Source organism: Chroicocephalus ridibundus, chromosome 2, assembly GCF_963924245.1.
Source record: "Chroicocephalus ridibundus chromosome 2, bChrRid1.1, whole genome shotgun sequence".
Taxonomy (NCBI): Eukaryota; Metazoa; Chordata; class Aves; order Charadriiformes; family Laridae; genus Chroicocephalus; species Chroicocephalus ridibundus.
The window spans coordinates 92,942,355-93,014,443 of NC_086285.1; the positions used below are offsets into that span (position 1 = coordinate 92,942,355).

At 43.5% G+C, this 72,089-nt stretch overlaps 2 protein-coding genes across 2 annotated transcripts; one reads left to right on the plus strand and one right to left on the minus strand.

Annotated features, from left to right (window-relative positions):
* Positions 1 to 6,336: 6,336 nt before the first annotated feature.
* UBE2QL1 (ubiquitin conjugating enzyme E2 Q family like 1) lies at positions 6,337 to 24,730 on the minus strand. Its single transcript, XM_063326210.1, has 2 exons — positions 23,511 to 24,730; positions 6,337 to 7,679 (listed from the first exon to the last, which is right to left on the minus strand). The coding sequence occupies exons 1-2, from the start codon at positions 24,348 to 24,350 to the stop codon at positions 7,548 to 7,550; spliced, it is 972 nt and encodes a 323-aa protein (XP_063182280.1). The 5' UTR covers positions 24,351 to 24,730; the 3' UTR covers positions 6,337 to 7,547.
* Positions 24,731 to 44,498: 19,768 nt separating this feature from the next.
* Positions 44,499 to 48,361, plus strand: MED10 (mediator complex subunit 10). Its single transcript, XM_063326211.1, has 4 exons — positions 44,499 to 44,653; positions 44,962 to 45,045; positions 46,259 to 46,361; positions 47,528 to 48,361. Exons 1-4 carry the CDS (start codon positions 44,526 to 44,528, stop codon positions 47,621 to 47,623), a joined length of 411 nt encoding a protein of 136 aa, XP_063182281.1. The 5' UTR covers positions 44,499 to 44,525; the 3' UTR covers positions 47,624 to 48,361.
* The last annotated feature ends 23,728 nt before the right edge of the window (positions 48,362 to 72,089 follow it).

The following is a 72,089-nucleotide window of genomic DNA, read 5'->3' on the forward strand; positions in this document are numbered from 1 at the left end:
GAATCGGGTAGAACTTCACAGGCGTATTTTTGGATATTAAGTTTTTTTCCCCAATGCCTCTGAATATCAAAATTCATAATGTAAATAAAATAAGACAATCACAGAAACATTTAGTTTGGAAGACACCTATGGAGATCCAAATTCCTCTTTCAAGCTTTGACCAAACTTCAAAACTGGATCAGGTTACTCAGGGAATTATCAAGTTGAGTCCCCAGAATCTCCCATGATGGAGATTCCATTATTTCTGGGCAACTTACTCTAGTGCTTGCCTGCTCACGTGGTGAAGAGGTCCTTCCCTCCATCCAGCTGGGACCTTGATTGCTGCAACTTGTGCCTCTTGCTCTTTGGCTCTTCATCTCAGTGATGACTATGGCTCCATCTTTTCTGTAATTCCTTTCTAGGTAGTGGATGACTGCGATCAGCCCCCTCTCAGCCTTCTTTTTGCAGGCTGAGCAGAAGTTGCTTTCTCAGCCTCTTCCTGCACATAACAGGCTCCAGACCCTTAACCATCTTGGTGCCCCTCCACTGGATTCCCTCCAATTTGTCAAAAAGTGTCATGTTCCAGGAGGCCAAAACTGGGCACAGTACTCCAGATGTCAACTCACAAGTGATGAATAGAGGAAAAGAATCACTTTCCTTGACTGGTTGGCTCTGCTTTTGCCATTGCAGCCCAGGATGTGGCTAGTCTTCATTAAGACAAGGGCACACTGTTGATCCCTTGTAAATCTGCAGTCCACTTGGGCCTCCAAGTCCTTTCCCAGAGGTGCAAGCTGGCCAGACAGCCCCAGCCTGCACGGGTGAATTGGGTGGCTCCGTTCAAAGCACAGGGCTTAGCACCCGTCACTGCCGCACTGCACCAAGTTCCTGTTGGCCCATTCCTTCAGCTCGTCCAAGTCCCTCTGAATGCAAGTCCCGCCTTCCAGGATACCAATCACTCCTCCCAGTTTGGTGGGATTGTTATAAATTCTATTCATACATTACAAAATTGTATTTACATAATAATAAAATAATATGAACAATCTCATCCAGTATAAGGCATTACCTGTGTTTGTATTGTTATCATACATTCTCAGAACTAAATGATGTTGGCATAAATGAAGAAATGGTTTGGATTTCTCTTAAGGATGGTCTGCTTTCATTCCCAAGATGGATGCTAATCCATGTCAGCATGGATTTCGCGCTGAATTTGAAATCTTGGTTTTACTGGGGAACTTCAGAAGGGGAATCTTTAGTAAAAGTCTACAGATCTTGTTAATGCAAATGGCAAGGGAAGAACTCCTCTAAACCACACAGACAGTTAGATTTGGTTCAGTTACATTTCACTAATTTTGCCAAGAGGACCTGCAACATACTTCAAATATTTATGTTAGTAAACCACAAATAACTTAAAATGCATGAGGTCACTGAATAAGAAAACACAAGAACATTTCACAGCAAAAGATAATGTACGTTAAGTGTGGTGGCAAACACCAAGTACAAAATGCAAAGTTTTCAGAGTGTGAGGAGTTATCTCTGAATTCCCATTTGGTGAAACACAACTGCAATGAATATTTATTGCCACCTTATTTAGCAGCATGAACAAAAGGAACTGTTATAAATAAACAACACTATGACAGTTTCACTGCTGGTAGCTTGACGTTCTCGTCTGAAGTCAATCAAACTGAAAGACAAAGCAATCTGGAAAAAGACTAAGTCAAACATCCAAATTACACAGTTTCTATTTTTTGTGTTAACTACCGTCATCGCTGATTTGTCTAAGACTTACTAGTGTGAGGAAGCTGTTGGTGAAATTTGACAGGTGTCAGCATGGCATTTGCGTGCTTCTAGATTGAAATGCATGTAAATTTACATCGCTTGTTTTAAGGTTTCCTTAGCATATCAGAAAAACTTTGAAGTGATGTAAGAGGGGGTGTTAAAATTCACAAAGCAGAGCAATGTCCATTTAAAAGGATGCAATTAAGTGGTTAATAATACAGGGTTAGGGGAAACAGAGAGACAAGCTCTGTCTTTATGGCTTCTTGCAATGTCCCTACTGGTGGCTGTGGCCGCAGTGCCTCACCTCTACCCTTTGATGTACAAATAAAACCACCTCTCCAGTGCAGCTGTGCCGGTAACAGCAGGTGACTCATTTTCAACCTGTTTGTCCTCAGACCTAGTTTGGCAGCCAATTTTATTCGTCAGAGCGAGCAAAGCAAAACTTTAAATGTGTCACTAACTTAACACAAAAATCTCCAGTGCGTATTTAGTAACCCATGTGAAGCCTTTGGCTCAATCCAAGCAATCCGTACATTTGTAAAACATTTGCAAGATCGGTGTGTGAATACAAGACAGGATGCATGCTGTCTAGGTAAGCTCAGAGGCTCGTTGCCCTCAGCGTCCCACAGCTGGCACTTCGCAGGGCTGTGTGTGCTCGTAGTGCACGTGCAGTGCCCTCTCGGTCTCTCTCAGGGCTGCATCTCCTCCCCAGGAGTTCCCCAGGAAGGCCGGAGGAGACACCTACCCAGGAGTTTTTCTTCAGCATCTCTACTGACTGTCATCTTCTGAAATGTGGCACGTGTAATGGACTATTTAATATCGGTTGGTGCTTGTCAGGGAGGGGATATGTAACTGGAAAATTATATTATACCAGCAGGTTGGCCTACTTAATTCTGTTTGTCTAGGTCCTAATACAATTTGAGAGCAACCTTCTTCATCAGGAGTTACCTGCTGCACGGAAGACACAAATCTTTCACACTGACTCCATGCAAACACTTCCCCATGTAATTTCAGTTAAGCTTTCAGATGCCTAAGCATGCATCGGATCTCCCCGTGTAACGCTAAAAAGTAAATCCTCAGTACATGAGCCAAGCTACACACCCAGGCATTCAGCTGGAAGACAGTTCTAAAAACTGCCTAAAAACTTCATCAACAAGAAGTGAGTTCATAACGGACCACCTTGTTGGAGTATGTAAATCGCCACACTAGCCATAATGCTGGTGTAAAATGAAGACACTGTGGTTCCACATCTGTGCCTGAAATTCTTGGGGAAAAAAAAAGAAAAAAGAGTAAAATGTGGCACAGAAAACTCTGAGACTTAAATCCTAAATGCCAGTTAGTTCTACAGTATTTTCTCTGCACAGTCAGCCTACCAATCAAGAATAGATTTCTCTCTATTGCAAGTTCCTGCGGAACGGCAACATCAATAGACATCAGAGCACTGGCCATCACAGCAATCACTGCTTGGCAGCTGTAACTCTGAATGTTTTTCTAAGGGAGTTTTCTAAAAGTATATATATGACACAGTCGTATCACATGCATTTGTTATAATAGACAGGCTTTGTCCCAGCCCTGCTATTTATGCAAGAAGCTCCGTTTTAGGATCTTATGTACCGCTTTGGACAAGGAGAAAGAACTGAGTCTTTTTTTATATAGTACAGTATCATAGCACCAAATAAACAGGCCATACCTATTATCTTTCTTTGGACTCGGGACTGAAGTTTAGGCTAGAATAAAGTCGACATGCTGCCTTTGGGAGAGAAAAAAAAGGCAAGTTCATGAGGTCTTTGACTGCTCAGTTTTTGATTGTTGGACTTTTAGGACTAATTTCTAATGACACAGAAATACGTTCTCATATAAATCATCAGCTCTGTTTTTTGTTGAGTTCTTTCAGTATTTATGTATTCAGAGACAGCTTTCTTTGTTCAATGCCTGCATTCGGTCAAGCAGCTTTTTCAGACTCAAAGAAGGTGCTCCAAAAGGACATAGTCTAAAAAAGCCAGGAAGTAACTTCCGAATACAACTTCACACCTCCCCGGATCCTAGTTTCAAATTAATCATCTGTTCCAGGGACAGCAGATGGAAAATAATATTCCTGATAAAATGTGTCTAATGAGAGCTGGAGGACCTCTGCTGACAGCTGATTTTACAAGAAGTCATAAGGAGATTTTTGACTGGATAAAGGGGCAATATTGAGCAATACTGATGTTTACTGTCTGCAAAAAAAATCCTCCCACTTCTTTGATACTGAGGAACCTTAACAAAGCAGATGACTGGCCAATCCATTTTGATTTTGTCCTCCCAGAGTTTAGAATCTGGAAACGAGTTGGCTTTATTTCTCACTCTCAGAAGTGAGGCAACAGCCTGATTTGAGTTCCACACCACAGCTCCAAATCCTAACGTCCTTCTCAGTTGTCAGGAGGAGGACAGAACACGGAGGAAGCACACACCGCTTTCTAGGATACAAACAAAAAGGACATTATAGGATCTTCTTCAGTGAATCTCCCACAACAGAAAAGCCCCTGGAGCAGCTCGGCAGTCAGCTCCTGCAGTAAGTCCTGTCTACACTGCTGTCCTCCGGCCTTCCTTGTCGCATTTTCTGGTACTGTGCTGTCCTGTGCTCTTCTCCTTTGATCCCTCACCTTTTTTTATCCTGTGTTTTAGCTGCCCAATTGTATCCTCCCCAGCCCATGCTTCTCTCTCTCAGGTCTTGCTCTCTTCCTTCCTCTCACTCACCTTTCCTTTCCCACTTTTCTCATATCCCTTTTTTCAGAATTGTCTGCTGCAAAGAAAGTAGAACCTGGCTAGCGTACCAGCTAGGCAAAACCCATGAACTAATTTTCCCTAAAATAGATCAACCCTCTTTCTAAATCTCTTAATTAACTACATTCCTAGCTATCTCCCTTCCTCCATGGTCAGAAGCACGACGCTTCTGTGGTCCCTGCTGTCCCCTTTTTCCTGCATCTCCCCCAGCACAGGCTGCTCCTGCTATAACCCCTCCTTTCAATAGCAGCAGTCTTATTTTTGGCGCGGCAGGGACTTCATCCTGCCCTAGTTCATGGGCTGTACTTTTCCTTCTTTCTTCCCTGCACGATTTATGGCTGCAGCTTATCACACGCGCTCTGCTCCCCTTCTGCTACAGCTTCAAAGCACTCCAGACTTTTTTTTTTATTTTATTTGCCTCTCCAAGACTCTGAGTGATACAGAGAACCTCCTACAGCCAGAAAGTAACTGTGATTTTTAGCGATGATGTTTGCTATAACTATTTAAAGCACACTTAAGAAGACACATAATAAGTAGGTTTGAGGGAAGTGGTAGCAATCCACCCACCACGCTCCTTTTAGCTAACCCTTTAATTAAATATTAAAGATACGGTTCTCAGGAAGATTTAAAATAACCCACTGACAAAAAAAAAAAAAAAGAGGCAGGTTAAAAAACAGCAAAGAAAGAAATCTCTCCCCCCAAAGGCTTACCACACCTTCATACTGCTTTTAACATAATTTTACTGCGCTGATGAGGGAAGAGCTTTTCTGAAGGGAAATAACAAACCCTAGATCCCTCTATATGTTCTCAAGGACTTCTCACCAGGGATTACAAACTATTTGATGCCTAAACTAAACATACTAGTTTCCTCTTTTTCATAAAGGATAGCAAGAAAATGTTTATAAAACTGAGTAAATAAGTTACCCGAAATGTTATTCCTTACTCAAAAGAGGCACAGAATTGATACGCAGTTTGAGGGGAAAAGCATATACACACATTGATTATGGCACCACCTCCAAATATAAAGCAGGGTGAGATAAATCACAGCAAGATCCGTGCAGATTTGTAGCGTGAAGCATTTTCATTTATAACTGAGATAAGGCACACCAGGTGGGTACCACAAATGGTCAGAGGAGAAAAGAGGAGAGGCAGCTGGTGGAGATGAGAAGTGTAAGAAACCAGCCACGTCTGCAAAACTGAGTGGCTCTGACCTGCCTAACCATTTTGGTGAAGGCTTTGGTTACTTTTTTCCCCTATCTAGCTGACAAACAGCTACACTGACAAAGCATCTACAGATAAACTGAGCAGCGTTTTTGCACAAGTATCTGCTGTGCTGCTTCTCTGCTTGCATTCAAAATCCTTTTTCCTTCCTTACTCTTTTGTTCTTCTCCACTGTGTGTAGTTTTAAATCAAACTCCAAAACTCCAAATTCTCTGTACACTGTTGCTGTAATACAAAGAGAAACTGGTCAACCATTTCGATTTGCTCTTGTGGTAGCCATGAAATGGAAAGCGTTTTCAAAAACATACCCCCTCCAAGTTCCAGAGTCTCCGTCTCTGGAGACATTCAAAACCCGCCTGGACGCATTCCTGTGCAACCTGCTCTGGGTGAACCTGCCTTGGCAGGGGCGTTGGACTAGATGATCTCCAGAGGTTCCTTCCAACCCTACCATTCTGTGATTCTGTGATACTGTCCTGCTTTCAATTAAAACATTGCCACAACAGCTATATCTATAAGGTGCCTGGAATTTCACAGTAGAAAACCTATTACTTTGAATACAAAAGTTGGCCAAAATGATTGAATTCCTGAGGCAACAGAAACGATACTGGTGATTTTATTCAGCATGTGTTCAATACCATTTTCCATTCGGAATCCACATTTTTTTAATGCTTTTCTTATACCATTCTAAACATTACCTTCAGCTTTTATGGAGTCCCTTAGAAAGTTTTTTTTTTTTCAATTTGTTTACCAGAAAACTTAAATCTTAATGATTAAATAATAGGACATTTATATACACCAGTGGGTTTTCTCAGATACTGGGCTCTAAGTACATACAATGTCTATTGAGTGAAAATAAAAAAGAAAATTCCAGTCATGCACATCATCTTACAAACCATGTTCCATTTGCCTTGAAAATTTTCACTCTGTTACTGGCATATCATTTTAAAATTAAGCAGGTATTTTATTTTTTTTTTTTAAGGTTGCTTTGTCCATATCCATTCGTTTGTTTCGCCATTTTGAAGAACCGACAGGCCACATGCTCCTGCAGAAGGTACCGGCAGGGTAATAATGGTTCTGCTACCACCGACCACTCCAAGCCCAGGCGTGGATGTGTGTAAAAAAACCACCTAACCTTCAGCTAACTGCACTGGTTTATTTCTGAACAGCACATCACAATATCAGCATAGATAGCACATTGTAACCGGTTGGGTGATTCCACTTAATAATTTTTCAACACTAGGACCTTTCAGCGTTTTAATTCTGGTTTCATTCATGAATTAAAGGTCATATATAGAGCACAAATGAGGTCTAAATTTAGTCACAGCAGACCACAGTTCCACATAAAGACAAATCTTCAAGTTATGTTGACCTGCTAGGAGACAAAGATAAACAGCACAGCAAACATGTACCTGCAATGCACTGCTTCCCTATTAAATATTAACTGTTTCATTTACATTTAAATGAACTGAGCAGCAATGGATAGACTTTCCAGTACTGCTGTTTGGTGCTGCTGTCATGGAAAGAAGCTGAAGACAATGTGGGCTGTATGGGGGCAAATGACGCAATCTCAGCATCCGCTCAAGTGACTTCAATGATGACCATTCTCCAGTCTTGAAATATAATCCTACACAGCATTTTTTTTTTCCTCTCCCTCTGTAAACACATCTGTTCATAAATAACTTAGATGTCTCCTTGACATTCATGGTGTGTAACTGAAGCTGAAGTAGAAAAGGATGGGTGGTGTACAGCACTGAGGAGATGTCACAGTACTTTTGTTCGGCATTTTTGTCAAGTGCAGGTTGCAAACATCAGCCATCAGAGACAGGCGGGGTCACCCACCCATATTTTTCATGGGTCTTCACCAAACTCTTAAATGTTGCTTCAGCCTCCTTTCGACTGAATGACTTTTTTGATTTGCCAGCTTTTCTGCAGATACGGCCCTGCACCAAACAAAAAAAAGAAAACCTTCATTAAACACATGAACACGCAGCTGGAAACCACAGCTTAACTTTTCAACACATCAAGCCAAGAGGCATTCACTTACGGCTACCAGAAAGCGGAGCTCCCAAATTTGGGCAGACAAATACATTATTAGCGATGATTAAAAATGATATGCAGCAAAGGGGGAGAAAAAAAAAAAAAAAAAAAAAAAGACATCTGCCAGGCTATTTCTTCCCAGCGAGCCCCTGCGCTGGCACGCTGCCCTGCATGCAGCAACCAGTGGCTGCCGCTGCTGCTGCCGTGCCGCAGGGCTCGCCTCCCTCTCTGCTGCACGGGGACGCCTGCAAACTAACGGAGGGACCTCCACCGTAAAGCATTTGTCGGGCAGACCCTCATGCCCGCCCTGTGGAGTTGGGGGTGCAGCCCTGGCCCGGCAGGGATGGCGAGGATGCCGCAGAAACAGTGCCTTGGCATGGCAGGGTGCCACTTTCCACCAGCTCCCAGGGACGGTGGGGGGTTGTGGGCATCCCCCTTTCAGCCGTAGGAGAGGAAGGGTCTCCCCAGCTCCCTACAGCCCCCCATGGGTCCCCCGGTGCCAGCAGCTGTGGGTGGAGGAGGAGGCAGGCTGCTGGTACCGGTGCCAAGGGACCAGCTCGGGGCTGGGGAGATGGTTTCAAACCAATTTTGATGCCATGCTTATAATACAGTCCAAGGTGTGAATATCACAGAGTTGGCGACCCTGAAGAACCATCATAAAAGCGGAGTGTTTCTGTGTGATACGTCTCAGAGCTACCCGTATCTCACCCCCCACACCCTGCTGCCAACCCAGAACGTCACTAAAAATTACATCCATCCCACGAAACACACTCCGTTCTTCTTCTTCTCATCTGACCCGTGAGAAACAAATAGCCCTGGCATTTCTCAAAGGCAGGAGCATGTTAAAACCAACTTCTTCCAGCCTACCTAAAAATAATTCTAATTTGTTTATTACCCCTTCATGACAAGTTTGATGTTAAATGACAATATACATGTTTAAATGTACTGCATCTTTATTACTTTGCAATTAGATATTACCTCTAAATGCACAGCAGTATATAATTTCAAATCCTTGTTTGGCAACATAAGGCATTTACTGAGTTATTAATAGCTTACCTTATTTTGCACATAGGTCCACGTCAATTACCAACTAACAGAGACACAAGAAAGAAATGCAGCTGCAGATTTATTCCGCTCTACAGCAATAATACCCTTTAAAGTATTTAGGCCTATTGGATTTGTCACAAAACAGAAGTTTAATAATTTTTATAACTGTTTGATAGACCGCACTGAAAGCCTTTTTTAGAATAACTGGTATTTGACGAGCAGATACCATATTACAGTGTTACAATTATTAAGAATCAAGTTGGTATGTTCTCATTTTTTCCATTCCTTTGCTCAAAATGACGCATCAGGTTTCATCTTTTGCCTCCTGTACTTCACTGTCAACTTGGAATTTTAACCAAAAATTGTCATTCGTAAACATTTGCAACAAATAATGCTGAGAAAATAATTAGGTATATGGAGGGAAAAATAGGAAAAGGGAAAAAAGAAAACAAACTCTGTCCTCGGAGTATCAAAGTTATTTTTACATATTAAAATGAGTAAGATTACTCTGTAGTGTGGACAAATAATTTAATTCTAGAAAGCTGTCACAATATTGCACAGATACGCTTTTGCGTTCAGCGCCGCTCTTATGATAACAAAACTATGGACACATGAGATAAAAAAAAGCTGTTTCCTACTCCTGTTTTAATAAGGCATTTTTCTGTGCAGTGTGACTTCTCTTTCAGAGCCTACCTTAACTAAAGATTAGAACAGCCTCTAATTCCCACCTCCATTTATTCACAGCCAATTTATACCCATTAGGTTTTCACAAAAATAGATATTTTATCTTTCGATGCTTTTCCTCGCCTTTCTCCCTAGTTGCCATTTACAGACTAGCAACGTATTTCCTCTTTAAATACCTTTTGACAGACTAAACAGCAAGACACCTTCCCCATCCCCATCCTAATCTGGCAATTAATATTTCCCAAAGAAGGATGATCTCAATGCTACTTAATTTAACCTTGCTAATAAATTTTCTTAGAAAATGTTCCGGTTTTGTTTTGACAAAGGGAGTAATTAAATAAAACCAGGTAACATATTTTTAAAATCTCATGATTGCCAGTTCTAATATTGCTCTTCTCTCAAGAATTGCTATGCCAGTTGGGCGCTGGAACATAACATATTCTCATCGACTAATTATCTTACATATCCTGCAGGAGTATTTTTGTTGTTACAAAACATGTTTTGTATTTTCTTCCTAAACGGAGCTTTTGTTGGAAGCATGCTTAGAGAAACATAGGAAAAGATAAAGAAAAGTGCAACAGAAGGTGAGATTAGCACAGGAAATGCTGTCCTCAAAATCTCACCAATTAAATACTTTTGAAAGTAAATATAAACCTACTCTACTACTTAATTTCTGGATTAGGTCAATTTGCCATCTCTTGCCTTATACATCTGATTTTTTGTCATTTAAGGCTTTGATACCTTTCTGAATTGTGTGCATAGCGCCTCGCACAGTATGATCCATGTCTTCTCCATCTTCATCAAACTATTAATATTAACCTGTACCTAGAAATAGGATCTTTGCATTGAGATCAGCTATCGCTCATATTCACTGCCAGCTACGTACTGCTTTCAAACAAGGAAAGTAAGAATCCTTTGGTGTTGCAATAACGCAGTGAATATCATCAAATCATCTAAAATGTTACTGGAGCCACGGCAACTGAAATGAGCATCATTCCCCAAGTATGTGTTCCACTCTCATACTTCTTTGTTATTAAGATAATGGATCATTAAATCCACTTCTAAAACGCATTCTGGTGCCATATGCAGGTTGTATGTAAACTGCATCATTGAAGACCAGCCAATTCCACCCGACTGTCGTCCACCTATTTCTGTGTTTATACAGAAACTATGGGTGGCATGGTTAGCACTGTCTCTTATTAACCAATATCCTGCCAGGTGTTTATAATTTGGATAAAATTTAACCTCGTGGACTGAAAGTTTCCCTTTTTGGTGCCTCAAGTGAAGCTGAGGTAAAAAGAAACCAGGGTGGAATTTCAGTCAACACAGTTCAGATGCTTTTGAGTCTATACTGGGCGGTATCTACTGTCTTAATGATTTTTAGCTTTTTGCCGTTCTCACAAAAAAACCTCTTCCCAAGTTTAACTAAAAATGGCGTTATAAAAGAAAGTATCAAAGAAACATTTGAACAGTCACTGTTACCAGCTCCGACTACGGTTTATTTTCAGATTGCTACTTAAACATGCAGTCATTTTAACTCTGGTCAGGAGACTATGCGCTGCTGCATTCTGTAAATGCGATAAATATGATAAATACAGCACACAAATACTGCGCTGGCCATAGCTCAATCGCACACAATTGCATTTTGACTAATTTATAAACCACGCACGTCACTGCTGTCGTGGTAAGGAATATAGATCATTTGTACAGCCAATGTTTCGATGTGTCCAGCACCAAATCAAGAAAAGATATCAAACTGATACCTGAACAAGATCAAAACATTACACGAAAGACTAAAAATCACAGATGAAACCCAATAAAGCCTTTCCTAACAATATTAATGTCGACTTTAGCTCTGAGGAGTCGCACCAGGAGCTTACTGAAATAGTTGCAATCCTTTCAGACGCTCCCAGAGCGCTTTTCATAACGGGATAACTGAAAACCTAATTAAAATAAGGAGCTGGAGAGAACATTTCAGATTTTGCCATCTGCTGCGACTTCATGTACTTATCAAGATATAATTTTAACAAGCTAGAAACATATGAAAGGTGAAAGTAATGCCACAGCATCCAACTGGTTTACCCAGCCATGCTGAAATGCAGGGGCACATGTGCTGCACTCACTTGTGCCCCTACCGCGCTTGTTTGCGTGGCATGGTGAGCAATTGCATGCCACTCATCTACTCTTTGCCCAGACTAATGAGTTTGAACAACCAGCTGATAAGGATCCAGTCTATAACCCTGGTAACTGCTAGGAGAAAGACCTCCGGGAGCACAGCCTGCTGCGGGTAGCCTTCTCAGGACCCTGGCCGTACCAAGGGACCACTCCCTCCCAACATGTTCAGCAAAAGACCTAAGGTTAACCTCACATGTGATTTGGCACCCACGTTTACAGACCACTGTGGGCAGCTCTGGGAGCTTTTCTACTTCTCAGTGGTGCCATAGTTCTCCACGTTCTTCCACAATCATCAATGCATCAGCACGTCCCTTCCCTCGAGAACACTATTGTGACACTGAAGCGCATCCTCAAAAATATTCACCTCAACATCTAATAGCTCTTTAAAGTCCTTCAGTAACGTTATCAGCAATGTGACATATCTCTTCTTCCCCAACAACACCATGTCTCGAAGTGCTCCAAAGACAGACTTAAGTTCTGTGCAGCAATACCAAACATGAAGCCTGAAGCTCTTTAGCCCCGTAATCCCACTACAACCATGTTATCTGCCCACGTCTGGCCTGTGTGTCATGAAAAACAGTCCTGACATTTCTTCTGGTATTTCCAGAATCAGGATGGCCTCAAGGGAATTTCTCTGCAGTGATGAAGGGATTTCTCTCTCTCTTCAAATCAACTACAGTAGCTCCCAGACTAAAACCCAACAGTTTTGGCCTAGCACACAGCATCAGGTGTGCTTCCATGTCATATCACTTTTGGCACTACCTGGAAGGACAGGACTACGCAACGGTGGCCAGCCTTTCACAGGCTCATACAATCACTGAAGTGCTGGCTGGAAGGGACCTATGGAGGTCTCTAAGTCCAACTTAGATACCTGGAGCTGAACTGACAACATAGGTCAGCTGGGGCACTGCATAGCCAGGTCCCAAATCCTTCAAGGTTGTGCTCAGTCCTCTCCTGATACAAGTCCCTGTGTTACCAGGTCCCAATTTTTTTCAGAGATTTATTGTACGCAGTCACTGGCTTTACAGGGACTGAGGTTATTCTAGAAACAGCGTAAGCCCCTCTCCTACAGGTCTCTGAGATGCCACAGCAAACCCTTCAGGCACATCCAGACTTTTTTTTTCTGGAGCGGTTAACAAAAAGTTATATTCATTGCAAACAGTGCACAGCTAATAGCCTGAGAAGCAGGCAAGCCTTCGCGTTGTTAGCACTGGTCTTAACGCAAACTCCTCAGCCCTGCGTTCCTGGATATGCAGGAATAACTTGAGGTTGGTCTTCCAAGGGCAAATCATACCTGCCTTCTGCACATGGGGCTAAAGGTGGCCCATCATTTAAACCAGCATAAGGGGGCATGGGTACAGCTTCATTTTCTCCCTTCATTTCTTAAGAGATCTCTATAGCAGGCTCTTGTGACCCACTTCTCGGTAAATGTCAAGAGACGGAAAACAAGCCAAGGTTTAGAGTGGTACACAAAAGACTGCAGGTAGTCACCATGCCACACACTTGTGTGGTGATCCTTGCAAGGACAGGAAGGAGACGCACAAGGATGTCCCATTTGCCAAGTCTGTTGTCCCAGGCTGCTCCACGGATGATGCAAAACCTGTGGATTTTCTAAGAGCTGGAGCACGCTATGAGTCTCCAGTATGTAACATGTTCTGCTAATGTGCCAGTGACTAATGACTTTGGGCCTCAATTGTTCAAAGCCACATACTATGCAAACATACTCAAATCTTTTCTGATAAGTAGCAGAGGAACACAGTGCTTAAGCCTGAAACGGTCCTATTCTAGAATATTTAAACAAGTTTTCAGAGAAAAATATTTCCACTGGCTTTAGAGAAGCATTCAAAAGTAGAGCAACGCTAAAGGGAGCTACTGTCATGCCCTCAGTGCAATGACTGCAATGTGTCACAACAACATCGCCGGAGTTAGATACACAGCCTCTTCTCCCAATTACATGGTTTATAATTTTTTTCCTTCATGCACTGATGAGGCAAAGTTAATCATGTCTCAAAAACTGCACACAATTTATATTGCACTATATATAATTATTAGCTGTAGCTAAAACAAAGTAGTATAGAAAATGACGCAGACAAATACTGTTAATGTTGCAGCATAAGTAAATTACAAATGGCATGTTTTCCTGCAAAATGTGTAATTTCCAAAGCAGTATTTCCATGCCTTTTTTGTCTCCTTTTTAAGAATAATCCACACAAAGAAATGAAAACTCAGCAAGCTCCAGCTTTAAAGCATCCTATAAATTGCTCCTTCTGGGAGCGCGACTGTTCTTTGTCCAGGAAAAAGAAATCCGAGTTCCAGATGAGTAATTATTAACGCTTACTCGTCTGTGTGCAGCCTGGTGCAAGTAGCTCTTAATCGATACAAACACTTACAGCCCCGATCCCTGTTTGACAGCTACAGAGCACTGCGCTGCTTTTCCTCGCCTTTCCCTACAGAAAGAAACTCCCCTCTTACATTTCATAGGTGGGACAAACTCCGTGTTGGCAAAAGAACAAAAAAATTTTGACAAGACCACATTCTTTGAAGGTGCCTCTCATACCTCCTCCAGGGCCGAAGGTGCCATCTTACAACACGGTGGGCTTCCATCAGAGATGGCCCCTGCCCCCTGCCATCAAATGGGCACCTGCTAGTCCAAATGACAAAGGGTCGTCTTCTCTGTCAGTCTTCTGCAGAGCTCCCTGGACAACCTCCCTGTGGAATCAGGGTACCAGGAGAGTTACTGAGGGCACGTCCAGGTGAAAAGGCTGGGAGCATGACAGCCCTTCTTTGCATCAGCCCACCCGTCCTCCACATCAGGAACCTGAAGTTACCCAAGTTAAAGACAGCCACAGGTGTAAACCCAACCAAGGCAAAGCAAACCATCCTTTAGGACAGGTTGCAAAGAAAAAGGAGCTACAGCCCAGACAACAATGTCTATTTCCTCGTTTCCCAAAGCTGCTAAAATGAAACACCAGGAGTAAAAAGCAGACTATCTCTGGGAATGTTTAATTGAGTTAAGACCCAATTCGGTTAAGATTAGAGTCACAAGCCGATGCACTTTCCCCCTGCTATTTATACAAATGTGTCAATCTCTTCGCTACGATAAGCTTCATACTGATGCACATGGACATCTACTCACAGAGCCCCCACTTCTGACAGCTTTAAGTACATATCCTCAAATGGCCTTTGGAAAGAAGATTATTTGTACTTCACAGGTGGGAAAGAGGAACACAGTGAAGTGGTACGACTTGCCCACGACTGCACCTGAAGTCAGTGGCAAGACCTGGAAGCTAAACTCAGATCACCTTTCCTCAGCCTAAGTAAGTGCTTTAATTGTGAAATGTCCTGTCCTTCCCCCCACCCAATAATTATAGAACACTTCAATACTAGGTATATTTTAATAATCTTGTCACCTTTATAGAAAAATTGATATTTATAGAAATTCATAGAAAAATTGAAAAATTAGTAACATCAATTTCCTCTGCTTTGTGATGCTTTAGGTTTTGTTATGGACACGTATTATGGAAATAAGCGCTACACTTCATACTGCAGCTGGGGGTTTGTTACCATTTGTAACACAAACCTAGAAACAGGAGAAATATCTAGCCATTCCACAGCTCATACAGGCCGGCTATGAGAAGCATGTGAGCTCCAGGCCATTTCATAATGCAGGCTTACTCTTCCTTCCTCAGGTTTATTTTCACTCATCTTTGAATGCAGATTTGGGATTGTGTCTGACTTGTAACTCTATCAAGGAGTCACTGCAGAAGTTCCAGGGCTTTTGGAGAGCCTGTGCAGAAGAGGATTAAATCAATGAGGATCATCGATTTTAACAACGGGCACAGAATCATGAAGCAGATAAAAAGACGTTTTCCAAGGACAGACTCTGCACGTGCACAAGGCAGCACCTATCTGCCACCGGTGGCTGAGGACAGGAAAGCTTGATGTACCACTCCCCAGTTTGACTTTTAACTGGAACGGGGCAAATCAGACTGGTACCCTGATCCTGCTTCAGAAGGGGAACCACCTGAATGTCTTAAGTGTGGTGGACGCTTACCTGTTTCCTGCAGACCAAGGGGGACTGCAAGTTCATTTTCATCAAAGCACACCTATGCTTCTCCCTGGCTTATGCTCTTCCCATTCCCAGCGCAGTGCTGGTTTCACTGGTAACGGCACCATGCCCTTCCCATGCAGCTTGTCCTGCAACTTCCAGGATCGACTCAATTACCGCTGTTTCCAGCCGGAGTTAAAGACCAACACCACCGAGCGCTCAGCACCCTCCAGAAATGACTCTGTGGAGTATGACTCAGACCAGCCCCAAGCCACACACTTTCCAAAAATACCACGATATTCAACAGAAACCCCAGTATTCCACTTACTAGCGAGACAACTGCGCACATTAAATTTAACACATATTTTGAGCCATTCAGTCAGCATAATCACCGCAGCCCCCGAAGTTCTCCCTGTTTAGCCGCGGAGTAATTGCACCTGGCAATCCTTCCAACCTCCCATCTCCCTTCACGCCTAATGTCAGCGTTACCTTTCTTTGACAGTTACAGGAGAAGATAATTGGCAAACTGGAAACTGCATGTGAAGGACTGAATACGTCAAGGAAGAGAAGAGATCTTCACTGACTCTCACCAGCCCAAGGGAACTTAGATGGAAAAAAGAAACGCAGCCAATATTACATTACTTAGCCAACATCCCACTTTGTGAGAGCAGACCCCCACTTGGGGGACACGCCTCGGATGACGCCTGGCAATAAAGCTCCCACGATACAAGGACAAGAATTACTGCGGAGTTACAAACCTTCAATCTGGAAGTCTCCGGTCATGCATGGAAATCCCTGGGCATTGTGTAGATGCTAGGAAATCTGCATATTTTCAAGGCTAGCCTGTGTAAGGAAGAGTAAATCTTCCTCACAATAGAAAGTGGGTTATTTAGGTTACTCCTCCAGGAGGGCACGACACCCCTTGGGACTAGGCTTTCTGCATTTGAAAAAATACAATTCTTCAACAAAGTATCTGACAAAAGACCCAAATGCTACACAGTTCTCTCTATCTATCTGAATACTTTCAGTGAAGTAAATGGGGGCTTCTTTTACAATTCAGCATCTTGCTCTTTTGAGAAAATCCAATTTTCTTACGATCCAAAGCAGCAATTCTTTTAAATTTTTACGAGATCAGCCAAGGGTTGCCAGGAAGAATTAATTCTACCTACCATAAAAGCATGTTTTAAAATAAGCAGTTTGTTTCAATTTAGTGATTTAACTTATTTGATGACTATTTTAACACGAAGGACAATACCTGAAAATATTTTAAAATTTTCCTTTTTATGCTTTGAAGGGGTAAAATGGAGATTATGTTCCCCCTGCTTTTTAAAAGAATTAAAACAGCCTCCTACTTCAATGACTTGGAATCCCTGTGTCTTCATTCCTCTCAGTAGAATATATTTGCATAATAATAGTGGATAGTCAGAACAGCAATATATCAGAGTACACAGGAACAATGTTTTTTCCAGCCCATTCATCAGTCCCAGCATCTCGACATAGCAAATATATATGCTCCCACTTAAACTTCAGCTTGAAAATCTGAATTGCAATAAAAGAGAAACCTTAGAAGGCCAATATGTCTGATTTTCCTCTGTAGCTATACAATATTCTTTGTTACCTCTTTGGCCCAGCATTTATACCTTTTCCTGGGGAACAAGCCCCATAATACGTTCTTTGTCTCCTCTGCAATCTTTGTATACGAGTCGATGTGTTTTTCAATCATGGGCCTAAAGCAACATTTCTTCCCTTGATGATAACTGGCATCATTTGCTTAAGCAACTCATCAAAACCAAAACGCAAGCCGGTTTTATTTTTTAAGGCCCTAATACAATACAATGGCTCCAAATAATTGGGAGACCGCTGTCTTCTCTCTGTATTTCTGCAGCCTTTGAGATTAGCTGATTTATTCATGGCTACAGCCCTCAAACCCAGCATCTGGAGTATGAAAATCCATAGATTTGCAATTAATTTCTGCTATACATATTTGAAAGACCTGGAGTCTGCTGACCTCCTGGACACCACGTAAGTCCCATCTGCTATCTGCTCACTCATACTTTTGTTTGAAAGGATGAAGAGGGAGTAATTTAGACTATGATTAACTGCTACCTTCTGTATCTGTTTTTCATAAAATAAGCCTGTTTCTCCTGTTGCAATCTGGTAGAAGTCAGCTGGGATACTTGTATTTCTAAAATGGAAAAATAAAGCAGTCCAATGGTCATAAAAGGCACATACCTCTTGAAGCAAAGTAACGGGATTCCACTGAGGTATTTCTAACATTACAATGTGAGGAATGAAAGTACTATATACCAACAAATTTTATTTGAATTCAGGAAATTTTTGTATAGAGAATGAAATCTTAATTACAAATCACATTTTGGTTTTGACTTAAACGGTTATGCATAAGCCTACCACAGCAAGAGTTCTTGTAACTAGGGTTTCCCCGTTCCTATTTTAGTATGTCCTGACAAAAATTTTAATGCTCCTTCTATTCACTGGAAGAGTAAGGGAGTATTTTCCTCAAAACGAAGAACTTGTTCCAAGACACAATCTGCAGAGTCGCCAGTTACATGAGAGCTGCCTTGGGCTGGCAGTCCTGTTTCCAGCCTCCGCAGAGCGAACAAGGGACTCTTAGAAAGGAGGCCAAGGCTGCTACTGGTCACCACTACTCCAAGCTTAAGTCCAAAGTCCTCAAGGCATCAGGTGCACCTGTGCTAGTCATTGTCAGGAAAAAAACTAAAAGTTCCTGATGCATTCTTTGGACACTGGCATACATAGCTTTGTCCTCTCTTAAACTTCCACCAAACTGGCATCAAATCATTAGTCTCCAGTGAGAAACAATCTGTCTATTAGAGGACACAAAATCCTCTTCCACTTTTGGACAAAGTCCGCTCCTTTTCGTTTGGGATCATGTCATCTGCCATGTTTTCAAATGAGCGAGACAACAATTCCTCCCTGAAACACGGGTGCTGGCCTCAGCCCTGTGCATTATTCAAGGAAAGCCATGACGAACCTCCCGCTGTTTCATCACTGTCCTACAACCGGCACTATTCCCCCTTCCTTCCTCCAGTTATTAATATTATCATGACGATAGCATTGTTATCAGGAAGCAGAGAGCAAGAGACACATTTTTTGGTGGACAAGTTGACCATGAGGCAGCAATGTGCCCTTGTGGCCAAGAAGGCCAATGGTCTCCTGGGGTCATAAAAGAGTGGTCATCCTCCCCCTCTACTCTGCCTTGGTGAGGCCACATCTGGAGTACTGTGTCCAGTTCTGGGCTCCCCAGTTCAAGAAAAACAAGAAACTATTGGGGAGAGTCCAGCAGACGGCTACGAAGATGACCAAGGGACTGGAGCATCTCTCTTATGAGGAAAGGCTGAGAGACCCGGGTCTGTTCAGCCTGGAGAAGAGAAGACTGAGAGGGGATCTCATCAATGCTTATCCATATCTAAAAGGTGGGCGTCAAAACGATGGGGCCAGACTCTTTTCAGTGGTACCCAGTAACATGACAAGGGGCAACAGGCACAAACTGGAACACAGGAAATTCCATCTCAACATGAGGAAAAACTTCTTTACTTTGAGGGTGGCAGAGCACTGGAACAGGCTGCCCAGAGAGGTGGTGGAGTCTCCTTCTCTGGAGATACTCAAAACTCGCCTGGACTTGCTCCTGTGCAACCTGCTCTAGGAGAACCTGCCTTGGCAGGGTGTTGGACTAGATGATCTCTGAAGGTCCCTTCCAACCCCTACCATTCTGTGATTCTGTGATTTTTAAATCTCTCTCTTAAATTACCAACAAACTGTTTTAAAGGTTGCTGCTAAGAAGGCATAACATTCAACGGGCCACTTCCACAGCTTGGATAGACAGACAGACACAGGAGGCTCTGCCTAGACAGGCATGTCGAACAGTTGCCTCCAGGACAACAAACAATGGGTATTTAAATTATTTTTGTTAGCGTCACCCCACCTCCTTGGCTGACACTCCAGCTCCACGGCGGCTCACGGCTACTGTTTCACTGGCTCGGCGGGGCCAAGCTTTCACCCATGATGATGGGAGCCAGTGAGCAGCTGACTCTGCAGGAAGCAAGTACAAAGTCATCCCCTTAAAACCAAGGCTACAGTTGAGTTAAGGACAACACCAAGTTTTTTAAAATAAGATTCTGGATCCCAGACAGATAAACAGTCTTAGGCCTTTGATGTACTGAGAATTCCCCTCAAGATACTGACTAGAGCTGTGTGAATAATTGATTTTCTCAGCTGAATAGCTGAAGCAACCAACCAAACAAACCCCAACTTGTTTGTTAATTAACTTTTTTTTTCCCCCCCTTGAAAACTGGGAAAAAAAAAAAAAGAAAAAAGAAAAAGCATAGTTTGGGACTGTTGAATTGTTTCATTCAAACAGAAATTGTCCCTCTTCCATTTTACACATTTTTTTTCCCAGGCAAAAAATATCTAAAAACACAATACTAGATTTGTGATAGGAAGCAAGAGTATGCATTCCATAAGGCAGGACATCTCTCAAGCAAGGTCACCTGGGGTGTACGGTTCCTGCTTGGTAAATATGGAGAAACAGCCATGCTGCTTTAAAATCCAGCCCCTGGGAGACATGCTCAGGTTTGGGAACCTGGACCCAGGTTTCCCTGCATACAAGGGAAATGCTGAAAAGTAACAGAAAAGTGCTACCTCTTAATTTCTGTGTTGCACACTTATGTCTCCTTACAGACATAACTCTCGAGTGAAATGTTTCACCTGTGAGATGTCAGAATGACTTCCCTCAATTTTTCTGTTACTCTGCTAAAAGGTCTGTGAAATTCATTAAAAAAAAATAAAAATCTGAATTTGTCAAGAATCTTGAGTGCCTGAAAACATATTTTCAGTGTTAGTTTTGTCTGCTTTTTGATCACTTCGTCAAAAAATAAGAAGGTGATGTATGTTCATAGGCTATTAGCTCTGACAAAACAGCAGACTGAGAAGCCCTGTGTTTCTCTCCGAAGAACGGGCACAGAACGGCAGCGTTACCATTAGCTCAGCAAGACGGGACTGACAAGAAACGCTGAATGAAATCAGCCACCTCGGGTTTATCACGCAGATTGCCAAAAGGAGGAACGTAGGCTGGCGGGAAGTGCAGTCCTGCCTACTCACACCGGCGCCCGCGCCGGCGAGCCGCGCTGTCGGGTGCGTCACAGGCTGGAGCATTCACAAGGATCTCACGCTAAATGATGGTGCTGCGAAACAGGAGACATTTCTCTGGAAGGTCCCATCTCTTACTCGGCCTCATGGCTGCCGCTATTTGCTCCTGCAGGGTCGTTCTGAGGCGGTGGAGGGCGGACCTCGTCCTTCCAGCCTGCCTGAGTGATGGCAAGCGTGCTAAACACACACAAGGTGCAGGCTGTTTACGGAAATTACACAATTAACCTGGTGCAAGCCACTGCTAATTGTCCAGGACGGCTCCTTGCAGGCACGGAGACTGCCCGCAGCATGGCAGGAGTTAGCCAAAACCACCCCCACACCGCCAGGAAATGCAGCGGCCTCGGCTCCCAATGCTTCGGCGGCTCTACTTCCATATGTAAAAAAAAAAAAACCAAAACCAAACACAAAAACACTATGGTCAAAAGTAGATTGCCTGTAAAACGAAAAACCAAAAGGGGGATGGACGTGGCGTTTTGAGTCCTATTATGCAATGGAGTGGAGGTTACATAAGGAGGGGAGAGCGATGACAGAAACGTGGCTCCCGTGACACGGCGCCCGGCTACGATGACCGGCTGGCAACCCATCGCCCGGCTGCACCTCTGCAACCCAGGCATTAAATTTATTGTCAGTATTACCTATTAACCTCCCCACTTGGAATGAACGATCCGAGAGGTTGAAACAGGCAGGTTACACCTACTTAACTACTAAGTTACTCGCAGCAATTTATTTCTGCCTTTTTTTTTTTTTATCCCACACTCATTCTCTTTTTTTTTTTTTTAATAATGAACTTCGTAAACTTCTGGAAGAATGTTCTTGAAACTCTTGCAGTTTAAATGTGTTTATCAATAATGCACACCTAAACAACCTTCTGTTATCAGAAATCACCACTACTTTCTGGAAATCTCTTAAGTGGTTTAGGGAAGGAAATTATCAGATTATATAGCTTAATATTTAACTAATAAAACAATTTAGTGCTTTTCTTCACTGAGTCATTTTATGATCCCAGTAAATCTTAATTTCACCTTTTTACATTCAACATTCAATACTGCAGAAAGATGCTGAATTGTTAAAAAAAATTAGATAATTTAGCATTGTCCTTCTAAATCCTTATTTAAAATAATGAGAACTACGATCTCTATAAAAAGAGCTGGGTTAACAAACAGCGAGACGTGGGAAGAGTAGCTACAGAACTTCAACATAGCCCAGGCTAAATGTAAATTAAGGCTCTATTTTTTTCTGGTAGATGTTTTTTATATCCCAAGGTGACCTGGGAAACTTGACCTCTTCAAATCAAGTGCAGAGAAAAACACTATCTGATTAAAAAATGGAGCAGTAGGCCCAAATCAAACAGAGAAAAAGCCACTTACAAAACAGTCCATTAAACAATCAAAATTAATTTTCAGTCTTAAGAGAAACCGAGCCTTTACTTCTTCTCAAGCAAGCAGTTCCACAGAGGCAAACAGGACTAACCTCATTTTTAAGCAAATGAAAAATAAGTTATTATTTACTCTTTCCCCCCTCCTTGCCAAGATGTGAATTTAAGAAGTTACTCAGCATCATTTACTGACAGACGTGGAGCTGTGCATGTCCCCTGGGTTCAAGGGCATTCACGAAGTGAACAGGAAAATCACCCTGTCACAGCCATGTGTATATTGCCCACTATGATAACGAAGGACTGGCTACGAGTTTCACCAACAGTATTTACTCAGTTATTAAAAATGGCTTACGAAATACTTCTCTTCTAAGGATATTCTGCAGGAAAGAAAGAAAAAAAAAGCATAAAACCACATTGATACAGCCCAGACAAGATCCTCTGCCGGGGGAACCAGGCACCTCCTCTAGAGAGGAGAGCTGGCAGGAACCACCTAGCTGCTGCAAAACTGCAGTACGTACCCAAAATTACGTGTTCCTTTCAGGTGGGGACATTTTTAAACCGGTCCAACTTTGGCGGCAGGTCAGGCACAGCTCCAGGTGTGACCCCGTGACACACCTCTGCCCTGTGGGCCAAGCCGCAAACCCGGGGTCACCTCTTCTCCCGCTGAGGGATGCTACACAGGACGGTGCCAGACAAAGACCTGGGGGCAGCAGCTCCACTGTCGCACCCTACGCCAGCGGCAGCACTTCACGCAGGAGACCAGCAAGTATGGCCGACAAGTGAAGGTGAAGGGCAGGAGGCAGAGGGCTTGAATCCCAAACCCCACTGGAGCCTGAAGAGGCCCTTTGGCTTTGGGGCACGGGAGGTGCCCCTAAGGGGCAATGGGCACGATGTCCGGGTGCCACACGCAGCAGAGCCGTGCACAGAGACAAAAGACACGCAGGAGGACACGATGGATGCACGTGCTCCTTGCCCCTCCAAGCTTCCCCGCACCTCCGTTGCACCTGCCCAAGAAGAAACCCCAGAGCAGAACATGTGTGTCCCTGCCTCCTTCCCACCAGCGACGCCAGGTCCCCGGGGGACACCTGTCACCTCGGCCTGGCCAAGGTCGGCCACAGGCGGGGCCTGACCCGCTGCCCTTCGGGGTTCCCATCCAAACACACCCACCCCCCCGGCCACACGCACGCAGGCAGGCAGAGCGAGAGACCACGGACCCCCTACCTGCCCCTTGACCAGGCTGGCCGCAAACTGCCTCATGACGGCCTCCACGGTGTAGGCGCTGGACCATCCGCGGGGGGTGAGCAGCTCCATGCAGATGGCTCCGCCGTCGAGGACGTAGCCGTTCTCCAGGCGGGGGCTGAGCACCCTCATGAAGGGCGGCGAGAAGGGGAAGTTGTCGGGGAAGGTGAGGTTGAGCAGGATGTACTCCGTGTTGGTCTCCTTCATGTCCTGCCACAGCACCGAGTCCTTGTCCACCTGGTGCAGCTTCACGTTCCAGTCGAAGAGGCTCTCGTCCACCAGCTCCACCGAGATGAAGCGGTCGCTGAGCCGGGCGATGTCCTGCAGCTCCTTCATCAGCCGCCGGGTCCGCACCTGCGTGCAGTGTTGCTGCCGGCCGGCGGGCGCCAGCGGACCCGACCCCGACGGCAGCGGCACCAGCGGCGCCGGACCCGACCCGCAGCCGGAGCCGGGACCGGGACCGGCACCGGGCCGCTGCGCCGCCTCCTTACCGGCGCCGGGCTCCTTGGCCGCCTCCCGCGGCTTCTCCCTGCCGCCTCCCGAGCGCGGCTGCGGGGGCTGCTTGGCGAGCTCCGGCGCCTTCTTGTTCTTGTGGCCCCCGGGGCTGCTCTCGCTGCTGCTGCTGCTGCAGCCGCCGCCGCCGCCCCCGGGGGGGCCCTGCGGCTGCGGCTTGTTGCTGCTGTTCTTCTGGTTGCCCCTGCCCCTGAGCGAGGAGCCCTGCTGGCTGCTGCTGCTGCGGTGGTGGTGGTGGTGGTGCTTGGGGTCCTCCGTGTCCCGGTTGTGCAGCCGGATCAGCCCGATTTTCCGCAGCAGAGTGGCCATGTTGTGCGCGGCTCTGCTGCTCTCCCTCTCGCCTTTATGGGTTGGTGGAGGTTTGGTTTTTATTTTTATATTATTATTATTAATTTAAAGCCCTGCGCGGCGGATTTGCTGTTCGGGGGTTGGAGGGGAGGCGGGGGGGGGGGGACGGACGGCCCTGGGCCGTCGGCGAGGCCCCTCTGCCGCCGGTGCGGGCGGCGGGAAGAGAAAGGCGGCGGCGGCGGGGGCGCCGCGGGGAGGATGTGCGGCCGCCGGCCGCCCGCTCAAACGCCTCCCCTCGCTAGGGCTGCTGCGGGCAGCATTGCAGCACGGGGGCTGCTCCCGCCGACATCACGGCCCCGCTGCCGTGGCCATGATCCCCTGAAAAGGCGGGGGGGGGGGGAATTAAAAAATAATTAAAAAAAAAAAAAAGGAAGAAAAAAAAAAACAACCCCACGACCTAAAAACACCCGCAAGGGAGAGCCCCCCCCTTTGCCCCGTCCTTCTCTCCCCAGCACGCAGAGCGGGCAAAATCGGCTGCGCTGCAGATGGCTTCCCCCCCAGGCACCTTGGGCTCGCAGCCGCGGCCGAGCCAATCCCCGGCGGCTCCCCGGCGGGCCGGTCCCCACGCCGCGCCGGGCGCCTCCCCCCGGGGAGGCGGGGGGGGGTGGGTGGGTGTGTGTCGGGGGGGCGGCGGGGGGGGGGAGAGAGAGAGGCCGGCAGCGGCAGCCCCTGCCCCCGCGCTCTCCCGCAGCGGCGGCGAAGCGCTCCGGCCCTTTGTTCGGCTGCGGCGGGGAGAGAGGGGCCGCCCGTGGCAGCCCTTGCCGCAGCCCCCGCCGCTCCGCGCTGCCTACGCGCCCGGCAGCACCGCGGCGGCGGCGGCGGTGGTGGTGGTGGTGGTGGTGGGGGTCCCGTCCCGCAGCGCCGCCGCCCGGCCGGCTCCGCGCTCCGCTCCGCCCCGCTCCGCGCTGCGGCAGCGCGGGGGCGGTGAGCGGCAGCGGGGAGGGGCGGGCGGGCGGCCGGGCCTCCTCGTGGGGGCCGGTGGCCACCAGCCCGGGAAAGAGCCGCGGGTGCGTGGGCCGGGATTGCGCGCGGACACGCGTGTGTTGCGTGCGTGTGTCATGGCTCGCGCGGGTGGCAAAGGATGCGCCGTCATACTTAGAGTTTAGTGCACGTGTGTATAGAACGTATAGAATGCAGGTACGTGGAAACTGTATGGTCATGTGTAAGGGCATAATTGCGTTTAAATGCATCTGTGTATAGGTATTTACTGTGAATACATCTGCCCACCTAGACACATACAAAGCATACACTTGTAAAAACTGATCACAGAATCACAGAATGGTTCGGGTTGGAAGGGACCTTAAAGATCATCTAGTTCCAACCCCCTGCCACGGGCAGGGACACCTCCCACTAGACCAGGCTGCTCAAAGCCCCATCCAGCCTGGCCTTGAACACTTCCAGGGATGGGGCAGCCACAGCTTCCCTGGGCAACCTGTTCCAGTGCCTCACCCCCCTCACAGTAAAGATAACGTAAGATAAAGATATGATATGCAAACATGGTTGAAAAATAGATATGAATACATACATGTGCATATATTTGTATATGTGTGTGCATTTTTGTATTTTTTTGTGTTGCAAATTAGGTGACAGTCTTTGTTTCTGCAGCACAGCAGATACACCTGTCCTGTCCCTGCTCCCCTCCAGACCCGGTAGGTCCGTCCTCCTGGGACCCTATGTAGCACAGGAAGGAAAAGCAGATTCCCAAAGTCTCTGTCCTCACAGCCCTCTCTACCTTCAGAGACGGGAAAAGAAAACAAATGCCATAAATGCTTTGAACTGGGGAGTAGTGAAGGCAAGACCCAAAGCGTGATCATATCTGTTGTGCAAAGGACATAAAGCAATGGGTGGCGTGTGCATGTGGTATAAAACCTTCCCCAGGCAAACAGACCCCCTTCTCCAGAAGTGGCCTAAACCACTGTCTTATGTGGTTTTGAAGAGTGGCCTGCGCTGGAAAAGGACTTCTGTGCTTCTGTAAAGAGCTCCAAGGAAAACCACTTGGGTTCCTTGAAAGTTATCTGTAGGGCACATTATATTTTCATCAAAAACTGGGTAACTGAGTCACTTCTAAAAAAATGCTGGGCTCAGTTCACTTTTGAGCTTTTTTCCCCTTTCTTCTTCCTGTTACTTAAACCACTTAGTTTTACCAACCGGCCCACATTCAGCAGGTGACCATGCACCAGTGGCCATTATGTCAAACTAGATAGCATGAAACATAGTCTCTTTGACAGGCTTTACAAATGGACCCAAATCAGCCTGATTTACCACGAATTAAAAAGGTTGCTGTTTTTAAAATCAAGATCCTAGAAGCAGATTGATATTTGTTTTTCAAACATGACATTATTGAAGGCTCAAAATCGTCTTAGTAAAATTGTTGAGAAACCTTCTTACTACAAGGTGGTTCATAATTTAGCCTATTTTCTCAGTTTGTGCAATGCACTCAAAGCACAGAAGTAAGTATTTATTTATTTTAAAATCTCACCTAATAACGTAGCAAGAAAATTCACTGTACGGAATCCGAATTTGAGGAGATCACAACAATTGTAAACTGAATTATGGGCCACATGGCACAAAGGAGGAGGAAGAGGAGGCACAGCATGGCTCCGTGGCCCAGGCAGGGCCACATTGCTGCCGGCAGCACCATGATACTGTGGGACTGGTGGGATGGCAGCTCTGCTCTTCAGCTGCTTCAGGGGAGGATGGGGGAGTTGGAGGTGGAGGCCCTTCCTCTTGCTCCCAGAAGACCCTGTAGAGAAAGGTTAGGAGATACTAGTGGAGCTGACCCGCGTGTGATATCTGGTGCATCTCTCATTAGCCTGCTTTGTACGTAAAGAAGGTGAAGAGCTGCGAGCTAACTGTAAATGATGGCCCGGGAAACACAGATGCCACAACACCGTCCTTGTTTGATCCTACCCTCCATGCTATTGACCTGCCCAGCCCAAAAGCCCATCAGTGTGACAACACTTGGGGTTGCTTTGGTCCTTCCCTGCGTGCAGATACCCAGGGGTCTGCTGCAGGAGGTCTTTGCTAAATTTCCTACCCTGAGAAGATCTGCGTGTGAAAGACTGTTGACAGAGTGTTTCCCAGGAGCTCAGAAGTCCTGGGGAACGTGAGGTGGGTGGCCTGAAGTGGCTGGGAATGTTCTGTCCATCTCATGTTCCTTTTCTACCTTCCTTTTCTCTACAGCCCACCCTGACTGAGCGAATGAGGAAGCTCCAGATTATAGGATATTGGAAAGTGTGTGCAAGCCTTCCCCTTGTAACCTTCTGGAGTGCCAGACACGCTGCTTCCCCTGTGCTGTTGATGCACCATCCGTGGCGCTGGGAAATTTCTGGAGTGCAGACATTTCCTGGTGCCTGATGCCTCCAGGTAACAAGAAATTTGTGCAAAAAGACTCGAGCAGGACTTGCAGGGGGAAAAGCTAAGGCACAGAAGGAAATTTCTGTCCCTCTTGTTAGCAGCTGGAGCTGGGCATAGAGAAAAGTGATGGGACAGGTCGGGAGGTTGCTCCTGCTCTGGTGCAAAAGCCTCAAGTGACAGAAACTTCACCCACAGCTTCAGTCCCAGCGGGCGGTCATGCAGAACAAGCCCTGGTTGAATATCTAGTGCAAGACGGGATGGTGGGGCACCTATGCTGAACTGAACCAGGATGCCAATTAGCAACTCGAGCCTTCGTGTTGTCTACATTAATGTTTTAAACTGAAAGATCTCTGCATGGTGCTCCTGTGACACTTGGCAGCAGCAGCCGCTATCATAAATCTAACATGGTCAAAGTTACTTGCTTGTCTCATATAACCTGTGAGGTATCTACCCAGCGGTGAAGCCATAAAAAAGAGCAAGGTCTCTGCAAAGGGACACCAGAGCCAAGCAGCCCCTGTGTGGCCTTGCACCATTGTTTTGTGAAAAGGTATGAGATTAATGATGGAAGTGACGAGAAAGCTGTTTCAGTGACGTGGAAGGTGTAATATGTGTGCCTGGACAAAGGGTGTTCTGCCGTGACAGGGAACTGCTCTGGTTGTGCTGCAAGTCATGAAACCTGGTACAGTCTGTGTCCGTACCCGTGTGCAGGGTGAGAAAGCTGCAGTCATGTAGTGAACTCCTCTTTTTCATACCCAGGCTTCCTTAATGAGGGAATTGGTTAATCCAGGATGGACCATAGATGGCTGCAAGTCTAGGCCCTTAAAGCAAAACAGGGAATAAAACAGCTTGCAACGGAGACTCCGCCTGTATCATCTAGACCGTCCTTATCCACATATTCATTGACTGACAAGAAAGTCTGGAAAATTTGGCCCGTGATCTCTCTTTACGGATTCCTCATCAATTCTTCTTCTATAGTGTCTTACACAGTAGAAATATATCTATTAACTCTATTCATTATTATACATTCTCACCAGTTTCCCAGGTGCAGGAGTCAAACTGAACACTAATCTGCAATGTCCCAGACACGGCCCTCCTATCCTTGCCTTGGAGCAGGACTGGTTGATCCACTTATGGTAGTAAAGACATCCTAGAATGATGCAATCATTTCAGAATCAGGGAGGTGAAAGGGCATATGAAAAACAGACTGACCTCTGGCAGATATTTCTCCTACATATTTAGCTGGGGAGCTGCTTTCAGGCTCAGCCGTTGTACACTGATGAGTACTGATGGTGAAATAGGACAGTGTCCAAAGCTCAGGTCCAGCAGCAGCCCTCAGCTTTGTGTGAAACAGACTGCAGCTGATGAAGGGCCCACAGCATAAGAAGGACATGGACCTGTTGGAGCGGGTCCAGAGGAAGGCCACAAAGATGATCCGAGGGCTGGAGCACCTCTCCTATGAGGACAGGCTGAGAGAGCTGGGGTTGTTCAGCCTGGAGAAGGCTCTGGGGAGACCTTATAGTGGCCTTCCAGTGCCTGAAGGGGGCCTACAGGAGAGATGGGGAGGGGCTGTTTGCAAGGGCATGTAGTGATAGGACGAGGGGCAATGGTTTTAAACTAGAGCAGGGTAGGTTCAGATTAGACATGAGGAAGAAGTTGTTTACAGTGAGGGTGGTGAGGCACTGGAACAGGTTGCCCAGAGAGGTGGTGGAGGCCCCATCCCTGGAGACATTCAAGGCCAGGATTGATGAGGCTCTGAGCAACCTGATCTAGTTAAAGATGTCCCTGCTCACTGCAGGGGGGTTGGACTAGGTGACCTTTAGAGGTCCCTTCCAACCCAACACGTTCTATGATTCTATGATCTCAGACTCTTCTTGCAGTAGAGAGGCATCTGTCACCAGCTGGAGATTCAGAGCTCTGAACTCCTATTGCAATACCAATTTGGTGTTGTTTGGGGCTACCAGGAAGATGTTTTGTTTTGTTTTCCTAGCAGGATAATATTGGCTGGTGATTTTCTCATTTTTACTGAGTTGGCAAAAAAGGAGTTACCTGGGGCTCAGCGAAAACCTCAGAGGCATATTCATAGAATCATAGAATTGCTGAGGTTGGAAGGGACCTTTAAGATCATCAAGTCCAACCTTTAACCCACCCTGACAAAAACCACTTCTAAACCATGTCCCTAAGTGCCCCATCTACCCTTTTTTAAAACACCTCCAGGGATGGTGAATCCACCACCTCCCTGGGCAGCCTATTCCAATGTTTTATAACCCTTTCAGAGAAAAAATGTTTCCTAATATCCAATCTAAACCTCCCCTGACATAACTTGAACCCATTTCCTCTTGTCCTAAAATTGTTTTTAATATTGTCCTAATATTGTTTGCTTCCATTTAAATGCAGCAGAATTTTAAGGCCTGAGTGTGTTAGAAGACATAGCTTAAATTGAACAAGTGCAAAGAAACATTTCTAGGGTGATTAGGAGGACAAAATGCACATCTTCTAAGGAGAATTAGAAGACCTTGTCTTGTTTAGTATAGCCCAGCAAAGACTGAATAGGGGTGTGGCAGCACTTTATAAATATATTTGAGAAGTAAATGTCAGAGAGGGATATTGACTTCATCACATGATCAAATGGCTGTACAGTGAGTAATCCTGAATACATTTGGACTGGAAATCTAAAGGCTTCCAGCTATCTGATGAATGAAGGGCTCAAATACTCTTCTGAGCACTAGAAGCAGCAGCTTTCAGTCTTGTAGGATGGAGCCTGAGAAGCTTATGGACATAATTGTGCAACACAATAGAATAGGAAAACGCCTGAAGATAGAAAATTAAGCTTATATTATGAGTCCCTGGGCATCTGATGTGTCAGTATTCCCAAATGTGTGAGAAAATAGATTAGATCACTGTCATTTTGCATTATACTTATAATAATTCCATGCCTCAGGGCTTCCATTGGAGTTAGGAAATATTTTATTTTATTCCTCTTGATGCATAATCTGTCCTCTACTAGTTTTTTTTGCCTTCCTCTGCAGGTCTGCAGATAGGTAAGTTGTTATACATGGTATTGAAATCTTAGGGTTTATGCGTCCAGCCTCTGGACCTGGAACTCTAAAAGGGTTATTTATCTAGGTCAGCTTGGTAGGCACCATTGATCTCCTTTGTAGCATGGGACACAGCCTCCCTCCCAGAGTCAAATGGAGTTTTATTTAGCATATTCTTTGTAAACCTGCAAACAGACACTTTCAACACGCAAGCCATTTATTCCTCTCTCCCTCCTTTGCCTGACAGAGTTGTCCCGATGCTTACTCGTATCTCTGGGCATCTTTGATTATTCATTATTTGTCTGCCTCCTTTCATCCTCCCAAGTGACAACATCACTTGTTTTTAAAAGAATATCCAGAGGAAAGGCATGTCCAGCAACAAACATCAAGAAGGAAGAAAGACACAAAAGTGTTCACTCCTGGAATGTAAAAGCCTGTAGAGCTGCATGTGTGGTCTCTACGTTACTGTTGACACATCCTCCGAAGTTACTTTCCTCTCAGAGTTAGAAGTCCATCTGGCATTTCAAATCTCTTTCACCGAGTTATCTAAACAAAAGGCTTGAGGTAACCTCCACTCCATGGATGATGATAAGCCCAGGTAAATGCAAAGGATACCTGGGCAAATGAATAAATGAGGTAAATGAATAGCCATTATATCACAGCTACAGCTTTTGAGAATGAGTGAGTTCAACAATATCCCTGGAGAATGTGATTGTCAGCTATTTAAGTCTGTACAGCATTGGAAATATTCAGGAGAGGCTTTTTATGTTCATGGTGTTCACCTTTATGTATTGATACTTATTGACTAAAAGAGATTTGCGTCCAGGAATTCTGAATCATGGAACTTTGTGTCAAAAGTGACCATCTCATGTGTAATCCATAGAAAAGTCTTACTGTAAAGCATAGAAATCACTAATATTTTTTTTGCCAAAATAACAGTGCAATGCATCCTTTACTTTGTTCCGCCTTCAGCCTTGACATCATCTGGCCACATTTTCTTAGAATACAACCTCTACAGTCACTCTGTAGCTGCTCAGTGAGGCAGCTGTGTCTCATGGAATGGTTGGAGGACTGACGATGATCTGATGGTCATTCTACTCCAGATGCAAAAATTCTTGCTTGTCATTGCAGACAGTGACTTTCTAGATTTTCTGGCTAGAATTTCTAAAGCTCTGAGATCATGAACTTTTCTGGACTCCTGCATATAACCAGAGAACCAGGGCCATCACTAAGGCCTTACAGCTCTCCTGCTTTTAACTGTGGGGCAAGCAATAACGCATCTGACCCCTTGGTAGCCCCTTTTTTGCAGAGTCTCCAGCTGGTGACGGATGGCTCTTTACTCCAAGAAGAGTCTGAGAGGTGTCCTGCATCAGCTGCAGTCCCCTCCTCATGAAGTCAAGGGCTGCTGGCAGGCCTGTTTCACTAGTCAGCGCACAGCGCCTGAGCCTGAAAGCAGCACTCCAGCACTCCAGCACCAGGGCACAGCACCAAGGGGACGCACAAATGTAGATTATTACCAGCTCAGGGTGCCGCGTTAGCCCCCAGCCAGCCAAAGGCACTAAGACTCTACGCCACTTAAGTAACAGGTGGATGCCAGTGTGAACCAGGCAAAGTTCACCCAGGCAGACAGTCAAACCCATTGAGTCCAACTTTAAAGGCAGAATGCTGGAATTTCAGTAATTTAGCCTCAAATATTTTATGGTGCCATCAAATAATTTTTGGCTCCTGTAGTTTTAAAACAGACCTCTTGCTCAACTGAAGTGACACAAACAGGGTAAAGTTCAGCAGCAGAAAGTACAAAGTCATGTGCTGAGGGGTCAACAATAAGGAATTTTTACATAAATCTGGAGGAGCCTACAAAGAAGATAAGTTAAAGAGGAGTGCGTTGGTAGATGGGATAAAAACGATGTGCTGCCAGAGTAATGTAGCTTTAAAAAAAAGGCTGATGTGACTGAAAATGGCACTCAGTAAGGTACTTTTAGTAAAGATGGGGAAGTATTAGCACCTTTGTATAAGATGTTCATAAGATTGCATTCGAATCCCAGAACAACACACCCTCATCCTTGATGCCTGCTAAACACTTTTGCTTTGACCCCACTCAATCCTTTACCTTCCTCTTCCCTTAAGTCTCACCACATTCTCGCATTTTCCTCTTTACAGCACACAGCCATAAGAAAGGTCAATTGCAATGCATTTACCAGTAATGAACTTTTCCTCCTTTTTCCTAACATCTTAACATCATCATTGACATCACAATAGTAAGAGGCATGCTTTAGCTTTGTGTTTCTCAGCGCCAATTATACATCCCAAGCTACTATGGAAAAAGTTCAAAGGGGGTGACAAAGGATTAGAAAAGCTAAATTCTTTAAAAAATAGTTAGATTAGTTGCACGATTACTGGCAATGGCTCAGTTCCTTAAAAGTGAGGAGCATATATTAACAGACTCTGTCATACACTGTCACCAGGAACTGTGATCAAGTCCTCACACCCTGATCTTGGAGAAGCTGCTGCTGCCACCAGCTGGTAGTTCACTGGTCCTTGGCTGGAGGGATGAATACACAGCTTACTCAAAGAAGTCCCAGGAAGACAGGTAGGCCCTGAGGGGGTTCACATATACAGAAAGTTACAGAAACATTGCTCCGGCCCAAAGTACATTTTGGAATTTGACAAAAGACAAGACCTGTATTATGTAACAGGATCAACTAATGACAGCAGTCACAGCCGTCAGAGTTGTCCACGGGCTTGACTTGCTAAATGCTTGCTAGAACAGCAAGCATACTAAATTCATAGCATCAGACATGCAACCCTGGTCCTTTTTACATTTAGGTGACATTCATGTCATCACCACTTAGGTTCCAGAAATACATTTTGTGTTGGCAGCTCCTTTGTATTCCAGAAATAGAAATGGCAGTTCCTTGCGTGCTTCACTGCTCCTTCTCTAGGGCCAGTGCAAGGAGGAATCTAGTGAGCACTGTCACGTACCATGCAAAGAACAAATTGTTTGGTGGCTTGATGAATGTTCTGCTCACACTCTGTGGCTGTAGTCATAGATGTTGTAAGAGAAGGGCTTTTGCTCCACCCGCAGGATCAGTGCCGGTCAGTGGCCCTTTCCTACCCTCTCTGTACACATGAAGATGCCCACAGAGATCCTGGATTATCAGAAGATGTATATGTAGCTGTAGATCGGCTCCTGGGCTTGTCATTAGCAAGCGAAAAGATGGAGGCTTCTCTCTATTAGGTTTAGCAACAACATGCACTTTCTCCTGCAACATCCTCTACAAGATGACAGTAGGAGCAAACCTGTGCTTGAGTCCTGGAAGCACCAGGAGGTACTTTGGGACAACAGTACCACAATCACTGGGCTGCTGTGCACTTTAGAAGATGTTTGCCAGGATTGGGCCAGCTGTACTATTGATCAGATCTCACCTGGCTGTTTCATACCTGGTTGTTCCTGTGAAAGTTAATATGTTGCAACTAACTCTATTAGAATAAATCAGTAACTTTGTTTTCTAAAGAATACTGCTTTATCTGGATGCCTGAGACAGGATGGATGACCTCGGACATCCTTGTTTCCAGACTAAAGACATGGGAAATAGAAACCGAGAATCTTCTTGGGTTCAAGACATGCCTTCATAGCAGATTAAATCAGGTCTGTTGTAGACCTAAACCACAATTACAACAGTGGTGATGAATAGTGTTTGTTCTAAACACAACCACTGAGTCATAGCTGGCTATCACAGCAGAATCACATGCAACGCCGCTGCCTTCATAGTTTGTCTGATTTATGATGCCTCAGTCTTTCTTTCCCAGTGAGGCCAAGCTCTCTTTCTCACCCATTGACATCAGCCTTCATGACCTCTGAGTGTATCTATGCTGTACCAGGCGTTGCTTACCTGCTCCAGCCATTTTCAGATACGTTTGCAGACTGAACTCTGGACATCTGCAACCTCTGGGGCATACTCATTTGCCCAGCCATTCATGAGGTGGTGACACCCAGCAAGCCCCGCGATGTGCTCTTTGTGTCCCATTGCACCTTATGCAAAAATGCTGGTTGGCCATTTCAGATAGGGTATTTTATGTTGCAAGGCGTGCTTCTGCCGCTTGTAATACCAAGTCTGGTACTACCATTGCGAGGGTCGCCAGGTCCAGAGAGGCCACATGAACAGATCTGATGCCAAGCCAATGCTCAGCAGCGTAGCAGCAATAATCCAGCATAGGACTGGCCTCCTTTCCCTTTTCTCTACTCTTAGACCTGCCTCCATGCCTCTATGACACCAACCACATACAAGATGCACAGTCCTCCATGAACCCTCATAAAACTGGTACCTTTCCTACCTAAGACAGATAGTCTCTTGAAAGCTGCCACTGTAATTTCTGGCTTTTACCTGCTTTCCCTTGGCCCAAACAATTTTTTGCCTCAGCTTCCCCATGCCAGCCCCCGAGAGGCATCCACCCACAACCCACACAGCAGGATCTGGGAGTCAATGCCTAGCGTGGGGTCTGGCTGACAAGGAGGTCCAAGCTGGGAGGGACATGGCAGGCCCAGCACCATTGCATGGGTGAGCTTATGTCATTCTCACTGTGACCACAGGAGATCGGGGAAGGAGGAGGCAGGGGCTGCACCCTGAAGATAACTTCTTTCCTCCTCCAGGGCTGGACCACTCTACCAGCCTCCCAGCCTGGTATCCTCTCACCCACCGCCAAACATGGACAGACATTTTCTCGTGGGGAGGAGGACTGCCAAGCACAGGGTGTTTACTTCACCTTCGTGGCATATAGTCTTAGCCATAGAGCCAGGTAGTGGTTTAAACTGGGTCTTCACCTACCTCCACCCATCCTTACAAATCTTGCCACAAGAATCATACGTATTCTGACCCCTCCATCTCTAGGCTACGTTTTGTTTCAGAGGTGTTTTGCCTGAACTTACTGAAACCACATGCCAGAAGAACTGCTGAGGCAGGAGGGCCACGAGGCATTCCCCAGAGGGGTGGACATGGCAGTGCTCTGAGGTTTTGTCCAAAGACCTGTACTAGGGAGCAGAAGGGAAGCAGTAGACACAAAGAAGAACCAAATGATATGGTCTGTGAGGTGGTCATCACAAGGGAGGGCTTTTCTTACTCTATCTTTTCAGCCTTCATAGTACGGAAAGCAGTCTGAGAGCCAGTGCTACTACAGCTGCCCTCTTGGAAAGTGAAGCACACTGAATTCCCCTGAAAGTGATGTTTTTATAAGAAGATGATAAGGTTATATGTGGTATGGCCTGAGGCAGGGCTTGTGGAGACATGAGGGACATGAGGCCTGTTGGGATAGTTTTGAACTAGTACGCTGAGCAAGACAAATCTGACACAACCTCATCCATACAGTTTGTAACAAGAGGACCCTGGAGCGATCCCTTATGGCAGACTTCACCTGGAATTCGTCTCACATCAGGCTGGTCCAATCACTCTGAAATCACTTTTGGGAGCAATGTGGCAGACCAGGTGATCCGCTCCTGGGGCTGCTCTTGAGAAAGATTTTATTTGGCAATATTGCCAGCAGAGTTCCCCGGGGGACTGCTACTGGCATAATTTAATAGTTGTATTGATGATCTGGAGGTAAATATAAAATTGCAAATAAAAAAAAGAGCATACAGAAAGGCCATTGGAGTGATAAATAGTGTGGAGAGACTAAATTGAATAGTTTGTTTGTAAAATAAATGCATTTTAATAAAAACAGTTTGCAAAGTCATCTTACTAGGAGCAAATTGTACAACTTCATGTAATTGGAGACTATATTCCCCATAGTGGCAAACTTTAAGGGAAATTAGGGGTCGTCATGTACCAGATCAGCACAAGTTTCCCATTGAATCTTGTGGTGAAGAGGAGTTGGCAGTCCTGCAATGCATCAACAGCAAAGGATACACAAGCAGCGCAGGGCATGGGAGAACAGGGACCAATACCTCTGCAGAGACCAATACCAAATTTCGCTGTGCAGGTCATCTTCCTTTTTCTACTGATATTGAAAAAATAGAAACACTGAAAAAGCTGAAAGTCATTAAAGAAAATGATGTAAAAAGTTCAGTGTGTTTAATTTATCATATAGAAGTCTGAGAGATGATTCAATTATTTGATTAAAGTACAGCATAGATATTTCAGAACAAAACTAACTGGACAAAAAAGCATTTCTTCATCAGGTAGACAGAGGTGTGTAAAGAATTGATAGCTATAAATTAGAGTCTTCTGTAAGTAAAACCTATTTAAAGACTGGATGCTGGACATGAACAGTAAAGTATCCTTCCCAGCGATGCAGGCAGATTGTAAAGGGGGTAGGATATGAACACACAAGAGTGTGAAGAATGAGTTTAACATCGAAGAGTTACTTGAACCCCCACCAAAAGAATAGTAGAAAGAGAGTCATTAGCTCAGTGCCTGCCTGTCTCATAGTGCCTTTCAGGAAGGAATGCCTACCTACGTGATAAGGTATATCAGAGAGCCCACTGGCTGTAATTGTGTCCAAAGTATCCACATGACAGGATGGACTAAAGGAGATAACATGTTCAAGCCTTTTGCCCCACTGTGTTCTGAAGTCCCCCACAGCCTACAGCTGCCTGTGTGCTCATATACTGTGATGAGTTTGAATCTGAGTAGTTCAGAAGCAGCTAGAAGATCTCCGGTTTGAGCTGGAGGCAGTTTGCAGGCTGTTCTGGTGAACATGAGACCCTTCACGTTGATCAGGCTGAACCCTGTAGAGCTCGCTAATTCCAGCCTCTCCTGCATGACTGCACAAACCCCAGGACTACTTCTAGCAGCCGTGCCAGTAGCTCCATACTGGCTGTAACCATGGCTCTACGCAACTTGGTTGTTTAAACACTTTTCACCACATAATTGCCAATGCATAGTTGTGAATGCTAGGTAATTTTTCTGATTTTCTGAAGGACCACGACAACCGTGAATAATCGGTCTACCTTAGAAAAACTAAAAGTGGCGGGGAAGGGCACAAACGCAGGGAGACAGGCGTCCACACTGTGGAACTGTTACAAACGAGCTCATCCAGCTTTTTTGTCTGGACCACCATCATTCTTTTCAGGTACATTTGAGGAGCTGGAATACAAATAAGGGCTGCTGCACGCCTGTTGGACTCAGTGCTGGAGAATGGCCCCAGGTCCATTTCGTTTGCTAGCACGCATGTGATCTGGGAGTCTCAGTGCATCTTATGGCCTAGGGTATTCCCATGCCTTCTTTCCTGCATCTCTGGTAATGAAAAAAGCATCAATTTTAGATACAGTCCTCTAGTTATTCTGAGTTACAGAAAAAAAAAAAGCAGTTATGGGCAAATCAGCCTTGCTTGTTGGTATTATAAAATGGAAAGGGTATTTTTCTAAGAGTACAATATATATATGTATATATGTGGAAAAAAAAATCACATGAAGCTACTTGATAAATATTGAAAGCAACTCTGCATTTCAGAAGAATAGATCTTAATTTCACTTTAAATGACATATGGCGGCAATATGGATGCAATATAAACTGAGCCAGATGAATAAGATTAACACTCCAGGGGAAAAAACCCAGATAATTCTCTTGGTTTCTCAGCACTTTTTTTAAAAACAAAATTAAGAATTAATTCTTTATGGGATGTTAAGGGTACTATGAAATAGAAGTTTTCAGTATTGCCGATCTAGATCACTTGTCATTACACTGTGGAAATAATATTCCTGTCCTGAAACATTTATGCTGTGTCTTGCTGACCTCCGTGGAGCCAGAGTTGTGAGAACAGACTCTGTCATCCAATATCCTTTACCGTCAATAGAAAGAGTCTCATGGGGCTCAGTTATCTTTGGATCAGGTCCCAGAACATCTCAAGATCCACAGAACTTGGAAGAGCAAAAATTATTGTGTGAACAAAATCCTGATCCTGCTGCTTCTTAGATAAATAAATTCAGATGATTTCAGCAAGACTGTGATCCAGCCCTGATGTATAAATGCATCATCCTGCTAATTTGTGGTAAGACGTGTATTATTTCAAGTCATTAATGAGCAAGTTGCTAAATACCAAATCTGTATGGAAACTATGATTATGCCTCTTATTCAGCTGAATAATGGGATTTTTTAAAAAAATTGTTTATTTTATTGTATCACATTGTTATTATGCAGTAAAATGTGAAAATACAGAATGCTTCTGAGTCAGTCGAAAAGCATCCTAAACATAAACACTATCAGCCCGATATATCAAGAGCAGGTAAATGGTGTTCTCTGTGCTGCTCACATCTATCTTCCCTGCTTCTCTTTTGCTTATCACCTGTTGTAATTAAAACAAAGAAAGGTAGCTGGCTCGTAAAATTGAATTCTTAGTCAGGTGATGCGCCCAGTTAATGACCTGAAATTTCAGCCTCCGTTTCTGGGTCTGCAGGATGAGGAAGAAGTGGTCGGTGCATTAGATAAAATCATGCAGAAGAAAATAGTAACAAAGTCAAAGACAGAAAGTGAGAAAGACAGAAGGAGAGAAAACATACATCATTGGAACTCAATGTGTTTTGTTTTTTTTATTCACTTCTACCACTGTATTGGCCAGCAGCAGAAAACAGGAGCTGGAAGGAGAATCACAGTTCCAGAGATGGAAAAATAGATGAATTATTTGTCGCTTTTTATATTCCTGAGAAGAAAAGGTGACCATACCAGCACTTTCAGTAATTAATCTTAAACACCACGTTGTGCCATATTATATTGGAAAAGCCATTTTGCTGGAGTATATATACCACCAAATAAGAAAAGAGTGAGCTGAGCTTTTTCAAACCTCAAGGCCATATAAACAGTCTCAAATCAACCTTTTTATGCGCTGCTTGGTAAGAAAGCTCTATGCAATCTGTCTGCATCATGCACAGCACGGGCCATTCTTTGACAATGCAGGCAGGCAGGACCTCATAAAAGAAACCACACAGGTTCAGGTAAAGGCCCCGTCTGGGCCAGTATCCTTTGCTCATCAGATAGCAAATGCTAAAGCGTGAGGACAAGAAAAACATCTATGATGCCGCTCCTGACTATTCTCCTGGGCTTGGACTGTTTCGTTCATGGGATTTCCTGATCCAGGTGTCTATCTACCTCTCTCTAACTCTCTCTACCACCCATTTGTCCCATTTCCCCTTCAACCCAGCCAACATTTTGCTGTCCATAGCATCCATTGGCAAGTTATTCTACAAGGCTGCTAAACCTTGCATGACAACAATCACCTCTTTTTGCTTTTTCACTCATGGTTTTGTAGATACAGCAAAGAATCGGTCATAGTCTCATCAGTGGGGTCTCTCTCAAGCTGAAGAGTCCCTGTCTATTCATGTTTTCCTAGTACAGAAGCCATTTCACATCTACAGTCATCTTGGCAGCCCTTCTCTGACTCTTTTACAGGTCTATTCCAGGGAACCAGAACCGCACAGTATTCAAGGTCGGGGTGAACTGTGGATTTATGCACAATGACATTTTCTATTTTGTTCTCAAATTCCATTCATAACAATTCCAAACTCTCTATATGACTTCTGACCACTGCTGAGCACTGAGCCGGTGTTTTAATGGAACTTTCTGTTGTGATCCTTGAGCCTTGCTCCTATACGGTAATGGTCAAGAGGCCATGAATCTTCACGTGAAACGAGGATTTTTTTGCTTGCTATGTGCATCGCTGTATATTATCTGTCTGAATTTCTTCTGACACTTTGTTTCCCAGCCACCAAGCCTTTTCAGGTCCTTCTACAGTTTCCTACAATATATATTAATCTCAACTCTGCCAAATAACTTTCTCATAAGTCAATTTTCTCATTGCACCATCTGATCTCTTTTCTGGGTCATCTATAAACATATTGAATGGCACAATTTTCAGCCCAGTGCCCTGTAGAACTCCCCTGGGAACAATTCTCCCCTGTAAGAATTAAATGTTTGCCCCTATCCTGCCTTTCCTATCTGGCAATCAGTTCTTCATTCAGTCTAGGATTCCTCCCCTTATTCCATTGCTTTAGTTCCTTAAAATACTTTGGTTAAGGATTTCAGGATTTCATCAAAAGCTGATGGGAAATTCAAACAGATTGTATCAATTAGATCACTCTTATCTACATGCTTGATGACCCTTTGAAAAATTCATTAGAGGTTTACAAAACAGGATTTTCTTTTACATAATCTGTGCTACTCTTCCAAAATGGGTTGTATTGATCCACATGGCCTCTCATTCTATCCTGTATTACAAACCCTACTTAACTGTCCAGCGCAGATGTCCAGCTTACAAGCCAGTAATTGCCCGCACTCTGCATGGAGATCTGGGTAGGAGTGCAATATAGTTACTTACATCATGAATCATGACATTTTCTTTTTAAATTTTTCTGTCTCTATGATTTGTCAGACTTTCTCTTTCTCTTTCTCTTTCTCTTTCTCTTTCTCTTTCTCTTTCTCTTTCTCTTTCTCTTTCTCTTTCTCTTTCTCTTTCTCTTTCTCTTTCATTCTCTTTCTCTCTCTCTTTTTCATTGGAACACAATTTTCTCTGTTTTGCTTTTTTTTTTTCCCCGAACAGGAAAACAATGCCCAAGTTGGTGATCATGAGAAAAAATTAACACTGGTACTGCATTTATAGCAATTTTTAGTCTCAAAAGCACCGTACACATTTATCTAACAAAAATAATTAATCTAATCTAACCAGCTTAGTAAATATAGATTTAAGATGAACTGGATATCTCTACATTTGATGTTCAACTGCCATTATTTTTTTGTCAGATACTTGAGTTAGATGTGGTAATGGACATCTATCAGATTTCAGGCGTCACAAGCAAGCTAGAAGTCACGTTGGGTCAGTTCCAACAGCCAAAGGCTTTCCCACAAAGAGGAAGTTTTAACAGTACCTCAAAGCCCACTTTTGTTACTGAATTTAAAGCAAGTTATTCTGATCCGCACTTCTGCTGAATGTGGTTGCTCATAAGCAAAGATGGATATACAGCAGCTCTTTTTGTTTGAGTCCCAACCTCTTATGCCTGCAGAGCCACGTCTGACACAATCGCATGTATTTAGACTGTTCTTTCAAAATTCGCCCCCCTCGTTCGTCATATTCAGATCTAATCTGGTAAGTACACCATGTTCTACATTCTTCCTTCCCAAATATTAGAAAAAGCTATTCTGTTCCTCAGACCAAGATCTCTCATGTGATCATTGCAAAGTGCTTGTGTTAAAATCTCATAATCCTGGGACTTCCAGGGACTGTCCAGAGAACGTTCTGCCAACTGTGGAAACAGGATGGTCAGCAACTGCTGATCAATAGACAATGGATTTATTTTATCACAGGATGACGCTACTTGTCAAGACCTAGAACTGATGAATTGCTTTTTACAGCCTAGGATTGTTTTTACAATTTTGCATTTGCACAGTACTATGGTTTCCTTAATATTTAGTGCCCTTTACAGTCCCTTGCTTTGTAACTTTGGGTTAGCTTACTTAATCTTATGAACTCCTGAATAGTGCTTTATATTTAGCAAAGACAAACTTTCTGCTACTGAACTGGCATGGTAACCCAGAACAGAAACTGACTGTTAGAGGGTTTTTTACATTTTTGTTGTTGTCGTTGATATTGTAAATGGAAAAAATATAACAAATAAAAAGACGCATCCAAGAAATTAAAAATTGCTGATTTTGATAGTACTCATTGTGGAATAGAAATGGTTGCAAGTAGTAGCTACAAATGCATAAAATACATTAAAACAGGTGATTAAATATCATATCTATTTTAGTCTAGTTCTTATTTCAAAAATTCATTCAAATCCTTCATTGTGAAGCAAAGCATCAGATTCTTATCTGCTGACATTACTGGACTGATCTTTTCAGATTCATCTGAAAACTGGAAATAAGCTATTTATAAAACATACAGTTGTTGTGATGTGCCATGGGAATTTAAGTGTGTCAGATAGTCTTCCCACAGGGAAAATGATAGCTGGATTATTTAATATAGACTGATATTTTGTCATTCCCCAGATAATTCCATTGTGGTTTTTATTATCAAGTGAACCTCTGTCTGTTACGGCATCTATTTCTTACACAGTTTAGAAAAACACTCGTAATTAGTAGCTGTAAGACAGGTGGGGAAGATAATGAGCCCTTATCAGATAATCAGTCACCGGTTCCTCCATTTCTTTTTGTGCGGTATGCCAAACCCTCTCTTCCTACTGCTCAAGCAATGCTTAATTTTCACACAAAGTAGAACAGCCACCGAGACTGAATGGACCCCACTGCCAAATATATCCTAGCCTCTGAGGTCAAGGCTTAGTGTAGGCTCTGATCCTCGTGGATAAAAAAAAAAGAGATTGGAATCCAGGTGTCCTGAACTCTAGATGTGCGGTTTTGTTGCCAGATAAAAGGGAAGTCTGAGGGCTCCCTTTGTGAGTGGGACCAGGCTTGGGCTGAGCACATCTACTGATCAGACATGAGGAGCGAGACAGGCACAAAAATACAACTGCTTTTTAGATCTACACAGTTGCCCATATCCCAGTTGCATGTGTGACCTTTACCCAGGACTTAGGTCCTTTTGTGCTAAGAACTTCACAGAGATGATCCCTAACCCACAGCCTGTGCCAGCAGGCAGCGGTGGGATAGCGAGGCAAGTAATTTAATGAGGAATTTGACGGGATGCAGTGAAGCGATAGGATAGTCACAGCCAGCCCCACCTAACAGTAAAGGGCAGCACTGGGGAAAAGGCACGAAGCCACATTTTTGAAAAGCTTTCAAGAAGGGAGTGGGCTCTGCATTGCGAATGGGTCTCAGGACTTGAGGTCAAGCTCTGGAACAGGGTGGGGTGGTGACCAAATTGGAGCCAGACGCAAGTTTTAAATGGGTCTGAAAATGAGGAATGATTTTATGTTGATGCAGCACAGGAAGGGGAACCGCTCAAAAGCAGAGAGATCCCACATGACGGTGCGAAAACATAAGCGATGTGCTCATATTTGTTGAGGACAGAGGAAAGCATAATTGACCCCAAAAAAATAAGAGTCAATTACAGTGGGTTTGTAGGGGTGGACTGGCAGGAAAGCCTATGTCTTTAAGGTGACAAGCAGGGAGACACTTTACGATGGAGATGCAGCAGTCCACGCCTGGCAGGCCACAGCAACTAGCAGCGAGTTTTCAAACTTCAAACCATTTCAAAAGCAGTGTTATTAATCACATTGCGCGCATCCTGCTCCGCTGGCATCTGCTGGTAACGTTTCCTAGAGATGTTCCGTGGTAACAATAAGACAGGGAAGCACTGCCGGGGGGCCGGGGGGGTGGCGACTGGACGATCCGTATTGCGGAAACCCCAATTATCTGGCACCTCGTAAAAAGATGCCAGTTATAATTCAGCATCCATCACCTGCCAGGTGAAAAAAAAATTAATAAAAAAGGACTCCTCATTATTGGCCACCGCGTGCCCGAAGCACGCGCAGCTCGGGGCTGACGGGTCTCATTTTTGCCTCGAATGACAAAAAAAAAAAAGGTCTCAGATGCGCCCTCCCCGTCCTCCCTCCCGCGTCGCTCCGAACCCCGGATGGGCGCGACGCCTGAGGGAGGACGCCGAGGGGGCGTGGCTTGGGGCAGACGGGGCGTGGTTTGTCGAGAAGGGGACGCGATTTTGCATGGAAATGGGCGTGGCTTAGGGTGGAGGCGTGGCCCCTCTCCTGAAAGCCGTGCCCCCTCCGCTACCCCTCCTTCCGCGCGTGCGCGAGCGGCCGGAAGTTGGGGCGGGCGGGGGGGGGAGGAAGAGGAAGTAGAGGGTGGCCATGGCGATGGCGGAGAAGTTCGACTCCCTGGAGGAGCACCTGGAGAAGTTCGTGGAGAACATCCGGCAGCTCGGCATCATCGTCAGTGACTTCCAGCCCAGCAGCCAGACTGGGCTCAACCAGAAATTGTGAGGGAGAGGGAGGGGGAGGGGGAGGGGGAGGGGTTTCGCCGCTCCTCTTTCTCGCCAGGCCAGGCCGCGGCACCTTTGCCGCCGGCCTCCCCCCCTCACCCCCAGCCCTGATGCCTCAGGGAGGCCCTGACCGGCGGATCTGTCGCCTTTCCGCCGTAGCCAAACCTTGAAGGAGCAGCGGGGAGATAAGAAGCGTTCCCCGCTGGGTTTCGTGTCGTTGGCCTGGCAGCCGCCGTTAGCTGTAGCGCGGAACGGCCCTCTCTTTTTTTTTTTTTGGCTAAAAACGACCCATTTTCTCCTTGCAGGAACTTCATGGTGACGGGCTTGCAGGATATCGACAAGTGCCGGCAGCAGCTTCACGATATCAGCGTGCCCTTGGAAGTTTTTGAGTAAGTAACTGTGTACCTGGGAGGGAAGGTGCTGTGGTGGGCGTGACTGGAGGTGGCGCGTCCTTGCAGCGTGGATGTTTTCACGGAGGGATGCTCGTTTCTTAAACTTCACCTTCTGAATGTCTTACGAGAACATGAGCAGGCAGAAGAAGCTAAGAAGTACCTTTAGCCTGTGAGAAGGCAGAAGGGTGAGAGCAGTGATAAATTATATACTTACTTTCAGATCTCTTTTTTTAATTTATTTTTTATTTTTAATTTATATTGACTTCATATATGCGGGCAGTAATACAGATTCTGTCAAATCTGGTGATTTAGTAAGTAAGCTTTCACTTTGGAAATACACTTTTACACTAGGTTAGAATCAGGCTGTAACGTTGCTGGTGAAAATAAATTAGGCCAGTACTTGGATGTTTAGTTTCAGTAGTGGCAGTCTTCTCGTTCTCAGAGAATTAGAACATTAAAAGCAAAGTCATGAATGTAGAGGGAGAGCTGTACAAGACAGCTTTTACAATATAGCTGACAAGTTAATTTGCTAGTGTTTCTTGTAAATCCACGTGTCACTGGTTTGTTATGTTCTGGTGTAGTACTGGCTATACAGGGCTTTTTCAGTTGGGCATTCACTCTATCTGTAAATCTATGGTGACAGTCTCAAATGTTCTGCTTTCATTATTCAATGATGCAGTTATCCTTGGTCAGACACTCATATTGCAAAGCAAAAATACACTTACGTATTTGCTTATACAGGTGAGTTAATTTTTATTCTTTACTATGATACATACCCTTGCTCCTCATCTTTGAATTGCTGGGTACCTTATTCCCATGTGCTAATGGCTTACTGGGTACTAACTAAACTACTTTATGGTTAGTGCCCTTTCAGTTGCTTGGAAAAGGACTGTCTTTCTTCATTCATGTGTACTTATTGCCTGTGAGGAGCTGGATAGTTGTATTTTTGTTTGATTTTAATACTTTTTTCAAAGCTCCAGGCTTTCTGGAAGCAGAGATTTAAAACAGCGTACCAAGATAGCTGTTTCCTGGACACAGAATAGTTCTTCTTGAACTGTCTTTTGAAAATGGCTGAGCTACACTGTGTTTTTTAAATTGCATGTTTCAGATAATAGTAGTAACAAAAAGACAGCAGGGTGAATAATTCTGTACCTTGGAGAACATCCTAGTTGGAATATAATCATTTAGGTAGTGTCTTTTCTATTTTCAGATACATAGATCAAGGCCGCAATCCTCAGCTTTACACTAAAGAATGTCTGGAGCGAGCTTTGGCTAAAAATGAGCAAGTAAAAGGAAAAATTGACACAATGAAGGTAAACCAGAAATAATGAAAGTACGAATGTAATAACACATTTGATAAGGTTTTACTTTCCTGTAAATATGTGGGGGTTTTTCACTTGTGCAGTTATTAAATTCCCTTACTAGGTGATTTTCATTAGGGATTGTTCTGCATCCCCGTATCCTAACTGATGCTAATACCAACCTGTTCTGGAAAGGAAACTTGTATTTCACCCTGTAAGTGGAGATTCAGTTGTTGCTATGATTTAATTTTGACTAAAGGTGTATGTAGCACTGCATTTGTTTTCGTTTTGAATACTAACGAGTACCTCACACTGTTACAGATCTGTAACTGTGATGCGTGTGAGTTTAGAAATAAGTAAAACAAAAGGGATATTTTTCCAGTCTTGGATGGATCTTAGAGTATTAAAATGTCAAATGTGATACATATGCATGAATTAATCTTTGTAAAATGACTTAGAATGTATGACAGTGTTTAGAGTTTTCTGAACTCGTACTTTCATGTAGTATGAACCTAAGCATTCTGTTTTAACTGCTGGAATTATTGCCGAAAAATAAAATCGGAAAAGTGAGATCAGGGAAAGGACTGTTTGTGTTTCAGAACATTCTTTGCCTGAACTTAAAATTAATGTGGAGGATGGCAATTTTAAGTTGCAGAACATAGACATGTCTCCATATGTTCTAAGCTTCTCTTTCTTTAGATATGCTCTGTGCTTGTAAAAATTGTAGGAAGAATTATGTATCTCTAAGCCAGGTGTGAGTTCCATTTTGGAGATTGAGGGGATTCCATATCAGATCAAGAGGACGTGTCCTTTATCAGCTTTGCTTAATAAGGTCAGACAGTTATCACTCCACCCGAGTTTACCGGAGAGGTCCAACTGCTTTGTATTTCTTAGGTGAAAATGCTAGTTAATTTATAGGAAAGTAAAAGCATTTTAGTTTGCCTGGTGCTTTCCTAGCAGGTTTCACTTGAGCATATTCTGTGTATTTTTGTGAACATAACTTTCTGTGGGTTTTGTGTGTGGTTTTGGAGTTTTTTTTGGACACTGTTCTAGTAGGTCACTGAAATGTAGAAACTGTGTTGTATACAAACATTTCTATTCCTCGGATAAGATTGCTTGATGACATCTAAATAAATGGTACAGATGATGTATACACATTTTTTTTTCTCTCTTTCCAGAAATTTAAAAGTCTGTTAATTCAAGAACTGACAAAGGTGTTCCCAGAAGACATGGCAAAATACAAAGCTATTCGAGGAGAAGATCCTCCTCCTTAAGTTGGCCTTCTGTAGCTCTAAAAATGTCAATTCCATAAACTGACACCCCTCTTTATAAGAACATTGATTGGAGACAGGGGGAATCCAAGCCTTCATAACAACTGTACTAAAAATGGCAGTGATGGACTGTAAAGGAACTTGATGACTGCTGATGGTTCTGGTCTGAAGCTCCTGAATCTATCTGAGGACTTTTCCTCAAAGATTGCAGTTGAAACTTCCTGTGATAATTCTTCTTTCCTGAAAGGTTTTGGAGATAAAATTGCCTACAGGTCATCAATACCTAGCATTTCCCACAAAGTGCATTTCCAGAGGAGAAAATCATGTTTTTTGTCTTCTGAAAAGTGATCATCGGGCCATTCATTGGGCTCATCTGTTTTTAAGAAAAATTTATTTATACTTGATTATTTTTCATTTGTAAACAGCTTTTTTTTATTACAGTACAAACAGTTGACTGCTTTCATCTTGCCAAATTCTACTGAGCAGGATCGTGTCAAGGGCTGCAGTTCTCATGTGTCATAATGAATTGCAGCCAAGAAAACCTTCAGATGTTCTTGTTTTGTTCTATGAGCTGCAGTGCAGATGGCTGAGGACATAGCAAGTGAGCATATTCGGGGACTAGCTCCTCAACAATGTTAATGTTTTGTATAGTATTTAATGTAAGCTTTTGTTTAATTGTGTTCATTTTCTGTAAGCAGGTTGTTGAATAAAAATCTGAAAAAAATATAAATTCTGACGTTTTTCTGTTGTATGCTACTCTTCGGAGAATGAACTAAAAGCTGTGGAAAAATAGTATATTCCTCACTCTCGCAGAGATAGAAATAAAACGTATGTCAAAACTTCGCTGTTACAATTTTATATCTGAAGATGTCAACTTTGTATTTTGATTTTTATGGGGGAAATGCCCCTTTTAGTACCTGAAGCATGAGATTTTTTGGGGTCAGTGATTGTCACCTGAAGTGTTTCTGATCAGGTGTGAACTCACCTGAGAAATCTGTGTTTATATGTGAAGTGGTCCCAACGTCAGGCAGCGTGTTGGGTTCACTACCCGGGGACATAGCGCACGTGCAGCAGTATAGTTTTACAGCGGAAGTAAGAGGACCTCTCTTAATCTTGGGGATTTGTGAAACTTGAACCATCTGTGGCTACACTTGTCCTTCCAGCTGTAACCTGACTAGTTTGTTTTTTTTTTTTTTTTTTTACCAGCAAAAGAATGTTGTTAACTTTCTTTTTGTTGCTAAACTTCATGGGTTTTGTGCAGGAGCTCCAATGTGCTTTGTAGCAGACCTAGCTAGTCCATTCAAGACCTTAGTGGGAATTTAGGTGTGTTCGAGGTGTTGGTGCCATGAGGTACTGTCTCTGCTCAGGTACCCAGCTGAAGCAAAGCCCATCCGTGACGCCAAGCAACACTATGCCTGACCAAGCTCTTGCGTAACAAAAGAAAAAAAAAAAAACCAGAAAACTACGTTTCCTTTGCACTAGTTATTTGAGACTTGTTACCTGGCAGTCTAAATTGATCTAATTGCTGCCTGGCATTATCCTGTCCTGCCCTTGCTTATCCTTGTATTTGCTCCACTACTAATCACAGTCTTTCCTTCACGGTGTTGCTGCATTAAATGGCAGAAAACAGTGTTGGAGTGCACCATGTTTGCGTTTCGCTCTGCCTGGACTGCCAGATCTCTAGGAGTTGTTGAAGCAAGGCCTGTGGCTGGCAAGTGGGATATGTATGGGGCACAAGCACAAAAGGTCAGAGGATTTTTCGTATACGTATAATGTGGTGGGGAGTGGAGCTTCAGAGTAAACGTAGGCAGCAGGCAGGTGAAGGTATGTTTAAATGGTAGTTGAGGTAGAACGCTTAGGGGACCAGAGGCCAGTAGATACTGGTAGGGATACTGGAGTATTCTGGCTCCTCGTGCTGACATCAGCTTGTGTGTCAGACTTGGTGGTGTAGTACACTTAAAAACCAGTGCTTCCAGGAAGTCGTCGTCTTATGTTTACTTCTCATTCCAAAACATATTACTCTGGTTGTGCAAATTTTCTTAAAAATTGGAGTTAAAGCGTGTTGTTAAGGGCATTGTCCAAATGCCTCTTAAGCACTGACAAGTTTGGAGCATCAACCACATCTCTAGGAAGCCTGTTCCAGTGTTTGACCAACCTCTCCATAAAAAAATGCTTCCTAATGTCTAAACCTCCCCTGGTGCAGCTTTGAACGATTCCCACCCATCCCGTCACTGGATCCCAGGGCGAAGAGCTCAGCACCTCCCTCTCCACGTCCCCTCCTGAGGAAGCTGCAGAGAGCACTGAGGTCGCCCCTCAGCCTCCGTCTCTCCAAACTAGACAAACCCAGAGTCCTTGTCTGCTCCTCACAGGACACTCCTTCCAGCCCTTTCACCAGCTTTGTTGCCTTCCTCTGGACGCATTCAAGGACTTGAACATCCTTCTTAAACTGTGGGGCCCAGAACTGCACACAGCACTCGGTGAGGCCTCACCAACACTGAACACAGCGGGAGAATTGCCTCTTTTGACTGGCTGGTGATGCTGTGTTTGATGCACCCGACATGTTTTAAGGATATTGTGGATCAGACGCAATTTGAAGTATGTGCGGAGTCGAGCTTACTTTGAAACAAAGGTGAGGCCTGTGGAGGAACTGAACTCTCGGGGTAATTCTGCCTCTGTAGTGCATCTCCTCTATTCATTCCTACGCCCGCTGCTTTTAGTGGGCGTCTCTGTACCTGTTTCCAATTCCTCACACCGACCACGATTTCCCTGTTGGTAATTTTAGAGACATTAATGTTGTTACATAGAGTAAGATTTTTCAACCAAGAGTGAACTTATCTTTTTGATTCTTTAATTAAAAAAAAATCAAATACTTAAAGTTTTGACATTCTGCTTCCTCCTTTGATTCAACTCCTTTGCTGTGGTGCCATTTAAAAACGTTTAGCTTATAATTTTTGGCTCAAACACCGTACTCTAAAATGTAGTCCTCATTTTCAAATTAGTTTTTGCACATATGGTTACTTTGAATTCTGGGCCTAGTGTATTAATTTGTAACAGTATCACACAACATTTGGCTGTTACTGTGAAAATACTATCACAGGATTTACATTCTAGATGTTACGTGGCGCTTAGCATTGCACGTCTCCATCAGTTTATGTGCTGACCAGCTCTGTATGGGTCAGCTCAGAGCTAATGAGCTTGCCATAGTATGGATTTTGTAATGTGTTCTTTCCATATCTATAGTCCATGCTATATATTCCATAGAAACTAATAATGGATTAGTTGAGCTTCTAACGTATGGATTTACTCCTACCGCTCATAGGAAAAGAATGCGTGAGAAGCAGAGAGGGATAAGCTTATAGATTTGCTGGAAAGAGGCTTTGTTCCTTGAATATAAAACCACTGAACAGAATTCAAAGTTTAACTTTCTGAATATAAAATATTTTGGTGCATGCTGAAAATTTCCTTTCCTTAACAGAAAAAACCGCCAAGTTTTGTGTGTTGCAATATGTCGTAGCTGCCCTCTGCCTGCTGTACACCTGAATCATCTCCCCACAACCCTGCTACTTCCCACCCCTTAAGAGCACCAACAGGGAAGGGCAAGATGAGATACTTTTTTTGGCAGAGGATGGTGAAAGAAAATCTCTGTTCATAGAACCTCTGAATTTTCTAGGCGTCGGTGGGCTTAGCGTGGGAAGCCCTTGAAATTAGTTGAATTGTCCAGGAAGCTACAGCCTTCATGTCACCCCACGGGAATACCAGTGTGCTTTTGCGTTGGGGACCCTCCTGTACCTCGTGGAAAAGGCTGTTCATTTTGCTACCGTTACAACCTGATCAGTCTTCTATAAGCTCTGTACCGAGGACTCAGACTAAATCTGTGCATTCGATTTGTGAAGCACCATTCAATTTTGCCCATGTTTTGCTGATATTGGCACCACATTATGGATCCGGTTGTGCCAGCTGCGTAACGCCCCAGCAGGGCATCGCGCATTCTCTCCTCTCACTGCTTTTAATGCTGTTACTGCGGCATCCTTAAAGTAGAGTAAGTTGATTTTTGCAGAATAAAGAGGAGTGGCATAGCATTCTAACAAATGACACACCTCCAAAACCAAAATCACAGAAGCCTCTACAGTCTATTTCATAAAAATGCAATAGGAAATTTTACTCTATTGTTATCCCAGTTAACAAAGATTCTTCTATTCTGAATTCCACTATTTAGCAATTATTTTATGGTATAAAAGGTAACGTTTTCCATAGGTTGTGCATTTTCCTCTGTGTCTTGCTTTTCTCCTCCATCCCGTAAGAATTAATTGTTACCCAATCATATTTAGTGGGCATTAATGAAGAATATTCTGCCAAAACAATACAAAGTATTCTCTTCTTTCCACATTTGGTGATGAATGCATGGACCTTTTTAAAATATTGTTTTGTCCCTTTTGGCCAGGGCATCTTTAACTACTTTTAGCTGTAGAAGTGTCTCTGCGTCTGGCTTCTCCATGGGTTGTGAGACCTGCCTCCACAAGCTCCTCTCCTGCGAGGGAGGGTGAGCAGGAAGGATGGAGTGAAATGTAGCCAGGCTCCTGCAAGCAGGTGGGTACGCTCTCTGCAGCAGGCTGTCGGGGTCTCTCCAGAATGACACCCAGGTCTGACAGGCTGCCTCGGGGCAGGCTGGCCCTGGCCACCACCTCTTTGATGGCCTTGGTCAGCCCTAAACTTTGGTGGATAATAAGGGCTGTTTTTTCCCATGGAGTTTCTGCAGCCAGGCTCATAAACTGAGTTGTGCCTGTCAGCAGACAGCTGAGCCACTGCCAGGGCTTCTGCAGCAGCAATTGTAAACCCCGCCACCTCCCCCTAAACAGCTCTAAAGTGATGAATAAATCGTCAGAGTGTTGGAAAAGGGTTTTGGTCATGGTGTTCCATATAGGGAGTGACAGTCAGAGGCTGTTGGTGACAGCCAGGGTATTGTAACGACGGCTATTGAACAACTGCTGGGTAAGTCCCTGAGTAGGCAGCTGATGATTACCTGCATCTAGCTGATAAATCACCATATCCCCACTCCATCCCCAGTGACGGGGAGCGGGGGTGCTGGGGAGCCGGCATCGCTTTGGCTGCGGGAGTTGTTAAGAAGGCTGAAGGTCTGCAGTCTGCCTTTGCGTGCTGGCCATAGCTTCCCATAGGATTTAGAGATTAGCCAGGAGCAGTGGGGGGCAAGGACCTCCACAGCCACAGGGCCCTAAAAATGCGTGAGTTGTGTGTGATATAAGTGTATAATTTGTTGTTGTTGTTAATTAATAAAATAAGTACCCAACACTGACCACAGTGGTTACCCCCAGAACACTGATGTCCATCCTTGTTGATGGGAAGAAGGTCCCAGGCTTCCCTGGCTCAGAGAGGTGATTTACAGACAACGCATGGACCACATATTGTCATGTTTTAACCCCAAGCGGCACGCCATTCACTCCCTCCCCCTTGCCCCCAGTGGGATAGCGGAGGAGAGTCAGAAAAAAAGGAAACCTTGGCGGTTGAGATAAAGACAGTTTAATAGAACAGTAATGGAAGATAATAATAACAATAATGATAAAAGAATATACAAAATGAGTGATGCAATGCAATTGCTCCCCACCCAATAATCGATTGTCCAACCAGCCCCGAGCAGCAATTGTGCATTCCTGTCCCCCAGCCAACACCCATTTATATACTGAGCATGACACCTATGGTATGGAATGTTCCTTTGGCCGGCTTGTCCTGCCTGTGCTCCCTCTCAGCTTCTATGGAAAGCTGAAAAAGTCCTTCACTTAATAGAAGCATTACCTAGCAATAACTAAAACAGCTTGTGTTATTAATAGGGAGGAATAACCCCATGCACCAGTAGAGGTTAGGGGTTGAGAAGAGAAGTACCTGGGACTCCCAGTGTTCTGTTACCCGAATTGCATGGTTGGAGGGGATCTGGAATTTTATTTAAAAATAACATCAGCATAACATCACCCAGGCAACAAAGCATCGATAATAATTAAAAGGCAATACAAACTTATGTAAAAAACCAGTATGAAGGCCTATGAGCATTCAGAATTTCAAGTGTATCCTTGAATTTTACTAAGCTTTTGGAAATAATAGGGAATATGTAATTACAGGTAATTGCTTATTTTTTAAACCATTATCTTTATTATATACACTATGAAATGAAGAGATATTAGATAATGCTGCTGGGCACACACTTCTTTAAGATATACCATTTAGGATGAACAAAGACAGTATAAAATTGTTTGGTTCCAGCTTGAAAAGAAACCGATGAAGAAGGTGCAAAGGATTTTACTACAACCTGTTAGGTTCAGCATCCTCTTTGTCTCTTTTTCTACTGGAAATAGAAGCAGTTGGGTGCCCAGCCTTCCCCCAGCTTTGAAACCTCTTTTTGCTTCAGCCTCCCACTGTAGAATGCCTAACTTAAAGCTGTGGTGTCGAAGAGGTAAAGACATACCTGTTACAGGAGTTGCACGCTGCAGCTGACCAGCTGTTTGTGTATCATCTAACCCATATCTCTGGCTAGGTTTTTTCACGCCGATCACAGCATGTTGGTTGTTAGCCAGTTCACAGAATAAGATGAAGCACCAGAGTGCCTGAAGCAATCTGTTACTCTCATACCATTCAGGAGAGAGTTTCTTGGTGCAAAAAATCATTCTAGGCAGAGGAGTTTGGTTTCCATTGAGGCACCTAACCCTGTTGGTTGATAAAGTACTGCTAAGCGGTGATAATGGTTTGATGATTTCCCAAACATTTTTATAGTGTGATGGTAACTTGGCAGTATTAGGTTAACAGTTGCACTTGATGATCTTAAAGGTCTCTTCCAACCAAAACAATTCTGTGATTCTATTTTATAAATTACTTTCTTTGCTGAATGCAGTTCCCACACGATTGAAAGTGCTTATTGTATGAGTCCAAGAAAGTTACCCCAGGTACTCTGTAATCTCATCTTTGACTCTCATAGAAACAGAGAAAGTAAACCATCCAATCTATTTCTTTTTGCCCCGAGTGATCTTTGAGATTTTAACTAGATCAGTTACGAACTACTAACTGAACCGGCAGTTTTACTGAAATCTCTCTAAATCAATGTATTTAAAAGGTGAATTATATAAACATGCATAAGAAGTGTTCTTAATACTGAGCTTAACAGCAAGTTAATAAAAGAGAAATATCGCTGCCAAGAATATTTCTGGGTTCTCATGGTTCAACACAAAGTCATTTCTTACTTTACTATGATTAATAGCTGCAGCATTTCTGGGTAGTTGCCAGATGTCCTTCCAGCTCCACAGAGCGCAGAGTCAAGGTGACACCGGTATCTGCCCTGCTCTGAGAACGCTGTGTTTACTGCATGTATTTCAATTACTTCCATATGCTTAAGATCCTTCTGTATATTTTCTTAATTAGAATAACGGAGGAGCTCACATTGCAAGATACTTCCGTAACAGTTCTTTTAATACTCAATTCAAATCAGGAATCTGTATTTTCTGTATTGTGACATATTTCATACTGAGAACTAGATTGTATTTAGTCTCAACAAGACGTAATGCAGACAGTAAAAAAGAAACATCTTTCTGCACAGTAAGAAAATTTTCAAAACAATTCCTTCTCTTCCTCTGAAAGAATAGTCCCTTTATGTGCTAAGAAATAGCACATAATATTCCCATTCCTAAAGATCTGACTCGAATCTAATTTACTTAGTATTTGTAATTTGGTCATTATATTAAAGAAACTTCTCAAAATATTCCTCAAAGGAAGATGTAGCTTCATCTTCCTTTGAGGAATATTTTGACAAGTTTCTTTAATATATATTCTGTTATATATATTCTGTTATATATAATCTGGGAAAAGGCGATCTGAAATTATTGTCATATTGCATTATTTAACAAGTTACTTTCTGGGAATCTGGGCCATATTTATATCACTTCCGCTGCACAAATAGCGTTTACTCTTCATGTTAATTGCTGACATTCATAAACTTTTATTTGTAATGTTACTAAGGATTCAGAATTTCTGTGATTATATAGATGTAATGATATACAACAAGCCACTTCTGTACTGTCATGGGAATTTTCAGTCCTCGTCATTAAACAAAGAGAAGCTTATAATTGTCTGTCACTGAAATCACTGGTAGGTGCCATTTTTGCACGGAAAATGTTTTACTCATAGGCATCTTAGAAACACACTGCTGAAGTAAGAGATTATAATTTAAATATATAAGAAATTCCATCTTCAAGCTTATTATTTTTTCAAAGTATTATTACCTTTTAAATAATAGACATTTGTCCAATATGTTTGCAAGAGATTCAAAGCCCAAGACGCAAGAAGTTTCAGGAGACAAAAATGTCTTTGAATAGATCTCTTATCAAACAGGAGATGTTACTTGGTCTAAGACTATTTAATATAATTTCTGGTCATCACATATTAGGTTATGATACTTACATGAATAATTGAATAGGCATCTGGTACTCAATAAAACAAAAGATGGATTCAGTAATACAACAAATCTTATTTAAGAGAAGTACATTAAAACAATCAACAAAATTTCTTCTTTCAGAGCTCTTCTTTCAAATGAAGAAACTCGAAAAACTTTCTAATCAAGGAATGTTTTGAGCATAATAAGCATAAATTATGTGACGGCTCTTTTATTGCTTTTTACTCAGCCTGGGAATTTGTCCTCTTACAGAACACATTGGAGAAGACGCATAGCTTTGTCGATGCATTTTTTCCTTGGACAGACATTCTGCTTTTATGTAAATGAACTTCCTGAGGTTGCTCAGCGTACACGAAAGCTCTGTCATCTCTAGAGGTTGATAGAGCATTAGGATTGCAAGAAGAATCTAATTTGCGGCACAGCAATGGTGCTCTATTTTGATGAAGTGGAGGGGAAAGAACCGTTATGATTTCATATTGGGACTCACTGAGATTATGGTGAAAGGAAAAGAAAGGAAGCAATTAGTAAAACCACTTATTTGTCTTGTTTATTGGGCTACAAATTTTACAAACCAATCTGTTACAAAGCTTATCATGGGGATATTGCTGTTGCTGCTACCTTTATTATTATTTGAGGAACACAAACAGCCTGAAGAAACACGATAGGCATGTGTGAAGAGAGGATTCCCAGGCAGAGAAAACTGTGACTCACAGCAGTTGCACCGGTGACTCTGTGTGGGCTCCATTCGCCTCCACTGATTTAGCATGCAGGGACATCCTTGTCCTGATGCTTTATATCTTTGAGCTTTATAAGTCTCAATGGATTTTTTTTTTTCCTCCATGACTTTGTTGAGCTGCACTTTGAACCCCTTTAAACTTTTACATCTACGAAATCTCATGGGGAGGAGTTACACAGCTCCTATTTGCATTATGTGAAGAATTGTCTGCTTCCATTTTTTTTGTCAGCCATCCACTAATTTAATTCTTAGTTCTTGTACTAGAAGACATACGGAGCAGGCATCTCCTGTCTCTCCTCTTCACGTCACCTGTGGTTATATAGATTACTATAGTATGCCCTTCCCAATCATCTTTTTTCCAGGCTGAAGGCTACTTTGTTTAGCTGCTTCTCATACAGCAGCTGTTTCGTACTTCAGATCATACTTGCCATTCTTCTCTGAACTGTTCCCAATCTTCATTTCTGTCTTTTTAAAACCTCAGCTTTTTTAAGATTCTTTAAGAAGGGATCTTGTTGAAGGCCATCAGGAAACCCAAACAGAGTTCATCTGTGTATCGTTGATGCCCAAAAACTCACATAGGCCTTTAGAGAATTCCGACAGCCTCCCTTGTATATATGTAAAGCCTTCCCTGTACCAAAAGCTATGTTAGCTTTTCTCTAATACATATTTCTCTGATATATAATCTTGCTTTTGCTACTCCTGGGTGACTGATCATTTCAGGATTAAAAATGTAGTTGGGCAAGTTAGATTCCTGTCCTACAAAGATTTCAGCACACACTTTATTTATCCAGAACCACGCCATTTAAAGAAAAGACAGCATACACGGCTTTCAAACAAACGTTTGTATAAAGCATATGCCAGTTCAGAGTTCATATATAAAAACATCCAATATTTTTTCAGAGGATGAAATTATCTTTTGTCAACACTTCTAGAATGTTTTAAAATCCTCTTTTGTACAATATGGCAAAGGACAAAAAGGAGCATTTTCTTCCTTTTTCTTTTTTTTTTTTTATGCATCAGGTACATGGGGGTTTTAGGAGTAAATATTAAACTGAGTGATATAAAGACATCCTCCTTTGCCCAGGGATCCTCCGGCATAAAATCACATTGCTTTGTCTAAGTCCTCTGCTATAAAATTAAGCTTACTTTGAAAATAGATCCATAGAGCAAGTTTTAATATTGTATGATGTTAACTCACCCCTGTAAACCACCTGGGAACGAGATCAAATGCATTTTGAAAAGGACAGAACAAGGAATGTCCGTCTCACAGCTTTGGCATTTCCTTTTCTTATCTCTACGGCACTCTGGGGCTGTTCAAGTAAACACAGACACGTTTAAATGAATATGTAAAAGTTCAAACTGGCATGGCATGTGGCTGAGCAAACAATCATTTGAATAACCTCGGATGCATGTTAGCAGTTATATGTAAATACATCTAAAGATGGTATTTAAATGTACAGGTATGCAATCATCCAACTGCACACAGCCAGAAACGGTACATCTTTCAGATTTTGATGAATCAACCACTATACCGTACTGTACATACTATACTGTGCTGAAATTTTCTCGTGTAGCAACCTGGGAGCCATTTTTTGAACTAAAATTCTATATTTTATAGTACTTTATATTTTTATAAGTGACTATATGTACTTTGTGCAGTAGTATTGCACATTCATCAGAAAGCTCTGGTCATATTGTAGCTCCATGAGCTGTCACAGCTGCTTTCTTTACTCAGCGCTTTAGTAATTTCATGCAGATTAAAGCCACAGCACACGAGAGCTATTAAAAATTGAAGTGAATTATAACAATATAACAGCTCGTCTGTTTTCTGCAAGTGATAGACTGAAGAGCTAGAAAACTGCAGAACACTTTCCATACAATTTTGTCCAGTTATCCGTAGAATAAGAGGGGGTTGAACACAGTCCTAATAATCAAATGCATAGTTAATCGGATATGTATTCCCTTCAAAGAAGGCATCCTCAAAACTCATCAGTAATTATAAATTGCTGCAAATTACTGGAGCTGATTTATCTTCTGGGCATAGCTACAGAAAAAAAGTATTGCACAGGCAGCAGGATTTTGGGAGAGGTGATATTAATTTGAAGGACAGGCAAAAAGTTTTTATAGTAATTGTCTTTGCAACAATTCTGAGGCAGCACCAGAAAGGGTGGGATGAAGGACTTGGATTTGCCTGAAGAACTGGCAATATTTTCCCATCCTTCCATTAGTCTGAACTGACTCTGTACGGTAGAATAAAAACCTCGTTTAATTTTGCAGCTTTTGCAATAACTGTAGAGCCCAGGGACCTGAGTGCAGGCATTGATTTACTGCCTGTTTCTCATTTAGATGCACTGACCAGCAAATTGCTTGCTAATTAAAAAGGACCAATGTATCTTAAAGGAAGATGCTGCCCCATCGCTGCGGAGAGAATATGCAAATTGATTGGATTTTTTTATACGGTTGTAGCTCTTATGCGACACCAGCATTTAGTTATATTGCAACTAAGACAAAAAAATACAAACACAGAGTGACAACAAATATTAAACCAAAAGAAATAGAAAGAAGATAAAGAAGCTTTTAAAAATGCTTATATATAAGGGCAGAAGAGACTAGATCATCTTACCAGCCTTACTACATTCCTGTGAAATTCTTAATATTGGAAGCCATAAAGTTTCCCTCAGGCAGTCTTAGACTAAGTTATAAAACTTGAGCTAGGTTAAAACATTTCACTAAAAATCAGGCAAAGTCCAAAAGAAAGTGTTAGACACAGTGGTTCTGGTGTAACTTGAAAACTAAACCCTACGACTCCCAAATTTATGAACAAGCCGTATCAGATATGTACCTGATCTGAGCTACCAAAGCAATGATTCACCGTATCCAATGTTTTCTCTCTGCATGCGACTGATCCACGTTGCTGAAGAAAGACAGGAACAAAGCCAAAACCATAAGAGAATGTCTTGTTTATGGCATGCTGGGAATAGCCTGTGAGGGACAGAAGTCCATCCTGATGTCCTTGCCAGCATCCTGGCTAAACGCTATCGGCTGTAAAATATTCTACCTGCAGATATGCAGCTGTAAAGGCAAGGTGCTGTGTGCGGGTACGTCAGGATGCACGTTCACCGAGGGTCCCTGTAGTGCCCTTAAGGTCCTGTCTGCAGGTCCCCACAACATCCCTACCCTCTATCAGGAAGAGGGCCTGATGCGTTCTGAGCCTACCATATATACACCCTGTACGGTTTTCAAGAGTAAAAATCTCCTTAGTGCTCATTTACGTGAAGCAGCATTTTAAAACTGGATCCTATTGCAAAACTAAACGACCAGCCCACTCTCATCAAGGAGATAACAGGAGTGAGGGTGGAGCATCTCCAAAGAGGAGTGCAAATACTGATTTCCACAATATTCCCGTGGCAAGTGTGCTTCAAGTTGCAGATTTATAAAATGCATCAGAAACATACACATAGGACACAGGTGAAGGAAATGTAGGAACCAGGCTCCAGACGGCTCCGTACCTGCTCCTCAGGTAGACTAGAAACGCTTTACCTGTACAGCACAGATAATAAAAAAACACGCCCGCCTTAAAATGAAAGGGCACTGAACTGATTAAGATGACCAAATATTTTAAAGCAGAGTTAGCTTGCAGAGCTGCTCAAACCCATTTCATTCAGGCTGTGTTAGAATTAACTGTAATGTGTTTTAGCAAGCGTGTCAAAAGAATTCTGAGGGTAGAAGTGCACTGATACAAATCACTCACCGGACCCAGAGTGAACGGTTTTACAGTCTGGCTCATGAAAACAACTTTTGTCTATTTATCGAGATGACCCAGCAACCAATTTTCTAGAGCCATTGCAATTGCTTACCATGAAAATTACAGGTTGTGTTCAAGAAAGGGTAAACACCAGAAGAACCTTTGTGCATTTGCTCCGCTTTCTGCTGAGCGGCTTTGGCCGCAGCTTTCTGAGCGTCGTATCTCATTTACAAGGTGACCCAGAACACAAAACCTTTTAATTAGCCTGAAATTCCAACCTGCTTTATATACAGGCCTGTCAGCCCCCTTGCCTTCTGCTGCCCTGGGTTGCCATGGCAGCGCTCTCCCAACAAAGGAGGGCACCTCGCAGAAGGAGAAAAGCACAGCCGAGATGCTCCGAGCTTCCGCGTGCGGCCAGATAAATATTCATGATACAACTGTGGGCTTCAGAGCCGCTCGCTCTTTGGGTAAGTTCTAGGGCGATTGTTCACCCTCAAATAACACCCAGAAGGAACTTTTCCTTGCTGAAAAATAAACAACTCCTCCGGCAGGCCGCCAGTGTTAAATCACCTTCCTTCCTCAGACAGCAGTTGGGAAGTGCCAAAGTGAGGAGATTGCTGTACAAATCAAAACTGATCAGGTGCTTGGCCAGTGTAAAGCCGTCTCTTGAGATCTGTAAAACCTCTCCAGTTTTTACTAGTTGACAAGTATCATTTGGCCCATTGTGCTGGCGGTACAACCAAAAGCAGAATGATTTTAACTGATGAGAAGTTATGTAATTGTCTATGTATTACTATTAAGTATGCGGTACAGATTTATTATACGATACAAGTCACCAAAGGACATAAATAGATACTTACATCTAAAAGTGTATTAAGCTGTTGATCTTTTAAATAATTTCCCCTCTTATCCTGTGTGGCTTTCTCTATGGCATCTTTCTTTATGTCACTACATTCTTTTGTTTATTTTGAGGTGGTAGAACAACCTGCAAAATACCTGAACACACTTTGACATCTATTCCAGCACTACAAACTGGGGATTGTAGGTGATTTTAATATGTCATCATTTAAAATAGTATTCTGGCACGGTTCTAACAGGACTTTTTGGAACAGTTGACATCTACGCTGACCAGGACTTCTTTTAGCTCATAAATCTCATAAGATCTCACAAGATGCTGTGCCTTCAGCAGAGCACTGATTACTATAATATATCTTTCTGTCATATACTGACAGAGCTGCAGATATAAAAGAATGAGGACTGGAGTGATAGAGATCAGCTTCAGGTTTGGTGACATTACAACATCTCAAGGAAAGGGGAAAAATTGAGGGAAGAAGGCTGCTTCTATCTGCTTCTATCTTTTATACACTATACCACCGTATAAAAATGTTAGTGTCGGGATACTGTAAAGCAAAAAGGAGTGAGAAAGTACTATATCACTACAGAGTAAATTTTGGTTTCCTCTAAATAATACAGGATAGACTGTAATTGATTCTCTAAATGACAAAATTTACTTTATCTTGAATTGAATAACTATTATATAGTTGCTTAGCAACTCAGACAATACTAACATCCTTGGCCAGGTGGTACTGAGTTCGTTTTCTGAATTTCTGACAGTATCTTTCAATTCACTTAAAGCTGTGTAATAGCTTCCCTGCCTCTTATGCTTTAAATCCAAGACTGTCCCCTTTCGTTTCTTTGCACAAGAAATAGCCCTGATTTAGGGGAAGCGATTCCATAGAATTGAAAGCTGTCATATATTCGATATACCTCTATGTCCCTATAGTGTCTTAGAACCATTTACAGGGAAATGCAGCTGAATTCTGTTTTCATTAATAAATTTGGTTAATTTTCATGGGCTTTTTTACCTGGTCTCTGTTCTGAACCAGGCACATCGCTGATGTGAATGGGACAGGGAAAGGGGGTCAGGAGCAAACTTCCCTTTCATGCTGTGTTCCAGGAAGACGTGAAGCCACTTGGAATGAGCCTGGTGGAGGGCCACCAAGGGGTTGGCTGGGGCTGGCCAGAGGGATTGAAGGAAAACAGTGTCCAGCTTACCATATCAATAACACTATGCAAGGCCTGGATGTTACAGGTATCGGAATTGACAGGTATTTGTATCAGAAACATCCAATGCGGTTACGGATGGGAACAAACTGGGAGCAATGGGGAGAAAGTAACTAGAGTGGGTTGTTTATCTGGGAGGAGACAAGGGTGGAAAAAGAGAGTGATCAAGATGGGTGGGGGGAACTGTAAGCACAGGAAAACAGAAAAATAGGGATAAAGGAGGACAGTCATGTGTAAGCAACCTGCTGGCTGATATGGTTGTGTGATCGAGCCCCGCACCAGCTGCAGTCCCTCTTATCTTCTCTACTAAATCCTATTCTTAACTATTTTTTTCTGTGTAGTCTCACTCTCCAGCCCGTGCTTGCATGGAGAGGTCTAAGCGTCAGCAACCGGAGAAGGGGCCGTGGGTCATAAGGGCCCATAGTGCCAACAACTGGACGGCATGGCATGCAGACACTGCTGAGCTAATTTCAGCCCTGCGTGTATGTCTGCGTGTGTAATGTATGTGCAATTCACTTCACACTGCACTAGCTGGCAAGAAGAAGAGCCATGTCTGGAAAGACTGAAGGCCTGAGCTGATGACTGGTCAAGGGGCCTGCCTGTCCCTAAATGAGGTTTCTTCACCTGTTGTGCAAGAGTCGATCAACACACTGAGTTATTTGTCTTTATTTCAATTCTGCAGAATCAGGTGCCAGGCATTTAACAACAGCTGGCACACCTCACATTTCCAACTGCTCAATATTTATAACAATAAAATACAGCTGATGATTGGTTAAAAATGATTCATTCACCACTCCTAACTATACATATGCATCTAAGCTCGCATCTAAGCTCACATCTAAAACATTTAGGGAGTTTACCTGATTAGCATGCTCAATATTCACAAAGGTGTGTATTTTAGCATTATAATTACCCAAGGTTAGTTTGGGACACATTCTTTGCTTGACTTTGGTCCAGAAGTTATATTTTTTGCTATCTTATGTCCAAGTCAGCAACTGCAAAAGAGCTGTTTCGTTTCACATCCTATTTAAGGTTAGGTACATTCCTTGATGCCTCGACCATGTTCCAACTGAAACTTCTTGTAAAACTTTTAACTTTGTTCTTTGAGCATCAAATGTGTGTGCGTGCTTGCATTGGTGAACTTTAGGCCTGATAAATTGGAGAGGAGGAACAAGACCTGGCCACCTGCATTTACATTTATGTGAACGCTCTTGCCTTCATGCAGATGCCAGTAAAGGCACTGCATGGTCTATGCCAGTTGATGGGGCCGGCACCATTAGTTCTGTGCATACGGCACATCTGCACGTACCGGTGCATCCTGAGGACATGGTCAGCATCGCTACTGGCCAGGCCGGCAAAGGGAAGAGCATCAGCCGCAGCCATTATACTGGGACAGGAGAAACCTCCTGGGCTTTGGCAGCGAGGGCAACATCCTGTGTCCCAGAGGCTACTGGATTCCTCAACTCTGTCGTGGTTTGAGCGACACAGGATTCATTTATCTTTCAGTAATTTTACTTTTCAGTAAGGTCTCTTCTAATGCTTGGGAAAACTGTGCTTCTAGAAGACTCTAGTGTCTGAATTTGGGAAAATATTTACTTTATAGCCAGCTATGGTATGTGGGTTTCAAGGTCTTGGTGTTTTCAAGCCTTGCCAGGTGCAGGGGTGAGGAAGAGCAAGGCCTGGGCACTTGACCCAAGCTGGCCAATGGGATTATTTCATACCATGAACGTCATATTCAATATAAATTAGAAAGTTGGCTAAGAAGTCCTCTCCCTTCCTTGATGGCTGTGATCCTGAGAACTCCTTGCCCCAGTGCTGGACCCCTGAGCCCTTCCTCCCGAAGCTGCAGCGCTCGCAGTGTCCGACACTTGCTGTCCACTGCTGGGAGTGCACAGCTCCCTGCTGATGGAATGGCCTGAGTATAATCCTTGTATATCTTATATTGGCGTTGGGATCAATATTGGTTCTTTAGTATTATTAGTGCTAATTATCTAGTCTTATTCTATTAAATATGTTTATATTTCAACCTCGGGTTTCCTTGTTTTTTCCCCATTTCCCCTTCTTGGGTAGGGAGGGGTCATCAGGTGATAAAATAATTCTCTAAACAACAATAAATTGTTATGGGTCCCTCAAACCAGAACAAATTCCCTTAAAAGTCCCTATTTTTGGTCATGTAATGCACACAAATTAAGGTAAAAGTGAGGCTGGTGTTCAGGGCTGTGGCTCTGCTTTAGAGAGGCGCACACCTTCCACCTCTGATGGAGCCCATCTCCCTGACATAGCTGTTTTTTGGCTCAGTTAGCTCATCCAGCATGAGGGAGTCCCAGGTTTTGGAGGGAAGCACAGCCCTGCACGGAAAAACAGGAGTCACTAGCTCCGTGATGAGGGAAACGAGAATAGGGCTGGGCCTGCATGCGTGAAGTAGAAGACTTGGCAGACCTGCTTCTGGGACCAGCCGTTCAGCGTCGGACAGGATCACGCTGAATAACTGGCTGCAGCGGGAGCAGGACTTTCAAGGGCTGGAGATAAAGTGTTTTGCACTGTTAGATAACATGACTCTTTCAGCCTTGACATTTTCTGATCCAGACATCATAGTACGTATTACTCGCAAACAACAGAACATCAGGAAAAGGGCTGAGGGAAAGAATTATGCAGCAATAAATTGTTTGCTTATTCTTCTCTAAATTACTTAGCTACCATGGAGATAAGCATAGCACAGATACCAAGAGGAACTACTGTTATTCCCACACATGCCATTCTACAGCACTGTGAACATTTATTAAGCTTTAAAAATAAAGTATCTTAGGAGAGACTGAATTCAGGAATTCTGAACCTCAGATCTGCAAACTGTATTGCCTTTCAAGAGAAAAAGAAAACTTCAAGACTTGAGACCAAGGGCTGTCTGTCCATATTTGAGGTTTTGAAATTAAGCTTGGAGAACAGGAATCTTGCCTGTGTATTGCCATAATATTTTATTTTATTCTATTCCATTCCATTTCAGTAAGGTTTAAGCAGCTGAGCCAAAAAGGGGAGGAAGCAGCAAATTCCTAACACTTCATTTGATTCTTCTTTCTTCAGGGAACTCTTTTGGGAGGAAGATATCTACACTTGCCATCTCTGGTCTGGTTCTACAGCTGGGAAGAGTATATCTGTATGTGTAGAATACTGTTCTTGTTTGAATTAGCACCTCCAAAAAGCTTAATAAGAATATGTTTCTTTTGGAGACTGGACCTAGCATGGCTTCATAAAACCACAGACCACCTTGCTCTCTGCATGCCCTCTGTTCCCTACAGATAAGAGTGCAGAAAGCCCAGCGCCTTGAGACCCTCTCCAGCTCATAGCAAATGTTGAGGGGAGGCATGTGCTTTAAGCCCTTCCCCCATAAGGTCTGTCATGACTTCACCCAGATTGGAGAAAAACACCTAACCCGCAGTCAAGATTCATAACTTTGACTTGCCTCTGGCCGGTTTTGCTTAGGAAATACAAGATTGCCTCTGGGGTGCGCAGGACCTGCTCTAGCTTCCCTTGTCTTGAGAAAATCTGAACACCCTGCCAAACCAATACTATACTATCAGGATACCAGCTACTCTGAGAGCAGGGGAAAGTTAGTTTACAGCTCCTTGTGACAGCAGTGCTCCACTTCACACTGAAGTGGAAGCTGACGCACTGCTGAACTGAACATTCATCAGCTGAGAAAGACCCTGAATTTGGCCAGCGTTGCCGTTAAAGCACTCTCCTATTATAAAGGACGTGCAAGGGCTTGTAGCAGAAATACACAGATTGAGATGATGGCTTGAACAGAAACAGATTTATGTGAGAGCACCACGAGAAACACTAGAGCACAGGTCGGAAGAATGGCGTGCTTCAATAGCCAATGACATAAGTGACAGCAATAAAATTGGCAGCAGCTAAGGAGGGTGGTGCTTGCACCAAAAGAAGAGTACGATTGACTCATCAGCAGAAGACCTGCACTCTGACAGAAGGGGGATGGCAACACAATTTTAGCACGCGGATTGTGTCTTTCCTCATCCTGGTATTCCAACAGGAAGACAGACTGCAGCCACAGGACACCCAAAATGAGGAAATAAAAGAAAATGGGCAGCCACCTTGCCTAACATTTTTGGGGAGCTATTGTAAGCAAGCTCCTAAGGCAAAAGATCATGCTTCAATAACTGGTGATTCCTGAAGGGTACAAAGTAACTGCCTCAAAGCAGTTGTCACTAGCAAAGAAATTCAGAAGACATAGTGAGGACTCAACAGCTGGCACCTGTCATCCCCTGTGTTATGCACAAGTGACCCATCCCAAATTACTAATACACACATGTCTTGATGTTTATATGAGTAAAACTCAGTAAAGAATGATTGGAAGGGTGGAGAGTAAGTTTTGGTTAAAATAAATACCACCTTCCCTTCCCATAACGTCTATTGATTTTCATTACCTTAATGTGAAATGGTTCCAGTCTTTGTTTTGTGAATATATCACTGTCATATTAGGTACTCAGCAGCTTCTAGGCTCTAAAAATTAAGCTATAGTTGCTGTAAATCTCTGAACCAATAATTATTTCACACATATTGGGACAGGCTGGGATGCTGAGGGCTTTTCACCCCAGAATACCTTGTACAGTCAAGACTGTTCCACCATTTTTTTTAGTGGGGGTGAGATCTCGCAGACTAAGGGAAGGTGAATATACACGTGCAAAGGGTTGGATTGAGGGAGCAAGGAATGAGCATTGGTACTCCAGTTCTACTTCCTCTACTCTTGCTGCAAAAGTCTAAAATGCTCTCTGGTCCTTCCCTCATTCACATGCATTTATCATGTCCTGTGAAGTGCTTGGTGCAGAGGAAGTCTTCTATTATCAGCAGGATATTTGCAGGTTGCTTGCAGTCCAAATTAACCCACGAGTTGCCACTTGAGAAGCTTCCATATAGTTTCATGGTGACAGTGTTCTAAAAGCACTTTAGGTTCCAGATTTCCACAAGCAGAGAAGCACCGTGACTGCGGCATTGTCTCTGATGTCAACCTCAGGGTTCCTCTATAAAAGAGATGATAGGAGTGCTTTCTCTACTCACTGTGTTCTCCCTCCCCAGCTCCTGTCTATGTAGTAGGTGAGACCATCCCCTACAGGTGTTTACAGAACATGAAGTGTTAGCATATAAATGCTGGCACTTCTAGCCAAATTTTTCAGGGCTTAGGCATCAAGCAAACAGGACTCTTGAGAATCTGAAATTTCAGCCCAGGCACCAAGAGGTATAAATGGGCAACACTTAAATGCATAACTTGTAAATCTTGCCCCACTAAAACTATCTATACCATCTCTTCCTTCCTGCGCTTTGACCTTCTCAGAAGGTCATCTGGTTATTCCAAGACCCTTTTTCACTTATGAAACAAGAAGAGAGGCCAAGGTGATATATATATATTCGTGCTTAACACAAATGCAGTGCTACTAACCCTGTAATTCAGAATACAGATGGAAATTGTTAAATTTCCTCCTTCTAATGGAATAACTCATTTTTACTTTTACTTGAACACAAAGAAGTTTAAATAGCAACTCTGCCTCCAATGGCTAGCTATTTCATTATACTTTCACTGTGTAAGTACACACGCAAAGGGAACACTGGAGGCTGTAGCTGTAGAAATCAATGAATGGAACACAGTAACTTATTCCACTACTAAATATTTATAAATTTATGAATCCCTAACTCACCTTTGCAACAGTCACTAGTTTTGTTCTAAAGAATCATTTTGCTGGGAGCATGTCTCTGCTTTGTGTTAGAAACCAAGTATGGATTACAGTCATAAGCATTTTAATTCAATGTGTACAGAAACAGTAAAACAATCCAAGCAAGTAATATTACCTACAGACAAGCAAACACATGAACAAAAAAGTAAGCCTACACTAAGCAACCCAGACAAATATCAAAGATTCTACTGGAAACTGGGTAGAGACGTCTATGGAGATTCTCATCTCTGCTTACACAGACATTGCCCCTCTCTGTTTAATGGGAAGGATGAAGACTTTTATTATCTGGTCTGGGTAAATTCTAAGACCGTAACATCTGGAATATGGCTAGCTGGTTATGGCTATCCTTAGTCTGTACCTTCCTATCGCACCTTGACCAGGGGAAACCAGATTCCCATGGTGGATTTATGGCTTAGGATATCACCCACACATTGGGTCTCAGGAAGAGGGAGGGACAGCATGGAGGCCTCCAAGCGAAGACCATCATAGAGAAAATTTTAAGGTGTCTGCCTTGTCCACCTCTTAGTGAACACAGTGAAAAAGGGCTCCTGCTGATTACGGTTGGTAGGCCTCAGTTTCATCTGCAGTGTGCCTGGTGTTGGTCTTCAGAGAGGAAAGGCTAAGAGGGAGAGACAGAGCTTCCTCACTCTTAGTTCTAGAAAAGCCTTGAGAGGACTTCGTTCCTTGGGCTTATCCACCTTCCTCAAGAGATGCAAACTCTGGTAGTTCCCAGGGTGGGAACTCCTTCCCTGAAAACACCTCCAGAAGGCATCACACAAACACCTAGAAGGCATCATATTGTGATAGCCCTCTCAAATAGGATCTAATCCTGTGCCCTGTATAGTCAGAGATGTGCTGGAGGCTGCTCTCTTCCTCGGTCCTAAATTAAGAGAAAACTTCTTCCCTTGTGGAGGTCCTCTTGCTTTCTGATGCCTCCCTGATACGGTTGGTAGCAAGGAGCACAATTTAATCTTCAAGCTGTGTGGTTACCGTGAATGCCAAGAGCAGAATTGGTCAGAATTTTTCTTCTCTAAACCAATGAGAAGGGATAAATAAGCATCTTGTGCAGGGCCTTTCAGTCAGAGATGGTGGAGTGCAGGCAGGAGGATTTAGAACCCCTCACGTTGAAGCTGAGAACTCAAAAGTTGAGGATGAATAGTAGCTTTTCTCCTTCCCAGGCACCAATTTTGTTGTGTATTTACTTTCGTTGTCGTTTTCCTTCTTACCAGTGTCCTCTCCTTTTCAGGTCTTCTATTCCTTTGAAGCCAGTCATGCTTCTGGTTTCATGACCCTCTTGTTTGTAGGCAATGACTGTCTGGCGTGCTTAGACTCTGGGAAGAATTTATCCTTTTTCTTAGGTTTGAGAAAGATGTAACTAAAGGAAAGAATGTAAAAGAGGCAGATGTGTAGAGACAGTACTTTACTGTGACCCTCCAAAGGACACCTGACCCTTCTTCAAAATGTGTGGAAGTAGTTGATGGGGAAGTAGATCAGCACTGGCGCACAGAGGTGGTAGAGTGAAAAGGAAAGGTGTGAGTGGGCTGTCAGCATGGGGAGAGGGCTGTTCCATGGTTGTATTTCCTGCTGTTGTCTTCAGGAGTCAGACAGCTGGGAAGCTTTGGCCCCAGATGAGGGAATGATTTCCATATGCTGACACGAGTGCGGGTCTCGCCATGCAGAAAGCAAGCACCTGTGCTCTATGCCCACATTCAGTGTTTCACTGCCATCAAAAAATATCCTGAAGTCAGTGGCTGTTTCTAGAGGAAACTACTCTACTGAAACAGGAATGGTCTGTTCAGGCCCATGTGAGTGTGTATGTGGGCAAAGTGTGGTGCTCGTCAGGGAGCCTCACCTATAGACATCTGTAGTAGGAAGCTTCAGATGACTTCACCTGGAAAGTGAAGACCCTAAAAGCAATGGTGAAGAATGTCAAGAAGAAGAACAGCAGGTGTTGATGGCACCTGACAGAGCAAGTTCTCAAGATGCCAGCACACCTCCATGTAATGCCTTGAGGCACCTAGATGGGGAAAGTTCAGGGAAGACAAAAGGAAGAGGAACTTCCATTCAGCCAAAGAGCAAGGACAGACTGCAGTCTCCAGGCAAATGCTTCAAACCTGCATGTGTGGTGTTGTCGGTGATTCTAAAGACGTGTCTGTCTATTGCCAAGGTCAATAGAGGCTCAGAAAGTTTCTTCTGCAAGTACTGCTCTGATATCTTCAGTTTCTTGTCTTGTTCTTGACAATTTAATTGTGTTTTGCTTCTCCTTGTTTGTGCTCAGTATCTGCTTTTGTACTGCAAAAAACTTTCCCTTGCTTGGTTGCAGACCTCCACCAAGAGATCTGCGTGCGTACCATTGCTTCTCTGCATGAGAATAATCTACCAATGCAATGAAAATCTGTATTGTTTTTTCCTTGAATTAAATATGAGAATATCTTCCCTATATCTGCGGCATGGCAAAGGTGTAAGCTGACACACATAAACTATTTGTGTAAATTATTCTTTCACTTCAAGTCACTGTGGTCAGAAACTGCTGAGAACCCAGGTGCTAACTGGTAGAAATAGTACAGATGTAATTTTTATTTTTTAAGTCAAGAGGAGGAAGTGTTTTGAAAGGGGCTGACAAGTGATAAAGGCAAGGTCACAGTCATCCATTGCTTTCCCCTTGTCCATAAATCCAGTCATTTTATCATAGCGAGCAGTCCAATTGTTCAGGCATGACTGACCCTTGGTAAACCCATGCTGACTCTTCCTAATCACCTCCTTCTCCTTCATAGGCCCAGAAATGTGCTCTGAGGGTCCTTGGTCCATGATCTTTACAGGGGAAACAGTGAGGCTGGCCAGTCCGTAGTTCCTGATCCCCACTCTCAGATCCTTGTAGTCACTCTTGACTCCCCTGGCCTTCCCTGGCAGTACCACTGGGGCCCATGTGGATAAGCAGTAAGGAGTAACAGCCAGAGAGCCTTGGCGGTTTCTCTGCAACATCTTGGATCTGAGCCCCTGGCAAGCAAGACATCATTCTAGATAGCAAGCCAAGTAGGCAGATGGGGACTTCTGTCCTCCACAAGTGGAAACCTACCACTACTCTCCCTTGTCATTTCCTCCTGTCGCTAATATGTGCTTTATGCTTGGACAACTCTGATGCTTCCCCAGGTATGATGTTCTGCTTCTCGCCTGCTAGTAGGGCACCGAACCTCTTCTGCAACTGCAGATCTGTAGGTGGAGAAGGAGCCACCTTCCATGTGCCAGAAGTCAGGTTGAGTCAATTATATTTAATTCAGTAAAGATTCTTTCTTAATTGTCTTTCCTTTTGATGTTTCAATGGCAAAGAATAAACTCATGCATTTATGCTACACTGCTGCTTGTGGCCAGTCTTGATTCTTCAGCCAAATAATGACAGGAAAGTCAGTCTACAGTTTCCCTAAATACATGCAAATCCTTAAATAGCTGAATGTTTTGCTGTCTCCAGCATTAGCATTGTGGAGGAGGAAGATTATTCTGGACAATACAGGGTCTAAACCTGATGTTTGTTCTCTCCTGCAGTAAGAAGGCTCTGAATACTTGTCAGAGTGCAAGGAATCCTCTTAAAGGCTAGTAAACCAAAAATACAAAGGACACTGCATTGTGTGCTTCAAATCTGGTTGCTCTTACAACTGTACTTTTCCATTAAAATCAGGTTGTGAAGTTTGGGGATTATTTTTATTGTTTACTTGCTTGTAACTTAGTTGTTATAAACTAAC

Bases quoted from the DNA above. Each gene is read 5' to 3' on its own strand.
- UBE2QL1 (XM_063326210.1), bottom strand. From the start codon at position 24,350: ATGGCCACTCTGCTGCGGAAAATCGGGCTGATCCGGCTGCACAACCGG. The intron at 7,680-23,510 runs GTAGGGGGTCCG...TGTTTGGTGCAG, and splicing joins CCAGCCTGGTCAAGGGGCAG to GGCCGTATCTGCAGAAAAGC.
- MED10 (XM_063326211.1), top strand. From the start codon at position 44,526: ATGGCGATGGCGGAGAAGTTCGACTCCCTGGAGGAGCACCTGGAGAAG. The intron at 44,654-44,961 runs GTGAGGGAGAGG...TTCTCCTTGCAG, and splicing joins ACTGGGCTCAACCAGAAATT to GAACTTCATGGTGACGGGCT. The intron at 45,046-46,258 runs GTAAGTAACTGT...TTCTATTTTCAG, and splicing joins GTGCCCTTGGAAGTTTTTGA to ATACATAGATCAAGGCCGCA.